The 70,070-nt window shown below is 43.3% G+C and overlaps 5 protein-coding genes and 1 non-coding gene across 8 annotated transcripts; 2 read left to right on the top strand and 4 right to left on the bottom strand.

The window, feature by feature from the left end:
- Positions 1–18,334: 18,334 nt before the first annotated feature.
- On the bottom strand, positions 18,335–30,180 carry brd1a (bromodomain containing 1a). 3 transcript variants are annotated; one of them, XM_026361141.1, is made up of 13 exons: positions 29,696–30,180; positions 27,015–28,434; positions 26,550–26,718; positions 26,196–26,327; positions 25,956–26,084; positions 24,868–25,180; positions 24,326–24,643; positions 23,095–23,676; positions 22,528–22,669; positions 22,305–22,438; positions 21,282–21,391; positions 20,703–20,857; positions 18,335–20,297 (listed from the first exon to the last, which is right to left on the bottom strand). In XM_026361141.1, the coding sequence occupies exons 1-13, from the start codon at positions 29,760–29,762 to the stop codon at positions 20,114–20,116; spliced, it is 3,855 nt and encodes a 1,284-aa protein (XP_026216926.1). In that variant the 5' UTR covers positions 29,763–30,180; the 3' UTR covers positions 18,335–20,113. The 3 variants fall into 3 exon arrangements, with proteins under 3 accessions (XP_026216926.1, XP_026216927.1, XP_026216928.1); XM_026361142.1 differs by having other exon boundaries at positions 26,562–26,718; XM_026361143.1 differs by lacking the exon at positions 29,696–30,180 and adding an exon at positions 29,333–29,657.
- trnak-cuu lies at positions 25,488–25,560 on the bottom strand. Its single transcript has one exon. It is a non-coding gene; the product is annotated as a tRNA-Lys (tRNA).
- Positions 30,181–30,559: 379 nt separating the features above from the next.
- zbed4 (zinc finger, BED-type containing 4) lies at positions 30,560–37,512 on the top strand. The gene is made up of 2 exons (XM_026361144.1): positions 30,560–30,697; positions 32,736–37,512. The coding sequence occupies exon 2, from the start codon at positions 32,933–32,935 to the stop codon at positions 36,710–36,712; it is 3,780 nt and encodes a 1,259-aa protein (XP_026216929.1). The 5' UTR covers positions 30,560–30,697; positions 32,736–32,932; the 3' UTR covers positions 36,713–37,512.
- Positions 37,513–37,632: 120 nt separating this feature from the next.
- alg12 (ALG12 alpha-1,6-mannosyltransferase) lies at positions 37,633–40,282 on the bottom strand. The gene is made up of 9 exons (XM_026361251.1): positions 40,114–40,282; positions 39,683–39,815; positions 39,429–39,602; positions 39,124–39,318; positions 38,937–39,040; positions 38,561–38,784; positions 38,288–38,457; positions 38,100–38,175; positions 37,633–38,012 (listed from the first exon to the last, which is right to left on the bottom strand). The coding sequence occupies exons 1-9, from the start codon at positions 40,270–40,272 to the stop codon at positions 37,790–37,792; spliced, it is 1,458 nt and encodes a 485-aa protein (XP_026217036.1). The 5' UTR covers positions 40,273–40,282; the 3' UTR covers positions 37,633–37,789.
- A 308-nt stretch (positions 40,283–40,590) lies between these two features.
- creld2 (cysteine-rich with EGF-like domains 2) lies at positions 40,591–43,850 on the top strand. The gene is made up of 10 exons (XM_026361307.1): positions 40,591–40,937; positions 41,068–41,150; positions 41,528–41,638; positions 41,867–41,958; positions 42,092–42,268; positions 42,364–42,462; positions 42,621–42,704; positions 42,811–42,906; positions 43,152–43,292; positions 43,481–43,850. The coding sequence occupies exons 1-10, from the start codon at positions 40,776–40,778 to the stop codon at positions 43,531–43,533; spliced, it is 1,098 nt and encodes a 365-aa protein (XP_026217092.1). The 5' UTR covers positions 40,591–40,775; the 3' UTR covers positions 43,534–43,850.
- Positions 43,851–62,839: 18,989 nt separating this feature from the next.
- pim3 (Pim-3 proto-oncogene, serine/threonine kinase) lies at positions 62,840–67,686 on the bottom strand. Its single transcript, XM_026363792.1, has 6 exons — positions 67,181–67,686; positions 66,826–66,935; positions 66,661–66,711; positions 66,149–66,512; positions 65,112–65,288; positions 62,840–64,680 (listed from the first exon to the last, which is right to left on the bottom strand). Exons 1-6 carry the CDS (start codon positions 67,266–67,268, stop codon positions 64,478–64,480), a joined length of 993 nt encoding a protein of 330 aa, XP_026219577.1. The 5' UTR covers positions 67,269–67,686; the 3' UTR covers positions 62,840–64,477.
- Between the last annotated feature and the right edge of the window lie 2,384 nt (positions 67,687–70,070).

The raw sequence follows: 70,070 nt of genomic DNA, 5'->3' as shown, positions 1-70,070 counted from the left end.
TAGAAGCCCGTTTCTTCACTTGTGTTGTCAGACACAGAAGAGGTAGCTGCGAAGTAAACAGACGGCGTCGATAAATAAAACGGACAAACTGACTCTGAGCATTGATTACAAATTACAGGTTAGATTTAAAGGAGCACAAAAAGGCCGAGAGCAGCAGCTGAGAAAAGTTTTAGGCTGACGTAAACGTTAGACAGACGGACAGCGTGATGTGGACGTATCAAAACTGCTTTCACTGTCTTCAAATGCTAGCACACCCTGCCATATGTCCACGACTCGTCAGGCCTTTGCCATAGTCTCCTCCCTGCCTGAAAACTGTCAGCATCATTTCTTTGTGAACGCCAAAAACCATTTGTGCCCGTCTTACTTTCTATGCACATCCCCTCTCCTCAGCACAAGTCTGAGGTCTGAGCCAAAAAGCTGCCTCTTCCAACCACCCACACCTCCCCTCCTCTCTCCGTTCTCACTTGCCCTCCTCTCCTCTCTCCCTCTCCTGCTACAAACTCCAAAGTCTCCTAATTCCTGTCATGCTAATTGGAGCTGACAGACACAGCTAATTATGCGCAGATAATCTGCTGCATCTGACTAATTATAATTCCCATTAGCTGCCGATAATGCTCATTAGATTAACTTTCTCCAGGAGAAATTGGAAATAATAGGCCGGGCTCAACACTGCATCTTTTTGGTAATCACAGATAGGGAGGCGTTTGGCAGAGAGGGTCGGTGTTTGTTTGGTGTTGGGGAGGCAGGCGGGGAGCTCTCGGTGGCTGCGGTGGAAATAGATACACCGTCTGATCCAAATGTTATGTGATACATCTTGACTGCTGCTGCCGAAATTGAGAGAGACAGGGAGCCTGCCTACAGGGGGAATTACAACATGCGGGTCTGTGTCAGGTCCGAAATGAAAACATGAGGAAAAAAGAGAGAAAGAAAGAAAAAGATGCAACTGTTAAAGATGCTTTTAACATTGAACTGAGTAGCTTAGAGTAAAACAATGTACTGTTAGTAACGGTGCTGCTCATGGTAATCATACACATTACAGCACATATCTATAATGTGCTATGAAAGGATCAGGCAGGGAACTCTAGTTGGCTGCAGTCCATTAACCCCCTTTGCTGTGTGTGCGCTACGAACCACCAATCACACACACTTTCCCCTGAACAGAGCAAACTATTTACAGTATTTGTTGCCCACTCAGTCTACTGCTGTGCTATCTGCTCTCGCTTCTGCTGCATGATACGACAATTTTGCTGCAGCTCTGGCTCACCCAGTTACCACCTGCGTAGATGTGCTTTTATGTGCTGCGGAAAGGGATATTATTTACCCTCCGATAGTTGTGCACCGGCGCCTGCAGGGAGAACATAAAAGCAGGCCTAGTCACCGCTGTAAGTTGAAAGTTGACCGCAGTGCAATCTGATTTGGTAATTTCTTTAAGCTGAGAATGTTTGCCTTGTTACCCTGTTGTGCAGATAGCATGTCATTTGTAAAAGGCTTGAAATCCTCTCTTCACGGCTCACGTGGGTGCACTAAGTGAATTGGTGCATTGCTCAATAGATCAAACATAGCTGTCAACTATTAAAACTGATGAAGGAAAGTGGTGTTGGTATTAAATTTTAACAAGTGGAACTAATTGATTAAGCAATGATCCCATTTGAGTACAAATAAATAAATAAAATAGAGAAATCCTCTGTTATGGTTGCCAAAGCTTGGAGAGCGATTGGACACAGTAAGCAAATGTTATTTATTGATGCAGCATGGGGCCAAGCAGCACAAAGTCTGGGGAACACACAGGCCCTAAAACCCACAAATGTGATATTGATCGCTTTGACAGGGGAGAAGAAAATAAAAGTTATATTTAACTACGAAGCGTCTCACTTCCTCTGTGGAGAGGTTAACATTCTCCCCTTTTTCCTCTTGCTCCGTTTCTCCCACAGCCACTTGCACACGCACACCATATTCAACAGAGCTGTGACATTCAAGAGTGTATGTTCCTATGACAACCCATCAAATTGTCCATAGGGAACAGGGCTGACAGCACCTCAGGGTATTTAAATAAAAAGGCTGATCTGAACTATACATTCTATAGCCGATGTTAACTGTACTATAATGCACTGTACCCTGTGATAGCACAGGAAAAAAAAGAGCTCAGTACTTTTCGCTTCAGTTGTGTGTATTCATCTCCCCACTCAGCGCCTGCGGCCAGCAGTAATCCACCATGTGTGTGTGTTGCACAAGTGCCTGCTTGCTTCTGCACGTGTACTACCAGACAGAGAGGAAAAAGAACATCCACTCCATGTGAGATGGATCCTGCTAAAAAACGAGTTTTGCTCGCTAATCGCGGGCAAAAGAGCTTTGCTACAATATCCACTGGCATGGATTTTAAAACACAAGTCAGAGCTGAAACCATAGCAACAATGCTTTAGCAAAGAGGAAAATGAAAGGATAGTTACCGTCTGCATATTCAAGCCCCCCTAAACTCTGCTGTCTCCCTGCATATGTCCAAAATGCCTCTAAGTGGTGGTGTCCACAAAAAGAAAAAAAAGAAAAATCTGAAAACAATAGAAGTATGATTACAGGACTGCTCACTCACTGCTGAGAAATACAAAGGGAGTTTGATTTGATTCTGCATTTTATATTTGGGTGGCTTCAGGCTTTCCAATTTTTCGGTGATACAAAACAAAAACAGATCACGCGTGTCTGCCGTGAATTGGATGAGGTAAAAGTCAGTCCACATACGTTCTACCCAAAGACAAGAAAAAAAATAAAGTCAACTCCAAAAACAATTCTACTTAACTAGTCTGAAAGTTGTGAATTAGACAAAGCCTCATCTAGCTCTGGGTCCATCTGGTAAATAATACATCTAAGAAATAAGCTGTAGAAAGAGATATAGATATTTTTTATATCCAGTTCCATCTTGCTATCTTTCCGTTTTCTAATGTTAAGTAAACTTCAGATCAATCAGGGATGAAATGAGTCTGGGGGCACCATGTTTAACAGAGCAAACAGCTCATTTTCTAGCCACTGAATTAAATGCAGCATCAATATCAAGTGTCTTAATACAAGACCTCCGAAGTTTATACTGTGAATTTTTTATGTGTCCTCCTCTGTATTTTTAGCAGCACTGGCTGAAATTACTGTTTAATAGAAAAGCCTTTATCACATCACAAATAATAGAGCAATTTAAGGTTTGTTGAACAAAAACACGGCCGGTAAGAGTTTAAAATGTGTTTATAAAAAACACATGGGATTTGGACATGTTTTGCTCACTTTCTGCGAGTCCTTCTTGACAAATGAGACGGTTAAATGCCAGCAAATCATTCGAACAGACTTGTGAAAACTCCTAATAGAGTAATCACTAAAGCAACTTCAGTGTACATCAGTGCAACTAAAACATGTCTGAGAAGTGTAGATAGTGTACCACTCCTACAAAAACTATTATGTGGTGCTTTGTTTTCAGTAACTCTCATATCCAGAGTGGTAAGTGCAGGAGGAGGTGAGCTTTCAGTATCTTAGTCAAGGGCAATTTGATGATGCAACACGTCTGGCTGTGGCCTATGAAGCCTCACATCTGTCTGTGTGTGTGTGTGTGTGATAGCGAGTGTGCATGCTACAGAGAAAGGATGAGATTAGGAAGAAATTCCATTATTTTTCGCTTTGTTGATTGCATAAATAAAAATAAACTGAAACACAGCAACATGTTTAAATGGGTGGAAGTCTGGCAACTGAGATAACCACTGTACTGAGTGTGTTTTGTTTTCATCTTCATCAAACTAATGCCCTGTGGATGAGGGGAGTGAAATAGTGCAAAAATGAAATTTAAATACACGTGCTTCCATCTTCAGGTCCTTCCTAGGTTTTCCCACATATTTAGGTACTATGGCTCTGAAATATTTACTGCCTATCAGCTGCCTTTAATGAAGATAACCTAGGAGACTTTCTCCACAGAATAAATGCTTACTACATAAAAGTAAAAGAAAAAAAAAAGTAAAACATCCATCGAAATTTCCTACAGCCCAAAGAGGCATCACTGCAACAATCCAAAACCAAAAGACAGAGTGTTTACTGTCAAATAAAGCTAGATAAAATAGACCATGCTCACAACTGAGCTGGGACTTCCGATACCCTTTTCTTGAAAAATGAATTGAAATTAAAAAGATATTTTTTTAAGCTGGTCTTACATTAACTAAACTAACTAAACACAACAAACCACATTACTAACGTGGTCTTAGAAGACCACATGACGGCTCTCTTGTGCTTAGAAATGGGGGAGAAATCTTTCACATTTTATACAGTGTACATCTACGTTAAAGATGACACAATCATGAGGATTGTTGCAGATGCGTTTTCTCTAAAGGGACTACTGTAATCACTGGAAATTAAACCATAGATTCAGTACAGATTCCGATTTTAGGATGTTTCTGTTCAGGCTGCCAATGGTTTCTGAACGGTATGAAGAGTGGAGCTTGCTTAAATTACTGTATGCCATCAATCAGTAACAGTGAATGCTTCATGTTTGCATTAATTTGGTCATTGCACTGTTGTGTAGGAGCAGCAATTAAGTAAATTACTTTGAGCTTAATTTGGAAAGTCTGCATAGTATTAACTTAATAACGATACTTTGACAAAACCACTACAGGTAGCAACAACACAGGCAGATCTGTCAAAAGATTGATACTGTAGATAAAAAGGCAGTGGTATTTGGTCAGGGGTTCAGCAGGCACATTTGCAGACTGTACTTCTGCAGCAGTTCCCTCCCCATAACAGCCAAATTAGAGGCCTTTAACAACTGTGTATCTCATTGTGTCTGCTGTTACAAGCTACAAAGTAACACTTTAAAGTGCAGCTGTCATTTTTATGTGCCCTTACAGAGGAGGAGGATGAATACAGCTTTTATGTGCAACACCACAAGCCCTCATCGTTGGTCACTGTAGGGGTGGGGTTTGAGTTTGTAGTGGCGGAGGGGTGTTGGCAGGCCCTTTAGCCAGGAGGACGCTCTAAAGATGTCAGTTCACGCTTGATTCACATCTGATGATTATTGCCGTCCCTGCCTGGCTATCGCACTTTCTGTTGCTGCCCAATCTGTACGCTGTGCTGATGAGAGGCACAATAACCACCTTGAGAGGTGCTTAGCGGCTGTAACGATGAGTCTGAGAGTGGCGCAATAAGAGGATGGGGAACCAGCAGTGTCAGTGAAGGGCTCTAGCCATCACAACTAAGTACACCCCTGACCCGTTTGTGTTCTGCAGTTGTAGATTTTCATCCAAACGTGGACATACACGGATGTGCAAACAGAGCACACTTCATCATGGGGTCCATTTTATTATCTGCTGTTCCTCTCCTCTCTTTTAATGCCTCAGGTCCATCTTCTCTCCACATCTCTCTATTTTTGAAATGCATTTTTTGCTTCAGTCCCAATTAAAATGTGACAAGGATTGACCTGCACCGTCCAGTCAATAAGTCTCTTTTCTCCTGTTCCTCCCCTATTTGCCTTTTCTCTTACTCTGGATCACGGCCAAATGCTGCAGGATTTCTATAAGAGGAAACAAGACATGGAAAATTTCAAAAGGCAGCTCAACTGTCTAAAACGAGCTTCCAGCGGGAGAGAAAGGACTACAGTGTCCTATTTGCATGAGTAGACAGAAGGTTAATAACACAAGCCCTGCTGTGACAAAGGAGAAAAAGAACATAGAGTAGGTAGGAGGGATGGAAAGTGCTGATCCTCCACTTCTGGCTCCTGAGAATCCATCTAAGACACAAGGGAGGAGCATGGAAGTAATTAGAGGCCTGGATATGTGATGGGTTTCATGTACACTCCCACCTCCCTTTTTCTCTGCACAGACTAATTTAAACATGTTGAGATGGGAAAGCAGCACTAGCAACGGTAAGTCTGAAAATGTTCATTGGGTAGATGCACCCCAGAGGTTACTTCTATTGTTACAATGAGGTTGATAGATTGTAGAGGAACTCACCTAACTTGAAAAAACAAATTAGAATCAGAATCTGATTTGGTGTTAAGCACAAAGTACGAGGAGTTCAAGCACAACATGATTTTGTTTTAAAAGAAGAGTGGAGAATAAACAAGATAACAAATCGCATGAGAGAGTCATTTCTGTTGGATTTCCAATACCCAGTAAGCTAACAGCTATGATAGGCTGACTGTACAGTACACACCTCCCACAACTTTAGTCAGTTGTGACACTGAGTTATGAGTGCATGAAAATTTGTTAACAAGGTTGAAATCGTATGCTATTGGTCCAGTGCAGGAAGGATTATGGTGAGTGACAAAAAAAATAAGAAAGAAAGAATGAGATCACAAATACAAGTGGCCTAAATCGGTTTTCTCTGTAGGGCAGCTGTGCTCTGCCTTAGAGAGAAGGTACTGAGCCTGGCATCCAGTGGGAGCTCAGAATAGAGCTGCTGCTTCTTCATGTTGAGAAAGAGGTGGTTTGGGCACCTCATCAAGATGCCTCATGAGCACTTCTCATTGGAGGTTTACCGGGCATGTCCAAGTGGTAGGAGGCCCTGGGGTAGACGCAGACCCCACTGGAGAGATTATAACTCATCTGGGCTGGGAACGCCTCGGGATCCCCTGAGGAGGAGCTGGAAAACACTGATGGGGAAAGGGAAGATTGGACTAACTTTGTGAACCTTCTGTCACAATGACCCAACTCCAGACAAGCGGTAGACAATGGATGACTGATTAAAGCTAGCGGAAATATTTTTTGTAAACCTGTACAAATGTCATACAAAATTAAAATCTTACAATAACATACTTAGATAATCAGTGGAGTTAATGAAGGCTACTTCATTTACTACCTCTGACTGCAGGGGTATATCAGACACAAAATGGTCAGGAACCACGGTTTTACAAGATGCAGAGGAAAGTGATGAAAGTCTTTTGTAGTCGCTATAAAAAAGGATGTGTGTGACAGGGAGACAGTTGTGTGTGGGAGGCAGTATCAAATCAAATGTCTTTCCTTCCTCTTTCACCATTTGTTTTAGTGGGGAAAGCAAATTACTTTCTGACAATAAAGCACTTCTGAGTCGAACAAACGAACAGACAGCACAGTACGGTTGAAAGTGAGCAAAACAAACTAAAACGTGCTATCAATTTGACATCTGTTGTCGTGCAAAGCAAACTGTGCAGGCAGCATGCTTGCAGAAGTTTGGAAAGCTCATTTTAGCCACCCTCTTTTTTCCCTGCATCATGGCTGAAGAGTGCAGTTCACAAGTCACCAGAGGGAATTGATTATCTACAGGCGGGGGCTGGATCCTTCTCTGCTCTGGCATAATGAAGCTCTCTATTTCGGGACAATCGGGTGTTTTTTAGGCTTCTTGTCGCTATTCCTAGGCTCTCTTGCTTCATCTCTGTATCCTCGGATCATACCAGCCCAGATATGAGTGCACTGGGAATACCGCATGAATACATTTTTTAAGTCTAATTCAAAGTTACAAAGCTTTTTTTTTTTTTTTGTCGTCATCTGACAACAGTGGATAGCAACAAAATCCGCATTGCGATACTTTGGCTATTATTGATGATATTGATATGATATCGTTTCAACTGCTTGATGGAAATGCATATATGAAAAAAAATAATATATATATATATATATATTCCAACTATTAAACACACACGCAGGTGCATAAGCAAAATGCACACACAGACACACAAACAAACCTATAAATAGCTTCTAGAGATCCATGGCAACCTGAGATTTGTTGTTTGCCGTCACATGCTGCTGAGAGCGAGAGAAGAGCGGGGACTTAAATAAAACTGGGAGATTGGTTTGTGTGAGAGGCAAAGTCAAAACAAATTACGCCTTTTCTATCACTTTGGGCCCGCCGGTAAAGCATCTGAAATAGCTTTGTGCCTGGGGACGTTTTACCGCTGAAAGAATATGGCGGCAATATCCTCTGAGGGCCTTAAAAAACAAAAGGATGAAGGAAGGAGGAGAGGACGGGGAATGAGAGGGTTTAGTTTTTCTGCGGATCACAGGTGGCGCCTTGACCACCCAACTAACTCCTTTCACTTTATTCTCCCCCATCCCTCCTGCTTTTGCCTGTCGCTTTCCATCGCACCACAGTGCACTGTCACACTGTTCACTGCTGAACTGAAAAACCCAAAATACCCTGAATACACCACACCCTCAATAAAAGGCATTGAGGGTGTGGTGGTTCAAAGTGGTCCCAAATTATATCTACGCTGAAATCTCATATTCTTGAGAGGCAATTTTATCCAATTTCCATCAACTCCACCTTGTTGATTTAACTTTTTTTCTCAGATAAACAATTCGGAAAGGAATGTCTGCCTTTCTCCATTTAAACTGACCTTCAGCAGACCTTTCACTTTCCTCCCTTTCTAATGCAAATAACTACTTGAAAACACAGGCTTTGTACTGCAGTTTTCCTATTTTTGTTTTTGCACCATGAGCTTTGGAGCGGCATAAGATATACATCAGGCTTTAATTGATTTTTGTTCTGCAAGATAAAGCAATGTGGTGCAAGTTTGGCAGCGTATTTGTGCTCGTTCCCATATGGAGTTCGTTCATTTGCTACTATTGGGTGATTTATCAACTTATTACACTTGGGCCTGCGCCCTCACCACACATGCAGATACCCGCTTGCAGTTTGTTCCCTCTGGTATCTTGAGGAGACATACATGTGGCACCGCTTTGGTGGCTGGTGCTGTAATGGCTGTGCTAAAGGGCTGGGAGTGAGCCAGGCCCTGTCAGACTGCAGATGGATGGACCCATGGGCTGCACACACTCAGACACACACACACAGGCTGAGCTTGGTCTACACTGGCCTGGCCTGTCCTACTTGGGATTCACTGCGAGGCTAAGCTGGGCAGCAAGGCCAAGTCTAAATCAAAAATCAAGATTACAATAACTTGAAATAATAATTATTGATTCCATAGCACAAAAATGTGCAACACTGTTTGTGATGGGAAACCTCTGTGTTATATTAATTAATAAACCATCAGTGGACATTAATGAATTCATGAATGAAGAATTCGCGATGCAAGCTAGAGAAACAAAATCTCTGGGTTCTTAAGGAATACAAATGACATCAATATGGTACAAAGAGAGAGGAGAAAGTATGAAGGCTCCTAACCCTTCCACAAAATAAATGGATTAATAGGATCAATGTCAAAGCTTTTTTTTCTGCTCTCACTTTTTTAACATATGTCTGAAGCAGAGGGGTGGAAAGATTTTCTGAGCCCAGAGACAACAGAGACATATTTTGTTGAAATTGGATGATGCTGCTCAATAACACGAGTGCAGTCTTGCCATCACGTAGCTTTTGCTAAATATATTTCATCACCGCACACCGACATGTGCGCCGTTATGTTGTGCTAACTACTGTGCTAAATCCCATGCTGTTGTTTGTGAGAAGCACTGATAAGAGAGACAGAAAAAAATACCGTTGTTATGATTGCTTTGGAGAGCCAGCTAAATGGATTGCTTTTTTTTTTTGTGTGGCAGCAAGTGGCAGTTACAAAATTACAAACTGTACTATAAAACTGTCTGTGGCTGTGATGAGTTTCACAGCTTTCTCATGTGTCACAATGTGACATACAGTTACACGGCAGACAGTATTTGTGTTACTAATTGTCGCCTGAACGCCTTGAACTTTGGCCTTTTGCTGCCTAATCTGTCCACAGCTGCTCCGCTCTTTTATCTCTCACAAGTCAGAGCACAAAAGGCCTCAACCATGACGTCTTGAGCCACTTTCTTTTTTCTTCCTTTAACAGCAAAGAAAACGCTCCACAAATTTCAACACTGTGATTATTTACTTGTTTCTCAAGCAAATACACAGTAGTCAGTGCTGTGACCTCTAAGCTAAGCTGTTGGTAGTAATTTGCCACTTTGCAAAGTCTGTCACTGTCTGATTTTAAGAGTTATTATGCCACTTAAGCAAAGGATAGAAAACAACGTACTAAACATACCTACTTTCATTTACATGACACTGTTGTGTCACATCCCTGCATCACAGAATCTTACAACCCCACCTCCTCATGAGCCTCCTTAAAAACCAGGAAATTCAAGTGATATAACCACACAAACCTCTATAAATTCTTAACCAAGGAGACCTCTAAGCCAGCAGTGCTTGTGTAGTGTTCTTGCAGTAGTTAATCAACCATAATTAATTTTATGCAAGTATTTCTACCTAATGAGCTGTAGCATGCAAAACCACTACTTTTTTCCCTCTTAAGGAATCAATAATTCCACTAAAGACTTTTCATTAGCCAACTTTTGCAATGGCCCCACTTTACGTCTTAAAGGATATAATGATGGATATTGTCTGTGAAGCCATTCTTATGCCCAAATACAGATTTCTTGGCTGGATAATACCGTTTCCTGTGGGCTTAAGTGACAAGGGGCTCACTTTCAGTTCCTGATGCATTATACAGAGCAGGGTTAAGCCTCCAGGCAACCCTGCGCACACACGATCCCAATCACAAACACACACACACACAGGTTCAGGAACAGTATGCAGATTAAATCATAGCCGACATTAATAGGTAAGCACACCTAAGTAAATAAACTCTATTAAAAAACTGACACATTTAATTTAGCTTAGCTTTTTTCCTTATAGGCTGGACTGTGTATTTGTTTAACTGAGGGAGGGAGTCAGCAAGGGGTTGGAGGAGAAGAGAGTGAGGAGAGAGCACTGCAGGTAATTATACACTTGTAATCTGACGGTCAGCCTGAGTCCCTCCTCTTTGTTCTACCATCAGTAGCCTCAGAGGAGGCGAGAAAGAGGCATGGAGAGGAAGGGAAGGGGATGAGACGGAGCAAGAAATTAGCTGGGTCCTAATTTTAAACATTATATTCATTTAACAGAGTGAGACTGGGTATGTGAGGAAGCGAAAAACACAGCATAACACCAACATTTAAGTAGTGAGGTGAAACAGGGAAATCCTACAGGAAGTCAGGAACTATACCTGGATTGGTGGGAGGAAGGGGGCACAATAAAATAGCTGAAGAAGGGATCACTTTTAATCCAGAGATATGGGGGAAAGAAACAGCAGTGATTTTATTGTCACCATCTAGCAAGATAACGTTATTTGACAGGCGAACAGTGCCAGATCTAGTAATAAAATAGGAAACAGAGCAGGAAAGAGAGTACATCACTGTTCCTCTTCTCACCCGTTTGACAGGCCTTATTTTTTAACGATTTCAATCCCCTGTATCTACATTCAGAGCAACCACTCAAGGATATTTGTGTTAAAATGGTGGATAGATGGACAAAACTTGCAAGCCGTTTCTTATTGTGACACTGTAGCTTTAAAACATCACCTAAATGTTAACCTTGTGAGCAAAATAATTAACACATTTTAAAATAGTTGATTTAATACTAGATAAATAGATTAATTATTTTAGCTCTAGTTTAGTTATTTGGCTAAGAACATTTAATGTGCCCTTTCCACTGAGGTTATACTGTTCGAAATGTTCAGTAAACTTCCAGCATCTACATATGTCACATTACACATACAACATTACTATAAAACCTATCTTACTTATTAAGATAGGTATTATTATTTTACAATCAAGCATATTTCCAACTAAAAATATTAAAAATAAAAATAATAATAAAAAAAAAACGTACTTACTTACTATAGGTTTAAATTATGTAAGACTGCAGAGGGCTCCAGTAGGGACAGAAATATGGTCAAGCAATGTAAATTATTAATGAAGCACTTGTAATATACAGGCTGATAACAAATAGGCTTCAGGGCACAAAGACAGATTAAAACCAGCATATCACACTGTGTTTGTGTAAACGGAAAAAGAACAAAATTTCTTCAATGCTTCCAAATGGATCCAAGACACAAAGCCATTGTTTGCTTCTCAGCTGAAATAAGAATCTGTCTTGGTCTTTTACTTCCTCAGCCTCGGAAACAGATGGAGATAAGGAGGGTTGCTACTGCGGTAATGTCAGTCTTCAGCCACCAAATGGATAAACCTGGATGGCAGGCTTTTTGCCAGCGATAAGGATGTTACTGTCACAGGTCTGTGGGAGACAAGAGTCAACTATCTAAGCGCCGGGGAGAATGGGTATGCCCCAAAAACCTTCACGACACAGAGCATGCTAAACTGATGCTTCAAATTTCAAACATCTGAACAGTATCACAGTAATGACAAGCTTGAGGTAGCTTTACTCTGACTGTCTTTGGGATTGATGGTAGCTTGGTATAAAAAAAAGCATCTTTATGTAAATGCTGACAGGTTATGTCACTGTTGAGACTATTCAGATGCCTCAGAGTCAAGCCCAGTTTTATTTCAGGCACAATACTGTCTTTTACGGACATGATTACTCCTTGATGTATACAGGGTGGTAAAAGTTTTGCCTGTTATGCAACCAGAAGTTGCCACGCCACCTCATCCCATATGGGGGGGGTGTGTGTGGAGTTTCTGACAAGCCCGCCACAAATCATTGTTTTGTTTTCATCTCATCACTGCTTTGAAGCATGAGGCACTATGGCGGGGGAGTGCGATAATTCAGCTCAATTCTGAAAAGGAAATAACAGCTTGTCTGCAGCAGGTGCATCTACAATCACTCCCCTTCCCATCCTCAGGCATAAACAGGTACACAAACGTGGACACATATACACACACCTGTACGTATGCATCAAAACAAGGGCTCACAGTCATGCCTGCTCTTTTTCTGGCTGTCTTTTACATGCACAAATCCTCTCCTACATCCCTGCTATCCCTAGAAAAACACAAGCAGCACAATCACTCAGCGACACAGATCCGCACATGATCTCACCACAATGCAGCAAGCAGGAGCTGCTCCAGAAGAGGTAATTCTGTTTCTGTTTGTACGACAGAGAAAAGGGAGGGGAGGACAGAAGTGGAGAGGGGGGGAAAGTGTAAAATCTAACATAAGGGCCCTGTGGCAGAGCCCCCAGGATGAAATCCAATTCTGGCAAGATACACATTAAGCCCCGTCAATCACAACAGTGTCCTTGGATGCAGCAGAATGGTGATGAGAATGACGGGAAAGTCTCTTCTCCATAAGCGCCGGGATGAAGCCATTTAGACACACATCTGTGCAAGAACATACAAAAACTCCCATCCCACCCAGAGTGCTCCTTATAGTTAACCCCACTTTAACACACAGATACAGTATAAAACTGCAGAGCATGATCGACATGTCGACATCTAAACTCAATGTAACTGTAATATATAATTATAATTTCTAACTCCAGAATTTTATTCTTGGCAGCGTAGAGAAAGCTTTGAAAATGTGAGAGTGTTACAGAAAAAAAAAAAATCAGAATAAGACTTTTAATTACCTAGGGTACTTCTGAAATCCTAGCTACAGTGACTAGTACAGGATGATCCAAACTCGATTTGAGGTCAATACTGATGAAGATATTTGGAAGTGTAAAAATATGTGTGTCTCTCCAGCAATCAAGAAGCCCTGGACCAGATTTAATACTCTTGTCATGTGTAAATGAGTTCCCTCTGGTTTAAATTTAGTTTGTTTTTGTTTTTTTGTTTCTCAGTACAAATAATCTTCATTCATTCATTCATCTTCATGTCTAATATCTAATGTTCCAATTTCTTGCACGTTTTATAGGTATTTTTGGTTTTTGATGAAGCACATTTCATAAAACCCGCTGCCATGCATTGCACTGCAGTAGGTTTTATGAAATGTGCTACATGAAGTTTTATTCTTAATATTATTAAATAAGTACTCCACCAACTTCACACTGAACTTTCATATTGCTGTCAGATTTATGAACACATTCAGCAGAACCATGTATTCTTCCCTAACAAAACCTGGTCCGTACATTATCCACAATGCATCTCAGCCACTATTCAGCCACAGAGAGTTTATTATGCTAGTGGCTGCTATTTAGGCCTTAAGCAGGGATGAAGTCTGGTAAAGCGGGAATCTTCAAATGCATATATTCATTTCCAAACATGTAGGACCAACAGATTCCAATTCAAGTGACACATCTTGAGGCAGTTTAAGGGAATTCATGTAACTACCTCTGGAGCTACAAAAGATTTTATATTACAACCAGTTTCACATTTGTCGTAGTACTCAGTACTCAGTACTCAGTACTCAGTACTCAGTACTCAACCCATTTCAGTGTGAAAAATTCTCATTTCCCCTTAATAGTAGCTAAGTATAGAAGGGAATATACTGATCTACTGAAAAGAAAAAAAAATAACACATTTAAACAAGAAAGAGAAATAATAAGTCATACTGCCCCCTCCAAAAGTATTAGAATGGCGAGACCAACTCATTTGTGTTCATTAACCGTATCGATGTCATAAAAAAGAAAGAAACCACTGGTGTACTGAGCATGGGAAATAGCAACAACTCAGTATACTGTTGTTCTCAGTCTTTGGAGGAGACTCTATATATAAAACTGTGCTAAATTCACATCATGAATCTAATTTAACTCCCAGAAAAGAGGAACACTGCACACCGTTTGGCTCGCAGCTTGAGTTCACTCCAGCTACAGTGAAAGCGACAGTTAGCCTATTTCTATTAACTTTTATTTTGGACTTTTGCTAATTATCTTAACTACACAAATAATTATCTCTCACATCAAAGGGCCATGCTCTGAGCCTTGCTGATCCCTCACAACCAACAAACGAACCCCCCCACCCACCCCGCATACACACCATCACGTTTATGCAGCCAGTTGAAACATGACATTAACAGATAATTAGACATGCGCTTGGCTGCGTTTGATGAGGATACATGTGACAGGCAGCCGTCTATGAGTTGACTCAGGGAATAAGAATCAAGAGAGGATTTCTTTACATGGATTTAACGTTAACTACTAGAACTTAGGTGCTAAGCTGTAGTTTCATTCAAAGACTATATTTTTGTTGCTGGTTAGTAGCAAATAAATGACATCCAGGGACCAGTGATTATTGTTTTCCTTGGGCCTCGTCCATGCCAAGAAGCTCTTTCATGTCATCCATTAGGGGTGCTCTTTCTAATCACACACCACTCTGATCAATGAATACCGTAGCTGCTCATCTGATTGCTGTCCAAACGTGATGACTTAACGGCTGAAGACTTCATGACTGTGAATATACAACACACAGCTGTGTACACATGCTTTAACTGTCTTCATCGACTTAATTCACCAGCGCCTTTGGGCTGCTCTTTCAGACAATAATCAGGTCATCTGGCATCAGGAGTGAATCCTTCATTAAAAGTCTAATGATAATCTCCACAGGAACATGTGACTGCAGGAGAAAATTTACATGAACTGCATTTAAATTCTTTTGAAGTTGTTTGTTTTGCTCACCTTGGAAACACACTATTTCTACTTCTCCTCTGTGGTAGGAAGCAAACGCACCCCATAAATATTTATCTACCTAGGGCCCGAGCTATTCTGGCCCAGTGTTTTGAACATGGCCACTGGAGATTCGGCCTATCAGGGACCCGCCAAGAGAGAGAAAGAGAGCGAGATAAGTAAAGAGAGGTTGGGAAAAAAGGAAGATAGAGCTGGAAGGGAGAGGTGGAGGATAATATTTGTTTATGCCTGTTCCAAAATGGAAAGTGGACGCTTTGCCCAATGTTTAATGCAGAAGGATTGGGGCAGGGTTCAAAGTGTGTTTCCTCTACAAGTCACCTCACATGGGAACTTTTAGTCGCAAATAAGAGGAGTCTCAGTGGCATTTTACAGTGTTTCTGTGCTTGTACAGAACTGTTTTTTCATTTTAAATTCAAGGTGAAAACATGTTTAACCTCTTCATCCCAAACACCAGCTTTGTTTAAACCATAAAACTGGAAATTCCAAAGTCGGGTTGTATTTAGAGGAAACGTTTATCAAATAATAAGCAACAGAAAAAACATGGACTCCTGGTTTGAATATATATCAGATTTAAAAATGTGATTTTACTAAAAAGCTGTAACAAGCTAATGTTGATGGATTCAAATAACTTTGAAAGCAACATAAGGGGAAACAAAAGCGGAAAATTAAAAACCGAAAAACAAACTATTGATTATTTTTATTATCGGTTAATCTTTTTCTTAACGCTGAGTGAAATGTCAAAAAATTAGGAAATAAATAATGAAAACACGCTTGTCAACACTCTTCAGGGTTCATGGTAGTGTCTAAAAATGTTTAGCTTTGTTGAGCTCAAAGTTCAAATCCCAAAGCTAATCAGTAAAGATGATGAAGTTGAAACCAAAGAATGAATGTTAACATTTTTGCTTGAAATGAACTGACTGAAGTCTTTTAGTCTTTTGTTAGAAAACCAACAACAATGGCTCAGGTGTAACATAAAGGCACCTTTATGGTTCAAGGTCACGCAAAGCTAAATCTATATGTCTATATATCCAAGGTGAGCAAAACAAACTATATACACACACATTAATATATAACTTTTATTTTCTACTTTTTGCCAAAAATCTTAGCTGCAAAGGAAAAGTTATCGGGAATTAGTTGCCAGGTCTGACACCCGTGTGCAACCCAGGCAACTCTTGCTGTCACTTGCTGACGTGGGAGCCAAAAAAACTGCTGGTGGCACAAGTTCATAATAATAAGACGCATGAATATGGAACACGCACGCACACATTTACAGCTCGTGCACTTCCGTGTTCCTGCCTGCCTGCCTGCCTGCCTGCCTGCCTCTGCGTGAATACATGCAGAGGAGCGTATCCATGTGGGGACATGACATTTCCTCCCTTGGCCTGGATTACACCTCCACGGCACTGTCACACACTCACCTGTTAACTCGTGCAGACTCCCATAACTTTGGAGGTCCCCCTCCTCCCTCCTCCCTCCTCATCCGTCCTCCCTCCTGCCTCCACCTGGATGGGATTGCTGCCCGCGTCACCCCCTGCTCCGCCACGCTAACGAGACGCCTCAACTCAGTCAAAGTCATCTGATGACAGCGATGTGGGGAGATTGATATTCACGCTTGGCTCGCCATCCTCTCCACTTGACTGCTGTGTTTACCTCCCCATACAATTAGTATCTGGTGAAGACAGACAGACAAAGAGAGGGGAGAGAGTCTGTTGTGTGTTTGTGTGCAACTACATTAGCTCCAATTGTTTAGAAAGATGGGAGATGTCTTTCAACGTGGCTTGAAGGTGGCTTCCTATATCACGAGGCCATTACTTGCTCATTTAATCCCCATAAAGCTACTTTATCTCTCTGAATGTCAGCAGCTTCAAATAACAGAGGCTGTATTGGCTTAAGCAAAATGCATATTTCAACTGTTTTCTGCTAAATTTGCATTGAAGGCGCGCCTCGCTTTGGCCTTTGCAGCAGCACTTCTGAATGAACCCCCAGTCTCCATGACTGTGATGGTGCAGGTTCAACTCCAGCCCACACAGCTCTTGTTTAGCTACATCTCTGTTGGCTAACTTTCATTTGAGCATTAGCATATAAACAAATACACTTAAGGAGGGAATTGTGTGCTCGGTGTGTGTGTGTGTGTGTGTGTGTGTAGGGGGAGAGAAAAACACAATGGAAAAGGAAGAGTTGAAGTTAGAGTTGGAAGAGAGAGAGAGAGAGAGAGAGAGAGAGAGGCCATGTCTTCAAACTCATTTAGCATTAATTGGCATTTCTCTCTAATCGGTGCATTCAGCATTTGAACACGGTGATGGGAACGGTTTATACGCTGAATGCTGATGCCTACCTGAGCAGAGGAGAGCCGAGAGCAGCAGGTTGACGGACAGGTTTGCTGCTTTTCGTTTTTGTTTTCGTCCCTTTAAACTGAATCTTGGCGTCAGACGGGGTGTCGAGTGGAGCCACAGCGCCGCCGTGTGGGCGGCTTTAAAATGGCTGCCTCTTCCTTGTTCACCTATGTTAGCAGTGTTAGCATGAGCAGCAGGGATTTATTTATTTTTTTTTTTTTACTCTTTTTTTACTCCACTTCTTATTTTACCAGCAGCTTTTATGGTTTTACTTGATTATGTGTGGCTGCTGTCACTTTTAAAATGTCCGCTGTACGATTTGGAAAAATATTTCACAAAAAAACAGATTCAAAATTTTTGGAAATTTTTTTTGAAAAGTTTTGAATTAGTACACAATCTATTTTTACCACAACCAGTAAAAAAAAAAAAAAAAAAAAAGTATTTAACTTAAAATAAATAGTATTTTACTTAAAAGGACATTTGAATTATATTAACAAAGCCCTATAATGTGAGCAAACAGGTGAGTTAATCTACTACAGGAGCTAAAATATAATCATTTTATTAACACATCTCCTGAGTCTGTTTAAACCTTCAAACTCTCTGCTATGTACAATCATTAAATTCAACAGGCGGAATTCAATTAGGAATTTGTTTCCCTGAGAGACATAAAAACGTCAATCAAAAAAAAAAAAAAAAAGAGAGGTTACTGTTCATATTTGTGTGTTTATTTTTTGCTTTACTACAAAAACAGTCCCAGCAATATTTTATGACCTGATTAAAAGAAACTACTACGGTTAAATACAAAATGAAATATACCAAAACTACCCAATGCTACCCAGGGAAAAATAGGCAATTGTATAAAATGAAATATCTGGAATCTATTTCTACAAAACAAACAAAACAAAACAAAACAAAAAGTTAGAAAAGGTTACTTAAAAAGAAGGCAAGTATCCACCACATAATGTGCCACTTTACCACAATCAATTTGAACGTCTTTCCTGGAATATAAAGTAATGAAAATACTTTACAATAAGTTAATGCAGGCACATCTCCCTATGACTACATCAAAAGTAAGTAACAGTCAAATGTAGCACATAAAAAATACACTTTAGTCATTTTCTCTTTTTTTTTTTTTGGCAACAATTACACACTTCACACAGAAAATGAATCGAGAAAAACGTCTGGGTAGCAACATTTTTGGTTTCTTGAGAACTGTATACGTTGTGTCCACGTCATCAGACTGCTTGTATGAGCGTCAGAGGCTTACACACAGTTATTACCGAGAATTTAAATCATATAAATATATATATGTGAACAAAAATATACTAAAACTATTTTAATACAAAAAGGATTAATGCCAAATGGAACTTTACAATTATAAAGTTCAATAACTTAAAAAATGAAAATGGGAATACTTTCATACTTTTCAGAAACATGACATTTTAGCCCTAATCTCATTAATACTAAGGCTTTTGCACTTTTTTTTTTTATTATTCTTGGCCACACAGCACTTGCAAAACAGCACTCACACCCTAGTGCCAAGAATGCATCAAGTATAAATACTAAAAAAAAAAAAAAAAAAAAAAACTGTACAGTGTCCATAAATGTCAAAACTACAAAATAAGTTAGTGTCAAGCAAATGTACATCTTATTTACAGTTAAATACAAAGGAAAGTATTTGTAAATGTAGACGACTTCAGTATGGAAATGTGACTATGACATGTACGTAGGCTTGGCTACAGCAGCTTTAATGCAACTGAAAGCCTTTGTGGATTAAGTAGCTGTTTCACCAGCTACTGCGGCTACTTCTGTAACACAAATGATGATTAGAAATAACAGACCAAGAGTTAACAAAATGTAAGGACTCAATCACAAATGTTGTTGCCTTCAAATTATAAATGATGTCATGATTGGTGGTGGGGAGCAGTCTCTAAGCACAGTTTCAAAAAATGGAGAGGGAGAAGATAGATAGAGACATTCATATGAGCAGCAGCCGTATCCCATCGGCACATGGTAGGAGTGTGTACAAGTAGGAATGGATGAGGAAGAGACACCACCTGTTACAGAAGGTGCCCAGTAAACATTTGAGTCTCCTGTAGAGACAGAAGGAGGGAGACGAGGTGGGTATTTGGTACATGAGAGGTACAAGTTTGTGTGCGTGTATGTGTGTGTGTGTGTGTGTGGGTGCAGGTTCATGTCTTTTTTTTCCTTGTTTCAATACCACCGGAGGACATGTTGGTCTTTTGAGGATATTTAGCCGATCCTCTGGGCTAAGACTAGGGTTAGGATTAGATTTGGGCTAGGGTTGGGATAAAGTTTAGGGTTAGGCATTGACTTGTGATGGTTAGGGTAAGGGGCTAGGAAAACAATTGTCAAGTGTCATGTGTATAAGTGTCCTCAAACGTACAGTGAGACATAAGTGTGTATGTGTCTGTGTGTGTGTGAGAGAGAGAAAGAGAGGGGAGACAGTCAGCCGTTGTCATCAGTCCACATCGCTGAGGTCGCTGACTGGCTCGTCCTGCACAATGCTCAGGTGGTTCATGGCACGGCTGAAGGCGATCTGGACAGCCTTGCGAATGCTGGATGTGCGTCCCTCCATCATTTTGATCTTGTCTATGGTCTTGTCCATTCCCAGAGGAACCATCTTGGATCTAGGAAGCCACTGCCTGAAGGGGAGAAAACAGCACTGATGTTACACCATCAGCAACTAGCTGGGGTTGAATGTGTTTCCGTGCTCCTGATAGTATTACTTCCCAGGCATATATCAATCTTTTCAAAACAGTTACCTATATAAAGCTGAGATTACATTTAGGGAATTTCAGCTTGATGGTCTGACAGTAGGGTTACAGTGCCATTTTCCCTGCTAAAGACTGAGACACAATTTCCTAGTGATACAGAGTCCAGGTGAAACTTTCAAATGCCTTTTGAAACGAGAGCTATTTCTTGCCTCTTGACAATTGATGTCATGCAGCCACAAGAGAATAATGATCAGCTGACAAGACAGACTGACAGGTTTACCCTTGTAGAAACCTGAGTCAGCGTAAATCATTCCTGCAGATAGAGGCCCTCACCAGCTGCGCTTGTTGTCGAAGAAGAGGACGAGGTAGAGCTTCTCTTCGGCTTTGTACTGCATCTGTTCTCCAATGCGGAGCACGTCCATGGGGGGCACAGGGATGGACACCCCGTTGTGCTGGCAGCTCACACGTGGCATGTGGGGGTCGATGATCTGCAGAGGGTGGGGGGAAAAAGGCGAGTTTCTCACACAAGCAGACATCATCATGAATGCAAATACATGGAAAACATGTAGTTATTACACTCATCAAATCACTTAAGCATTTACATGGGATGTTTAAGTTGCATGCACACCATCGGCTTGTGGCTACAAGCTACCTTTTCTCATTTGTCCTTTCATGTTAAGGTCAAATTAAACTGGTTAACAGTAAAATGCTGCCCCCTACAGGGCAAACCAGAGACAACTCTGGAAACCTGGTCACTGAAAGACCAGTTATAGTGAAACTTCCTAATCATCCTGTTAAACAACCATTATCATCATTGGTTTTCAATGTCTCCCAAAGTAAAGCGATGACAACAATAACGTCTGAGTGAAGAAACTTTCAAATATTCATGCTTTCTCTCACACAAACACTCACCAAGGCAGGATAGGAAGGGTATCCGCTACATTTGGCCCAAACTAGCTTTAAAGGTTCCAATGCAACGGTTGCAGCACTAGCGGGCATCCAAATATTGCTGTTTCCAACCTCTATGGAAGTGGGAACAACACCAAACATGTTATGTACGGGTTTAAACACATAAACACATTTCCAAAGCCATGCTTTCAGTGCAGGAGCATACACAGCAAACCAGAGTGGGAAATTACCTTTTCTCTTTAAGAGCCACAGTGAATGACATTTATTAAAATCTACCAGCCACTTGTACCAACTAATCAGCCAAATGTGAATTTTAGATGAGGGACAAGTCCCCAGTTGCTGACTGGTTACATGCCATAGTGGCAGGCACAAGACTCGGCAGTCACTGCCAAGTATCACACTAACTTGGCTGGTAGTTGCTTTTTGTGTTTGTAATAATAACCAGATGTCTGCAGGTTAAACTAAACTGACTAGAACGCAATAAACCAGTCATTTAAGGCCAACTCTGAACACATTTTGTTTTTTGTGAGTTTGAGCTTTGTGAATTATAGGCACTTTAACGGCACCTGCAGACACCTGTGTATCTACACTGGTGCTTCATGTAACATAACACTTACTGGCCACAATCACAATCAATTAGTTTGCTGATTACTGTTTCGATTAGCCAATAAGTTAATCCGTCTATAATTAAGATGATGAAAATGTGCTGGTTTCTAACATTTACAATACTGTTTTCTAGACAAACTAAATAGTTTAAACTCAGTCAGATCTACTTCCTTAGTACGTCTTTGTAATAACTCAATTAGATTTGAGGGCTCGCTGCAAAACATTTCCTTATATTAGGTGATGCAGCAAACATGTTTTTTTCAAAAGTCCAAAGTCACTGAGCTGCTGATTCATTAGTTTCCGTTTTCCACTACCTCCAAATTTATTTGAATAAAATAGGTTTGTATTTACAAAAAAAAAAAAAAAAACACAAATTAAACTTCCTCAGTCCACATGCACGCACATTGTGTTGACACTTACCAGCAGCAATTCGTGCAGCTTTAGCAAAATTCCCGTTTTCGATGCAGGCGATAAGTTCGCTCTTGTCATCCACAGTGTTTCTCCGGACCAAGGCGGGCTTTCCTTTCCCACACTTTGGAAGACTGAGTATGGTGCTGGAAACAAAACAAAAGGCAACAAACATGACAAAGTTATGTAGTAAACGCAATAACTGGGAACAAAAATGCTCATTTCAGTGCATTACCTGGTGCTTCCTGGAAGACTGCTACATGAGGAGATGGAGGACTCCGAGGCACAGCGCCTTCGTGGCTCCACCGGCCTACTGGTTCTACTGGGTTCTTCAAGCCCCTTCTCCTCCCCTGCCTTCAAAAAACCACTTGACAGGCCTGAGAGAGCACAGGGCAGAAAGTTAGCATCGGCTACAGGTTGTTCAGCCAAACTCTAATCTGATTTAAGCAAACAGATGTAAAACAGTAAACAAGTGTTTGTTGTTGCTTACTGCTGTGCTATTTGGAATTTGACTGTGATGACTTGTAAGCAGTGTAACAGCTAATTGCAATGTTTGTGCTGCCACTTACAGCCGTTGGCAGCAGACTAATACTTCTGTACTAATTTTATGAAGTGCTTGAAGGACTGCCATTCAAATTCTCACATACTGGAGCTCAAAAAAAATTTAGCCAGGAAGAAAACTGTGGCGAAGCTCCTGTGAAAAATCGGCAACTTCCTGTGTGATGGTTACAGTATTGGCACTGAGTGTCCAAGCCCAGTAATAAAGAGCCGTTTTTCTGGTGTTTCTCTCTGGCATGCTTACCAGTGTCAGCTCTTTTGACATGAGACTCCCCCTCTTGTTCGTTCTCTCCTTCTCCTCCCTCCTCCTCACTGTCTCTGCTGCCACTGCGCTTCCTCTTCTTGCCGTGAAGCAGCGTCTCCAGTCTGGGTATGACCACTGACAGGAAAGACTTGGACCCCAGCTGTGCGCCATCTTCATCTTCCTCCTCATTCCCCTCTTTGCTGTCTACATTATTGGACCCTTCGTCTGTGTTCCTTGGGGGCTTCTGAGGGCTGGCTGCCTTCGATTTGCGGAAGAGCACAGCAGTCCGACGGTTCACGGTGCCCGTGGGCTCGGCAAGGGTGGATGTGGCGACCACGCTTACGTCTCCATCCAGCAAAGAGTTCTGGAGGCTATTGCGAGAGTGGCCGTTGAGGCGTGGAGTAGGGAAGAGCAGGTCTGGTATTTCCCCATCAAACCTGCCTCGCTTGCTGTGAGGTTTGTCCTCGCCGTCTGGGGCGGCATCAATTGGTTTGAGGGTGGGGGGCTCAGAGTCTGCGTCTGAGTGGATGAGGGGGGGTATGGAGTCTGAAGGCTCCAATTTAGGAGGAAGAGACTTGTCTCCTGTGGAGGAGGAGAAAAGGCACTCGATTGTTATGCACCACAATTAGTATTTTCTTAGATGCAGTGCTACCAAGTTGTATTTTGGCTTTAATTCATGTTAGGGTTTGGCTACGTAAAAGAACATTATGTAATATTTGTCACACTGTTTTAATGAAAAGAACAGATATTAAAAAACATAACTAACTCTGTCGGTGATCCACATTTTCTCCTGGTGTTTGTAGATCTGCACATGCATATTATTGTATGCCTCCCTAAAGCTCATGATAATGCTATTTTCACCAGACTTAATGTGACTTAGCAAGTATGCTGTGAACAACCGCAGTGATACAGTGTGATACGAACGTTACACTGTGTTCTGACCTTGTTTAAAAAAAGGCTCTGTTATGAAGACAATACTAGATTTCTTTTAAATTCAGACTTCCATTCCCTTTCTCTGCTGCTGGAGCACAACCATCGCCTCCACAGAAACTTTGGAACATAAACTTTATATCCACGTCATTCATCTCTGAAGAGTTGTGTGGTTTTTATTTTTTCAAACATCAACTGATTTTTTTAGGCCTGCTGCAAGCTTCTTGAGCAAAGTCTTGACAAGCACAGTGTTAGCAAGGAATTGAATGTCTTAATAAAGCTTTAATAGATTTATACATACCTTCATCATCTGGGAAATGTCCATTGGGCTTTAGCCTCTCCTCTTTAGGTTCACGAAGTTCTGGGCATGTGGGAGCTGATAAAGATGATGCTAATGTGGAAGGTGTTGTAAAGGAACAAGAGTGGTGGGAAGGATGAACTCTCTTTAAACTCATTTCATTGCGAACATCATTGATAGTCTTTTTGAGCAGCTTGAGACGCTTGCTGCGGGAGGGGCTGGATTTCATGGCACAGGTCAGGTCAAACTTCTCCAGTAACTGCTGCAACTGCTTGTCCGGAGACAAATGCTCCCGATTGGCTGGCACTAGCAGGCGGTCCACTGAGGAAATAAAAAGACATCATCACCAAAACTCAATGGATATCAAGAGTTAGAGGTATCTGCAATGAAGGCCTCAAAAGAGCATCAACGTGACACAAAGTGAAGCCCACATTATGATTCATTTGTTTAACTTCTTGTATGACAGTCCAATCACTTTTGAATCCCTACATTTTGGGCACTGTCTATATATTGAACCTGGCCTGTTTCTTTTCTACTGTCTTTACCGTCCTCCCATGAAAAGGATGGTGGTGCTGTGATTTCAGGAGCCTCGGTAAGATGCATGCCGCTTTCCGTGTCAAAGCCGATTTTCTCCACATCACGTCGGGCTTTTCTAAGCAGGACTCCACCCTGGTCTCGGAGGCGAACAGCAGCTCGGTAGAAATAGGTGTCCTTTGAGTTATACTTCATGCAATTGTCAATTATGAGGCTGAAGTCATTCTCAAATTGTTCCAAGTTGTTGTAGCCCTGGGCATCTATGCGCTGCCGCATGGTGGAGAAGTCCATTGGGTGCTTGATGTGGTCAAGGTAGTCGGGAACCTACAAGAAACAGCACATATGTTTTTTTTGTAATGTTGTTTGTTTATCCAACATTCTGGGCCAAGATTTTGACATTTTGGATACGACATTTAATAACATGTTTCATATTACTCTTATAGGGCATGTTATCATTGACATGTAGAATAAAATCAAAAAGAAAATCATAACTTTGACACTATGTTATTCTGACACTATAAAGTCTTAGAACTAAAGAGATGGCCTGCTAACAAAACTCATTATACCATATAAGCACAGCCAAACAATAAAATTAGTAATCTGCCAAAAAAACCTCTATGTTCAAAAGTGACGCCCAACGTGGGGCTCGAACCCACGACCCTGAGATTAAGAGTCTCATGCTCTACCGACTGAGCTAGCCGGGCTTGCAGGGAGAAGCACCCTTTCCATTTTACAGGCGTCACCAAATGCCACTCGACTTTAATCTCAGGTTACAGATTCCACTTACCAGGAAGTCACATTGCTCAACACTTGTCTACACAAGAAGGGGGGTTGATTTATAACCTGAGTCACTGTGATCAGATCCTGTGACATGGAACAAACTGTTGTCTGCAGGCTGTAGCCTTTTGTTGCAGTGTTTGATTACAACTTTTAACAGGTGTGTGGCAATATGAGGAAAAGCAGAGGCTGTGATTAGTGTACCTTTCTAAGAGATTATTTGAAGAGAAGCTTTTTATTATAGATGTAATGGAAAATAAAAAGCTTGTGCCTATGTGAAATAATGCAACTTCAAAGTGCTCAAGCATCCACTGAAGTTCACCTCGTTGACATCAACCGGTTGAGTGAAGATCTTGGCCTGGTCTTTTGCCTGGAGCTGGTCCAAGAGAGCTCTGAGCAAAATACTGAAGGGACTCAACTGCATCTCAAGGAGGGTCTCCTGCAGTTTAATCTAAAACCCAGTGGAAAAGGGAAAACATTAGCAGAACAGATTGTTTCATTTTACAAAGCATCTGACCATGGACTAAGTCAAAAATGTACCCACTAATTCCCCCACTCCTACCTCTTCCCTCTTGAGCTTTTCCCTCTTGCGAATTAGCTCCAGCAGCAGCCGCGCTCTCTCCAGGTCGTGCCGGAGACGATGCCATTCCTTCAGCTGGTCTTTTAATGCCCTGCTTTCCTCTTCGCTCTGCCTCTGGAGAAGTAATTTAATGCATGCATTAAAGAACTGAATAGAATAATAACTTGTGTTTGCTGAGAAAAAAAAAATCAAGGTATTGAGTGGCATACTAGGCAAAATATTAAAATATAATAGGCTTCACCAAACATGAAAATGACTGCATAAATAATTACAACACATATTTCAAGAACTTTGGTAAAAGGCAGAATGACTGAAATGCTTCTCTGGCTGACTGACAGATGAACAAACCGGTTGCGTATTCTTCTGAGACTGCAGTTTTGTCTGAAGGCGTCTGATGAGAGGGAGCCCATTCCTGGATTGCCTCTTTAGAGTCCAGTAATTTAGGACTAGCTCCACAAATGCTTTCTTCTTTTGAACTGACACCTGGTTCAAAATGGTTTGTAACCTAAAGGAGCCAGAAAGACAGGTATTATGAGCATAAAGTCAGTGAGAGATAACAGCACAACAACAGCATCCCAAATGTCTCTAGCTGTTCGTAGTGTTTTACCAGTAACGTATATTTTTAGAACAGACCATGGAAACAATGGGTGGCAAAAGCCACAGGCTGAATTTAACCAGTGAAGAAGTCAAATATGACTGGCTAATTTATTAGCCAGTATCATATGCTGACACTGTACAATCTAAATGCTCTTCACACATCCCCATTAAGCAAATACTATGCATCCCAGCTCATATGTATACCTGTGTGCAGGAAAATGAGGCACAGTAGCAGGTGTTGCAGGTTCACTTTCGACTTCGGGCTCAGGCTTCTTATTCTTCTTCTTCTGCTGCTGCTTTCCTTTTGACTGTCCTTTACCTGTGCCTCTCATCTTTTCCAATTTCTTACAAAGTCCATTTTTGGGTTTGGCGTCATCATAAATTGAAAGAGGCCTCCGAACACATCCGACAGGTGTGTGAGCTCCGCAGTAGGCAGTCTTTTTCACAGAGATGGTTGTCTCTCCTGTTTCAGTTACTTCTGTCATCGGTTCCATCTTCATAAAGAGGCCAGCCTTTTGGGCACAGCTGACATGGAAGGCAGTGTAACAGTTGGCCTTGTGGCACTGGATGCACGCTCCAACACCTTTCTCTTTGCAAAGGTAGCAATTGAGCTTCCAGCGGGCTGGAGGAATGTGGCTGACACCATCAATGGGTTCAATAAAGGTGGTGTTGGAGAAGCCAACCTCAGGGACCCAGAGAGCACACACCACATGCCCCCAGCGGTCATCGTCTGTCTTTTTTACTGCTCCACCTTTGTTAGGACAAAGGATGCAGTCTGCAGGCTGGTTGGGTGACTGGAGGCAGTGTCTGCAAAGCCACTGGCCTTCAGGAATGTAGGGTACACCATAGCATTCCTGATGCACAGCCACGTTGCACAGGTCACAGAATAAAATCGCATTGCTGTTGTGACACTCTCCATCCATACAGATGCAGCAGACAGCATCATCATCAATGGGCGCATGCTTTTCACTGCCTTGATCCAGACTTTCCAGGTACAACTCTTTCTCAAAACGATCGACGAGGAACTCAAAAACATTGTGGGACACCTGACTGACCCCTTCACTCCTTCTTTTTTCATTTACCAAATCCAGCCAGGCATAATCCTCCTCATCCATATCATATTCTGTTTCTTCATCCAACTCTTCCTCGGTCTTCTCCGTGAATTTATAATAGGCAGGTGCACGCTTTGGAACTGCTGGAAGGTTATACTCCACTGTACGAAATTTAGGCTCTGGAAGCTTTGGGCCGACGTTACTGCTGGCATGATTTCCACCTCCCTCTCCATGACCAGTGATGCCCAGTGCAGCATTTCTTTTCTCCTGGTTGTTTTTTAGTCTGACTGACCTCAGAAGGACCTGCTGCTGTGGTTTCACAGCATTCTCCTTATTGCTGGTACACTCCATCATCTCCTGTACCATGGGGTCATCATCCGAAATCACATCCAGCTTGTCGTATATGCTGAGCCGATGGAGACGCCCATCGATCTCAAACTCCACCATGCGCTGCGCCTGGGCATAAGTCAAAATCTGCTTGTTGGGAGATGGCTTGATGGGAGATGGGGGCCTCTGCGGCACCGCAACCCGGTGCTGCCGAGCTTTCTTCTTCATCTTGACACTCCGTGTTGCTGTGGAGACACAGAGTGAGGAGATAAGGGTGAATTTTACTGAGGTTAAGTAAGTTAGACCGATGACAAAGTGAACACATTTTATTCCTGCCTTTAAGGGGTCTTTAAGGATTAACAATTACCATAATAATTCACTGATACAATTATCTGTCGTGTCACACAGTTCGTTTTCCGACTTATGCACAATCGTACATTTCACAATCTAACAGCAACACAACTGACAAAGTTTAAATTGTGTTCAAGATGTTAATTTCCTCACAAGCATGGGATAATAATGTATAATCTGCATGTAATAACATGCACTGCATGACAATGTGCCTATTACACCATGAGAAATAAGCAGTTCTGCTCTAATCAGTGTTCCCCAGACAAAAACACATACAAAGTTTAACGTAGTTGGTTGGGCTGCATTAGATTGAATACACACTACTAATAACGTTGGGGTTAAACAGCTGATTGTGAGGGTAAAGCTTACATTGGCATTACTGCCTCAAGCCACACTGATCATCTAAACATCCTAACTGTGACAGTAGCTAGCTCTACGTTACAATTGTGTCAATGAGACATTTAAAAGCAGTGGGAGGCGGCCACATAGAGCTTATTGAATAGGACTGCGCAGGAGTTGGTACTTGCCAATTTGGTGCAGAGAAGCAACTGCCCTTTCACTAACAAGTCACAGTCAAAGTAGCCAAGTTGCTAACAATAACATTAGCTAGCCAGCTAACTAGCGACAGGAGCTAGCCACCCCCTAAACAGAGCAAATGGCGTCAAACAAAACAAGAGCTCTTCAAAACAACGCCGGCCCATGTGAATCCAGTGTTAACCATTAAACAAACATTTTGCAACGGAGCGCCTTCTCTTCTCAAACGCGTGAAGCTCACGAAACCAAAGCACGTACCTCGGATGCGCGAACAGTTTTGCTAGCTGAAGAAGACGGTAGCTAGCCAGCAGCCTTACAAAGCAATGGCGATACGGCCTGCTAAGTGGCTCTGATTCCGTACACAGTGTTCTCATCCAACGGGCGATACTGGGGGTTTTTGCAGATGCTAATAAGAACAGAGAGAAGCCTGCTTGGTGCCTGTGAAGTTTCGAGGTTCAATTCGGCGGAGAATGCACAAATATTTGCTTGTGGACCATTTAAAGGCTAGATTTACTCGTCAGCCGCAAATAGCAGCAGCAGCAGCAGCAGCAGCAGCACCTCGGACGGCTCATCCCCCAACATAACAATGCGTTTCGCCAGACAACTCCCACCCGTACGCACCACTCTGCGTGTGACGCTGGAGGTCATGTTGGCGGTGGGTCGCAGTAGTTTTCACACAAAAGCCCATCTGTCACACGATCGGTGCATGGCGTTTGTCGGTCCTGACTAGCCGTGCACACGCGAAGCTCGACACAGAGCTCAAATCGCGGCAGTAGCGTTGCATGTGGAGAGCTGGACCTGTCTCTAAGGGGGGTAACTTTAGTCACAGTCAACGGAGTTTCAGACTGGTGTGTGTGTGTGTGTCTGTCAGGCTGGGGGTAATTTGAGTCAGCATTTCAATTCTAGTCACAAGGGACAGTCAGGACAACAATAAACCACGGCTACACCCAACCCTGGTGACCAGTTCGTCCCAGACGCCTCCCTTGAGGTCAACAAACCCGCTCGGCTGAGGTAGAAATAATAACGCACTGTGGCGATGAATGTATTCCCCTATTCACAATATAAGCGGCGTCCCCAGAGTGACCGTGAACGCAACACACAGCAACAGTCATGCATTAACTGGGCAGTAGTAATATCGTAGTAACACGTTACTGCTATTATACTTTTGCTGGTTTAATTGAACAGTCGCTTTTTTTTGTAAATCGTCTAGAAAAAATAAACTGCAAACGAAGGTCACCGGGCCACATGATGACGTGTATTGCTGTTATTAATAATAATGAGAGCACCCCTGTTTTGATTTGGCCTGTTACTACAGCATGCCCTCGCTGTTACATGTGGATCAGTCATTTTAATAACAGTGTCGCTAGTAAGTGAAAAATCAAGGGAAGGTGGTGTTGTGTAACATATTACCCTCTTCGCCATACTGAGGACCCTGAGCCCGGTGACATCATTAAAACATGTTCCTTCCGTCCGACGCTGTGTGGAGCTGCTTCGGCCGAACGTGAACTGCTAGCTAACCAGGAGACAAAAGCAACAAAGTGAGCCCCCCTCCGGATCAATCAAATGTGTCATATTTAACTGTTTAGGAGCCGAAACCGAGTGATCACACCGTCACACTTCACAGTAAGTACGGGGAACTCATATATATATGTCCGATGAGGGTTTAAGGCGGCCGCGACGTCGTGGTGAGTGCTGGTCTGATTCGGATCCCGTGTGGTTCGTGTGTTGCCTCGGCCGGGTTCTGCCTCGCCAGGTTAGCTAGTATGTCCTGTGTGTGGCCTAGCTGGCAGCTAACCAGCTAGCAGTCGTGGTGCGGACCGAAATCCAGTAAACGTCCCTCTTAAGGCATGGTACCAATAATGGGATAGTTGCATTAACAGTGGTGCTATGAATCCATGTGACAGATGCAGTTGTACCTGTGTGTTGTTTTTTTTGTGTGTTTATTAGCTTTGTGGCTAACCCAGTTAGCACCAGGATAGCCACGGTGGTGTTTACTCATCATGAAGCGTGACTGTTTAATTATAACGTGAAATATTTATTTGTATGAGAGTCGCACAAGTTTGAGAATGAGTGTTGTGGGTTGATCAATGAGGGGTAAGCGGAAAGCCGGTATGTAGATACCCATCTACAACTTGGTGGGTTAGGTTAGGTGAAAGCTAGCCAGCGATGGCTATTTTCGACTGTCCTCTCGCATCTTCCTATCACTTAAGCCAAACCCGGAAAACTGTCTGTCACTGTTCACTTAGGAAATGGCTTAACGCTACTTGTTTTATGGAGGCCTACTAAAACGAGATCAAAAATGATTAAGCAAGGACACCGTCGGTTGTGTTCATAACCTTTAGATCATGATGAATGAGCGATTCTTTTTATTTTATTTATTAGCGATTGCTTCAAGTCAGAGTGGTTTGCATTTCAGACTGGTTGTGTGTTTAGGCTAATGCTCTCAGAGCCTATGTGCTTTCTGTGCGCACACACACACACATACTGTTTTTGTGCAATGTACTTTGCACATTGTACTTTTAAGAAATAATTAACAATTCAGTAATTAGGGTGTGATATTTTCTTTTAAATGCTTGATGCCATATGCATAGTATAATTGAAGAGGCTAACGAAATACTGTCCTGTGTATTAAAGAAAATGAAACACAGAGTTAACATGCAGTGCAAAGTGAGGCACTAGTAGTTTTTACGGGTCTTATTTGAACTGATCCATGGTTTACCTGCCAACAGGGGACATACCATTTGTTAACAAAATGTACACCATACTGACCAGTGTATTATGTGTAACTAGCTAAAAATTGCATGAAATAGATCAGTTGTGTTTTGGAGAGGTATTGATTCAGCTGTTATGTGCAGCACTTTTAATTAGTATTGTGTTTTACTTGCATTACCAGTCAAGTTTGCACACATAGAAAGGAATGTGTTTTTGAAAGAAAAGCAGATTTTATAGCATCAAATTGATCAGCTTCAGTATCGTCAATAACTATTGTAGCTGGAAACGGCTGTTTTTTAAAGGAATATTTACATAAACATACAACAGCCTCTCCTCAGTAAACATTAGTACTGTCTTCCTATTGTGTGTTGTGTTGGCTGATATGGTTTGTTTCATGTAAAAGGATAACTGGACATTAGATAACCCTTTTGCAATGATTGTAACACTGTTGAAACAGAACTTTCATTAAAAAAAAAACATGCTTCTAGCAGTAGTTCTGTGTAAGAAGCTCTGAGAGGTGCATATATAAACTGTGACGCAATTCGGGGATTGGATTCCACAAAAGCCATTGTAGGTAGGTCCTGCAGTGGACCTGCAGGGTTTGGGCGGTGCTTGTCAACTTGCAAATTCAAACATTTCCATTTCTTTTTTACTTTTCACATTAAAGTTGATTTCAATAAGTGGTCGATACCAGCAATACATTTCAGTGTCATGACAGTTTCGTGAAACTTTACTTTTAACTTCAAAAACATTAACAAAACATTGCTGCTATCAAACCTTGTAACAGTATTGTTAGAAAAAAAAATACAAGGCCTTTTTAGAAAATAAAAAATGAAAGTACAATGTCATGGACAGGACTTCTTTGTTATTGCACAATACCAGTATTACCTGTTTTTCACAATCGTATTTCTTTGGAATACCTTTGATTTTTGTCTCTACCTCTCTCTAGGTTGTGTGCATAGAGGTGGAAGTACTTGGAGACTACTAAATGGAGACGGACAAGCAGGCACCCTGTGTCCAAGACAGCCAAACACACATCACAACACCTGCTTGAGAGCTGCTGTATCGATGACTACACCTAAAAAAAAGTGATTGCATTTGACAACGTAGACCTGACTATTCTACAGAAACCTTTGGGCTGTTGCCATGGATGGGGAGGAAGATGTATCTCACATGAGTGAGGATATGATTGGTGAACCTAATGGCTCCACGGAAAGTAAAAAAACAGAGGCAAAAGGGACCTGCCTGAAAATTGAGGGTCAGGATAGATATGTTTTCAAATCCTATAGCATACACCCTCATGAGACTGTGGATGCAAAGTCACCTGCTTGCTCCTCAATCACACTGGATAAGGCTTCCCCCGAATCTTTCCACATGTCTTCTCAGGGCGACAAACATTTGGAGTCAGATGAAGCAAATGATATTGACCCAGCTTCTCCTACTCTTTCAAACAAATGCTCAAACATTGATACTGAGGAAAACACTGAAAATGAAATGTATGAAAATGATAAGGCAAATGAGCATATCAAAGAGGACATTGGGGATGCAATTGGCAAGGAGGACGAAACACAAGATGATGAAGGCTTAGCATTTGGTAGCTCTATTGGCCCTTTTGTAACTAGAGATGGTGATGAGTATAGTAATTTACTGAGTGGATACACAAGCACCCTTTATGATGTTGCCATGGATGCTGTCACACAGAGCCTTTTGTCATCCATGAAGAGTCACACCAACCCAAGGAAAAAATCTCCTGCATGGAATCATTTCTGCATATCACCACGAGACAGTACCAAAGCAATCTGTTTATACTGCATGAAAGAATTCAGTCGGGGTAAGAATGAGAAAGACCTCAGTACGAGTTGTTTAATGAGGCATGTACGAAGGGCTCACCCCACTGTGCTTTTACAAGACGGAGCAGACACAACCTCAAATAATCTGACTAGCTCCCTTGTCTCGTCTCTGATACCTCCCTCCCCAAACTCACCAAAAAACGGAGATTTGACAAATAGTGTCATTACTTCTGCCTCAAAGAATACTTCACCGTCCACCTCCTCAGCTGAAAATTCAGACCTTTCATCCAAAGAAGTGTTACCCAAAGTTGAACCAAAACTAGAACCATATGCCAACACTGATACTGTTTGCAACATGCTCCCATCCTCACATTCCATTGAAAACAACCTTGAAGACATGTCAGACGGAGGGCCTGAGCGCCTTTCCGGGACCCCGAAAAGCTCTAGTTCCCGTCGAAGATCAGCTGTGTGGAAACACTTCTATCTGTCACCTGCTGACAATTCCAAAGCAGTATGTATCCATTGTATGAATGAATTTAGCAGAGGCAAAAATGGGAAGGATCTAGGGACAAGCTGTCTTATCCGTCACATGTGGAGGGCTCACAAAGAGGTTGTCATTGAGGAAAACGGGCAGGGCAATCACATTCCCCCACCCTATACAAATCCGCCCTCTCTTTTGTCCCGCACGCAACTTCAGGATCCACTGGAAGTCAAAAAAGAATCTCCTCTTCTTCCATCCTCACCAGAAACCATATCAGATGAATTACCCCAAAGCATGGAGGAAAGCATGGACATTAAGGAGGAAGCTGATGAGATGATGCATGTCTCAGGTCAGGAGTCCTCACTCAATCTCTCGTTCAAAACTCAGGGGGAAGAGACACCCCTGACTTCCTCGCCATGTGACCTCTCTGAAGGCCCCAGCCTCCATCAGGATCATTCAGTTTTTCAGCAAAACAAGAAGATCATGAAACGGGTGAAATCTGAAGTGTGGCACCATTTCATAGTGTCACCAGTTGACCAGTTAAAAGCACTGTGCCGTTATTGTCCATGTGTCATCAGTAGGGGTAAACGGGGCGACTTTGGTACAAGCTGTCTGATGAGGCATCTTATGAGACGTCACCCAGACGTCCTCAAAAACCAAAAAAGCACAGATGAGAAAGAATCCTCCCCTCATCCTTATACCAATCTCACTGCAACAGACGAAGTTTCAACCAAAGAAACTGAGGGCCCTGCCAGTGAGAAAAAGCCACAAACCCTGCCTGTTTTCAGTAAAAAGACGTCAAAACTGTGGAACCATTTCTCTATTTCGCCTGCTGATCCCACAAAGGTGGTTTGTTTGCACTGTAGCCGCACAATTAGCAGAGGCAAAAAGACTACAAACCTTGGCACAAGCTGCCTCTTCAGGCACATGCAAAGGTTTCATGGACATGTTCTTGAAAGTAACAATACTATCTCAGGTGATGTGCCGTCTGCTGATATTCATGTTAAACAAGAGCTCATGGACACTTCTGTTTTTGAAACAGAACAGGATCATGAGAGGTTTGATGAACACCACCCGGTTGCCAAAAAAATCACCAAACTTATCGCAGAAATGCTCGCACTGGATCTTCAGCCATCAGCAATGGTGGAGAATGCTGGACTGAACCGACTGCTAGAGTACCTCCAGCCTCAGTATTCTCTACCACCCTCTTCTTACTTTACCAGCACTGCCATACCAGATATGTACGAAAGGGTGAAGGATGTTGTGCTGACCCATCTGAAAGAGGCTGAAGGTGGCGTTGTCCACTTTACAACTAGTATTTGGGTCAGTAGCCAGACTAGGGAATATCTGACCCTCACTGCCCACTGGGCGACGTACGAGTCAAGTGTCAGACCTCAGGGTCAGGACTTTCACTGCTCTGCTCTCCTAAGTGTCTCACAAATAGACTGTGATCACGATATGCATGACATCCCAAAGCAGCTTGAGTATCTGTGGGATTCTTGGGTCACCTCATCTGGGCTGAAAAAGGGATTCACTGTAACAGATAATAACACCATCAGAAACACCTTGGAGGACCACGGCCATGTCACCATGCAGTGTTTTGGACACACTATAGACCTCATTGTTAGTGAAGCCATAAAGAGCCAGAGAATGGTTCAGAACCTTCTGAGTATTGCACGGAAAATATGTGAACGTGTGCATCGCTCAGCAAAGGCCAAGGAGAAGCTGGCTGAGCTCCAGAGGGTCCACCAGCTGCCAGAGAACCAACTGATTCAGGACATTCCTTCCAAATGGAGGACCTCCTTTTTCATGTTGGAGCGGCTGGTGGAGCAAAAGAAAGCCATTGATGAGATGTCGATTGAGTGCAATTTCAGGGAAATGATCAGCTGTGATCAGTGGGAGGTGATGCTGTCAGTCTGCAATGCGCTGAAGCCTTTTGAAGTAGCCTGTAGGGAGATGAGCAACCGCACTGCCACTCTGGGACAAGTGATACCACTCATTCACATTCTCAACAGAAAAATTGATCTGCTGTTTGACGAGACCGTGGGCATAGACAACATGCTCAAGTCTTTAAAGGAAGCCATGGTGAGCAGAATGTCTGCAACTCTGCATGACCCACGGTACACTTGGGCGACCATGCTGGACCCACGATATAAGACTTCATTGTTCACAGAGGAAGAAGCTGAGGAATGTAAGCAAGCTCTAATCCAGGAGTTGGACATATCCTCTTCTACCTCAGTTGCAGTTCAGTCTCCGCTGCCCAACGGCTGCAACGAGGTCTCCGTTTCATCCGACACCTCCCACTCAAACAAGGACAACCTCTGGTCTCTAATGGCTGACATTAGACAAAAGATAAAACATGAGGAGAAGCCAAAGTCCTCAGAGCTGGCAGTGCTGGAGTACCTTGAGGAAGACATACTTGATCAAAGCTGTGACCCCCTCGACTATTGGAACCTGAAAAAGTTCCTGTGGCCCGAGCTTGCCAAAGTAGCCGCCCGTTATGTGGGCTGCCCTCCCAGCATCGTCCCAGCAGAGACACTGTTCAGCACAGCTAGCGTCAACTGTGCCCTAAATCAGTCCAGGCCTTTACTGGAAAACATGGAGGGCCTGCTTTTCCTCAAGGTCAACCTCCCTTTGATTTATTTTCAGTACTGATAAATATTGAGCATTAACTTTAACACCCTTTATTAAGGACCAAGTTAAATGGCTGTGAATTTTCTTTTCTGTTGGACAAAATGTAAAATATCAATTTATACACTGATTGATTTTCAATGCAAATGCCAGATTGAGGTTTTATTGAATTCTTTGTACTACTGTCGAACACTTTGGAGCTGTTGTGATGAAAAGTCTCAGTCATAAGTGTATCAGGGAGGGAGGGTTTTTCTAGCTGTAGGGGTTGGTGATAATGTGTTTGCTTGTAAATCAACTTTTTCTTGTTTTCGGTGTCTACTCTTGTCTTCTTGTGCCTTATACAAAACTACTTCAGGTCAAAAATGCTGTAAATATTTTGTTAAATTGTGCGGATCACGTCAGGATGCTTTTTGATTATTATGGATTAATGATAGATGCAGAGTTGTTTTCTGAATGAAAACATGGCCCAAAAATAAATGCTGTGACTGAAATGTTTTAAGTTAACGTTATTTAATTTTCATTGTGAATTTGTGGTGTATGGTACTGTCATTTAGAAATAGACCTTTTTTTACTTGCTGAAATGTTTTTAATAAGATGGTGTATTATATTGCTGTATTTTCAGAATAAGGAGTTTGTTTGGAATATAAAACTTGTTTCGAGCACAATTTAAGTTTATGTCCAGGGGATTAAATTATGGGTTTATTATTGAGTAAAACAACGTACTGTACATTTTTATATGAAATGACTTCTGAACCTAATTTGATAAATGTTAGCATTGAAACTGGAACCATGCAAATTTTGTGGTCATTTGTAAATAAAGGTTTTTCCTTATGCAATTTTGCTGTTTCTTTCTTTCTTCTTTTTTTTTTGTGGTGTTGTTTTGGGGGGGAGGGGTCATATCAATTATATGCAGGATTTAAGTCCAACAAACTGGTTAGTCTGTATTTAGAGAAAACTTTATTTCTTTATTTATTTAAAGCCAAATTCGTATACAAAATATAAAATTGTGTTTTACAGATGATTATCACGATTGTCACGTTACCAAGAAAACTCTAATCCAGGACCTAATTCCTTTAGAGTCCCTCTTTATATTGCAAGGCTTCAGTCTTTCCTTTCCATTAGCACAGTTTTTCTCTCGAGTTGCACGCTGACAGGAGGGAAGTGAAACATGTTGAAGGCAATATTTCTGTAACTTTCTATGAAGACTAGAGGCTGGTGAGTGTCCTGGAGTAACCTTATCTTTGTGACATTAGCCGCCATCAGCAGGTGCGAGTACATTCTGATCCCAGGGTTCGTTGGGATCAAGTCTTCCCGTTTGTCATATCTGTTTAGAAAAGCCAGTCAAAGCATTAAAAAAAAAAAAACACATGCACACTAACTTTGATCAATTTAGTAAAAAAAATACACTAACCTCCAGTTTCTGTTGTGCTCTAAGAAGCGTGATACTCCAGTTTCTGCAGCATGGGTGTCAATATGAACAAATACATCTGAAGGAATAAAAACAAAGCCTAACAATGTAGTACACTTGAGGTAAAGTCTGAACAAACTGTTTTCTATGCATGTTCATCTTATACACAATTAACTGAGTGTGGTTCCAACCTGTGGTGGCTGGCAACAACCTGTGGAGTTCTTGCATTCCACGGGCCCCTGGGTAGTTATGGTAGGAAACGTACAGGCAGATGCTAGAGTATGCTGTGTTGGCAAACAGCTGGCCAACCACAACCACAGAGCCCAGTTTATATATCCAGGATTTCTGGTACTTGCTCAAACTAAAGCACAGAAAAAAATTAAATATGGACAATTAAAATAGCCCATCTGTATTATAAAAGTCATGCTGTCTCATGAAATCATCAATAAAATATTTAGACTTACATGAAGGAACAGCCTCGTGCAGCCACTAAAGTGAGCACAGGGAAAGTGTATATGATGAAACGCAGCTCCTTGTGAGGTAACAGCGAGTAGAGGAGGATAAAGCCTACTGTGGGTAGTAGCAGCACCCTCATCCGCCTGTCGAGGAGACCAAGGGGAACAAAGAGCAGTGTGCAGCCCAGGGCACGGGGCAGCACAGAGTAAAAGTACCAGAGAAATGGAGAGGTTTACTAGGGAGGAGAGTCAAGGAGAACAGGGGAGTGCCAGGGAAGATCATTCTTGGCAATTTGGTGATAGCAAATGAAAAAAATATGTGTACATGATAGCTCGATGTCAGATAGCTGAACATGGAAATGCAGGCGACCAAATGAAAGGATATTCCCCAGTTAGAGCTTTTGTTTAGAATTGTGTTGTACCACAAAACTTGACCTTCAGGCCACAGTACCTTCCTCCAAAAGATGGTATCGACAGCCACTGTCAGAGCTGCAGCAGACAAAGGATATCAAAGCAAGCTTGATGCACGCACTAAATCTATTATTTATTTACTGCACATTCACCACACTCACCTAGTGACAAGATCCCAGCAGGAACAGCATAGCAAAGCAGTTGTAGAAGTCCTAGTCTCCTGCTCAGTAGTGATATCAGCAACATGAGACCCAAGAAGATGCAGAGCTCTGACCGGAACACAATGATGACAAAAGCTGAGAGGCTGATGAAGCTGCCATATTTCTGAGCCATCCAAGATGTGAATGCTGCAAGAACTAGGAACAGAAAGTTGCTGTCATTAAGTCACTAATTTAAGCAAACAGAAAAAAAAAACTTAATGCAGAGTTACTGGAAATTTTAATGAATTATTACCAGTGCATCTTACCTATGGGCATTGCAAATACATTAGGGAGCGTCCTGGTGCTGTAGAACATTAGATGAAACTGTGAAGCACACATGAGGCAGAAGAGCCCTGCAACTGTGGAGCCAAACTGCCTCCTCACCTCTCTCTGCATGTGCCACAGTGCACCGATAACACACATTCCCAAGGAAGCTCGGACTGCACGGAACACATCAACAGAACACTCAGAGGAGGTACTGATTTCAACGTATCAAACGACAGACATGCCAGTGACTTACCTATCAGCTGTGTGTAGAACTTTGGTGCATCCAGCAAAGAGGACAGAAACACAACAGGGGAGGAGAGCACTGAGAGAAACAGGGGGCCGAGGAAAGTCCGCGGCACCACCCCGGGGAACTCATGATGGTCATACTGAAAGACAAGACAGGCCCTTTTAGATTAGATCTCAACAACACTAACACAGTCAGAATAATATACTGCAAAATAAAGATTTACTAATATTACATTATAAATAACCATTTCTGGGGATGTTTAACCTTTAATGCTTATAATTCACGTTGTGTTCATGTACATTTTGTCTATGCAGTTTGTGAAACATATGCATAAAAGTGAAATTAAAAAATAAGAATGGTTTCATTCACTGGTTTGGTGCATTGTTAGCTTCTTAGCACATACAACGCTAGTGCCTGAATTTATGACACCTGCTTACCTTGTCAAGGTCAGATCTGTGGTACAAAAGATCGTGCGTTGCTTGTAAGTTAAAGCTCTCCTCGACTTTAGTGAAGGGACAGATGATTAAATGTAAGAGAGACACTGCTGTTAACAAAGGGAGCAGTGGCAGACCTAAAACATTCCTCTTTTCAGCCATGACAGTGACATTGTTGTCACTTCCGGTCTTGACAGGACGTGAACCACACGTTTGTTTATTTTATTTTTTTTACACGGATAAAATTTATAACTGTATTTTTCTAGTAAAGGTAAGTAAATAAATAATATGTGTTTCATCCAAATGAAAAAAAAAAACAAAATGATTTACAATTCTACGTTAGCCTTCCTGAATCTTCCACGTGGGGACGGATCCTTTTGTCCCGCGCGTGGCGGACTGTGATTGCTCACACCTTTGATTGACGGGTCCTTAGAACCAATCAGCGCAAGCCACAATTCGAACAGAGGGGCTGACGCGGAAAAGCAGAGCCGCGTCGTATTTTTCCCCGCAGCCGGCATGTAAATACAACTTTGTTGAGCTTTGCATAGATAACGGTAACTTCGATTTGATGTTAAGACCAGCTCATTTAGATGTGTCCGAACCGTGCAGCGCTTTATTGCTAGGGAAAAAGCTTGCTCTGGAGTGGCTGAAGCGTGTGTCCTGATATGAAACTAGATGAGATGCTGTCCACCGCTGGTCCACAGCTGCGGCTATTGTGGCTGCTGTCTTGTGTCATTGTTGTTTTACTTTTGCAAGTGACCGACGGCAAGAAGGATTTAACGAGCGCATGTACCACCTGCAAGCAAATAACTGATAACTTTAACAAGGTCAGAAACCTCTGTTTTTTATTCTACTGACGCTTTACCCCAATGTAGTAACTGTACCCTGCTAGCTTAAATAGTAAAAATGCTATTGTTTCTGTGGACTAGCCAAAATAACTCTGGTTTTGTATTTTAGGGCTTTGACAGAACAGCAAAGCAGAACTTTGGCGGTGGCAACACAGCCTGGGAGGAGAGGAAACTGTCTAAATATGAGACAAGGTGAGTCAGTGCATCCTGTCCAAACTGCAGGTGACCCTGACAGTGATCCAGGATCAGAGCTGTGTTGGCTTTGCCCTGCAGCTGGCGGCTGGTCTACGTGGAACAAGAACCATATCAGTGTGTTAGATAAGCAACACACATTTGAATCTATAATGGTCTGTTGATAGCATAGGCAAACTTTTAAACTGTAGCAAGGCAGTGTTTAATAAATGATGGTTGTCACTCATGTGCAATTTTAAATCATCTTCAATCCTTCTTTATTATTGCACAGATAGTACTGAATGTATTGAAAGTAGTTTGGTCCCCCTTCCCTTACAGCTTCCTGTTACCACCGCCCTACTTGTTGCTCCTGCTCAGTCTCATCCTTCTTTTCACAGTGAGATTCGTCTGATGGAGATCGTGGAGGGGCTGTGCGACAGCAGCAGCTTTGAGTGCAACCGCATGTTAGAGGAGCATGAAGAGCATTTTGAAACTTGGTGGTTCAAGAGGTGGGTGTTGGTCAGTGCAAATATCATCACAGCATTAACATCAGTGGGATCTTGGTTGGATTTAAACTATTCCTAACTATCCCTGGCACTAGGATGACACGTAAAAAAGAATTGGGCGCACACAGACACAGAGACACCTGCTGAATTGCAGGCGTGTAAAAAAAAATTGCACTTACTAAAATGTGGTAAACCGCATTTCTTCCTGTTTTGTTTCCTGTTTTAATGCAGGAAAACAAAACATCCTGATCTGCATAAGTGGTTCTGCATTGAGACCATCAAAGTGTGCTGTCCAAAAGGAACATTTGGACCAGATTGTAATGGTGAGGAAGCGATTTGCATGTACAATTCTGTTTGTGGCACACAATGACAAACTCCACAATCTGGTACCGTTTCTTAAAAACAGCTATAATGTTTTTTGTGTTTGTTCTGTCTTTGTGGTGGTGGGGGGTTCAGCCTGTGTTGGAGGCTCTGAGAGACCCTGTCATGGAAATGGAATGTGTGATGGCGAAGGGACACGCGGTGGGAACGGGAAGTGCAGCTGTGTCCACGGTTACAAGGGGGAGTTCTGCTTAGACTGCATCGATGGCTACTTCAATGAAGAGAGGAACGACACTTTCTCCCTGTGCACAGGTACAAACGGCTGCTGGTTCACCAGCTGCATTTATAGAAAAACAAGAAGGGGAATTATCTGCTCAGTCATTTTCCGAATTCACTTCTTCCTACAGAATGCCACTCTTCGTGCAAGACCTGCACTGGAGCGACCAATCAGGACTGTGACGAGTGCAAGGAAGGCTGGGAAGAGGATGACCAGGAAGCCTGTGTCGGTAAGAGGAGCAGTAATAACGCAAGATGTAGTGATTTATGAGTGTCAGGGAAAAAGAAACATCACTTATATTAAGTGAGTAACACTGGTTATTGGAAAAAGTACTTTTATTACTCTGTAGACCCCAGTCGGTCTTACTGGAGTCTATCTGTGTTACAGATGTAAACGAGTGCTCTAAAGATCCTGCTCCATGTGGCGAAGAACAGTACTGCCTTAACACAGAAGGCTCCTACTTGTGCAAGGGTAAGAAGACTTGAATGGTTTGCACAAAACATTACATTTCAAAAATCAGGACAGACCGTCTTCCACTGAAGTTTTTTTCTAATTGATCGTGTGTTTTCCCTCACAGCTTGTGACAAAGTGTGCTCTGGATGCACTGGCGCCGGTCCTGATAAGTGCCAGGCTTGTGCCAGTGGGTACCAAGACACAGAGGGCACCTGCACAGGTATGATACAAATCCTGGATCCTTTGATCAGTAGGACAGTACAAACAGCAACTACAGTTTTAGAGATTAAAGCACAAGGCTGGCATTGTTCTATTTTTAAAAAATATATTTTTAGTGTTAACAGATCAAATGTTAATCAGTTTACAATTCAGTTCTATTAAAACTCACTTTTCATACACGCTAATGAGCATCTACGGCACCAGCATACAGTATGTGATCGCCACTGCACATGTTGTGTTTTCCAGACATTGATGAGTGTTCCCAGTCAGAGTCAGTTTGCACGAAGGCGAACCAGGACTGTGCCAATACCAACGGCAGCTACGTGTGCATCTGCTCGAGTGGCTACGAGGAGCAGGATGGCGAGTGTGTCCACACACCACAGCCAGGTGAGGCTGGACAGTTTATGTCTGCTCATTCTTCAAAGCATATTGAAGATTTTATTACTAGAAGCTATTAACTTGTTTTACTAGGTCTGCTACAGGTTTTTGATAATCGTTTTTCCAATACTGTTGTGAACTAATATGTTTACTTAATATTTAATCGTATTATGTATTCATTCTCCTGTTGTCATTAGAAGAAGCAGAGGAGCCAGAAGTATCCGAAACAGGACTACACAAGGAGCTGTGATGTCATAACCTGGACCAATAGCAGTGAAGCAGGAAGAACTGTTGATGTTCTGCACACCTGAAGTCTGTAGGTTTAAAAAAAAAAAACAGTCGACTGCACGCACTTATGTACCAGCTGCACTTAGAACCACACCTGTGAAAACCGTGTTGGACAGCAATGGATCATGGATTAAAAGGACAAAAAGAAAAGAGACATTTTATGCTCTGAGTGGTCGTTGTTGCTTTTCTGTGGTGCTTTGTGCTGTGTTTGTTCTATGGTTTTAAAAAATCAAAGGTGTTTCAATAAAGATGAATTATGTTAAATTTAATATAAACCTACATCTGCAAATTTAGGTTTTTTTTACGCAATGTTTTTCTTATTTTATATTCTTGAGCAACAAATGTGCTGTGGAATAAGTTTGAAGAGAAACCACAGGGTGTGTTGTGTTGCAGTGATATTAGATGGCCACAAGGTGTCGCTGTAACCCTATCAAAAATAAGCACTCAATCCACAACATGTACATAACTGGTCTCACAGAGTGTCTCACTGTTTCTACCTTCATCTGTGATAGCCTCTTTCATGCATCACCATATTTGAGTGTCTTTCAGCATGGGGAGTTATACGGTGTCCTATATCATCTTCATACCCACACTACATATATAAAACCCACGTCCCTGAAAGAAACTCCCTCCACTTGGCTCCATTTGAGATCAAAAAAACAGTTTCCTAATCCAAGTCCCATCTTTCATTTAGTCTTCTCAGCTTCCTTTGGGATGATGTCAGCGTTTGGACTCGACAGGCCTCGCTGAGGTGAAAGGGAGAGCCAGTCGAGACGTGTCTGAGCTGGTGGCTCGTCAGCAGAGATGCAATCACACAACAGATTCACACGGTGTCTCTTCGCCACTTTTCACCCCTGGATGTTAATTCCACTACATGGACGTCTTTTTTTTTTTAGAGAGGATGGGGAAAGGTTATTCAAATGAAAAGCATTTGAAATGCTACATTTATAAACAAAGGGTTTTATTCTCAGAATATTCTTATATATATATGTTAAAGATCTTTAACATGCCAGAATGCCACAGTTAAAGTGTAGATCTTCTTGACCAGGAGCTTTGAACTTGTGACCTTTGCTAACGCAGCTCCTCCACTCCAACCACAGGGCTTGCCTGCCGGTGACATTAGAGCCTTGTTTATTCCACATGCTGGCCTCACCTTTCGTGTGGTGTAGTGAATCCCGAGTCAGATTCCACACACACACACAAAAAAAAAAAACACAGAGCTTGTGTGTCTGCACGTGCACGGCACTGCTTATGTTTATACTCTACTGGAGCAGCTTGTGTACGTGCACGGGTACTCTGCGGTCGGAGGGGCACCCTGCTCTTTTCTCCTGACTTTGTGGTGGTTTTCTTCTGCCAGTAAACCTCAGCTGTGCAGCACATGGCCCAGCTGTCGCGGGGTGACGGCAGGGACACTGACAGGGGTCACCGAGGAGAAACACAGGCGCAAGCAGAGCAAGAAAATGCCCTGAAACAGAGCTGATAGCACTGTAATCTCTTCCACTGGGCAATGCTTTCTTTAAATTTAGTTGTGCAGGCCAGGTCACCCTGCCCTCTTTCCCTTGGCATCAAATTGTGGACGCCACTCTTCTCCCCATCCTTATTCATCAGCGGTTAAATCTGAGGGTTGCTGTTTCCCAAAGCTATCCTTAGACAACAATCGTCTTTGTTCCACTGTAAGGCAGTGGGACAGAGATAATCACAGACCTGAGGTACGCTGAGGGAAACTGCATGCTAAACTAGAAGCCAGATGTGGCACCATGGGCTTTTGTTCATCTGTCAGTGGCCCCCGTCCCGCCTCTGATGTCAGGCTCTTCTTAAACTTGCTGCCCTCTCTGATGCGGTCGGGTCTGCCTTCTTTTCACCCACTCGGCCGCTCAACCGCAAGTGATTAGGCCGGACAAATTGGAAAAGTGCGGGCCTGAGCCAGCTGGAACTCAAAAATCGAACTTCTCAAGGTGTGAGCATGTTGTGCGACACTATGGGGGGGGGGCAAAGAGCCTCAGTGATCAAACTGACTCTGACGCTCCTCATAATGCTTTACTGTGGCTGGAAGTAAAAAGCAGTGGGTGAAAAACTGCTGGATTTGACTTGGTTGTTTCTGTATTACTGTTATTATTGTGTAAGATGGTGGTTTTCTGGGTGGGTGGAGGCGGTGTGATGAGATTAGGTGTGTGTGTGTGTGTGTGTGTGTGTGTGCAGCTATACAGTGTGACTGCATCTTTTGGCCTCTGATCTCTCGCAGCCATCGGGAATGAGAGGAGACAGCGAGGACGACTTTGATCTCCCAGAGATTCTTTTCAAGAGGTGCAGCACTGCTCCCTCCTGAAATCTTCTTTCTTTTTTCTTTTTTAGATGCTTCAAGTTCTTGAATAACTTAAATTTAGTAAGTTCAATGAGAAAGGTGCTCTTTGTAATCGGACTAGTCTGTCTGCCCAGTCTACATTGGGAGTTTCCGCCTAATAAAGGTTAGATCAGTGTCTGTGTAGTGTGGTAGTATGACCTACATCATTTTTGTGCCATGAATAGGCTGCATCTTGTATTGTTAATGGATTTTAACACCTGCAGTAACATAAAACGCCGGCTCACTCCCCACTTCAAAGGCATATTTCTCTCTCTCGCTGTCAGGCACAACTTCAAAGTATCTTCCTTGTCTAAAACCAGTTGTAAAACCCAGCTGAAAGTGGAGGCTGGCGTTCGCCGCCTCTCCTCGTATCCGCGTGTGTTGCCATGGCGCCCAGGCAGGTGTTGACACTGGCGGGTGTAAACAGACTGTGGAGGTTGAAGGAACAAGGTGTCAGGGTAGCGCATGGGGATTTGAAGAGGTCACACGCAGGCCCAGACAGACAACACGGGCTGGGCGGCGGGGCGGATTAGTGCTCGGAGGAGCACACGCACCTGAACTCCATAAGCCATGAAGTGAAATCAGCAAAATACACACCCAAAGACTGCGAAGGCAAATTTGTCTGATGCATTTTTTTCCAATCTGACTCACAAATGGACAAATCCTGACAACCTGAACACCACTACATCAGTCATCAGACACGTTTAGCATTAGTGGAGCTGGAGACAGTTCAAACTCAGGTTTGGTCTCCACCGACTCCAAAAAGTTGTGACCACATTTTTAAAAACATCAAAAATGTTAGAATGTGAACAATAGAAAATACTCTCCAGGCTTCTGTAATGTGATAAAAATGCCTACTACACTACTACATAATAAAATGGATCTAGACTAAATATGCTGGTCATAGAGAATAAGAGATGTAGTACATTCAAAGATTAAATGAGGTCAGACGTATGTGAGACTGGAAGCCTCAGACTCGTGCTATTCTGGGGGCAGAAGGCGAAGACTTGGCTCTCGGCTGATGAGTGGGTTGAAAATAACTCCATCTGCATATATAACTTACTAACTCGCAGTCTTATGTCTGGTATTTTGTTTTTGTTGTTTGAATTTTGCTCAATTTACTACACGGTCTAGTCTGAAACGGAAGTCGTGGTAGTTTTTCAATCTCAATTTTGTCAGTTGCACAGTCAAAGTACAGCCTACTACGGCTGGGTCACTCTCACATCTTCATCCAGCGCCCTGAAAGGGACTAGTCCACGTTTTACTGGGTAGTTTAGTGGACGTGTTTCATTGCAACATAATAAGAGAGGACATGAGTCTCTCGTGAACCTTCAAAGCCACATGACAACATGAAAGCAGAGAGCGGCCCATCGCAACAACAGGCATCAATTCTATTTGCGCCTTATTATAACCAACTGGATATGAAACAGGCCCGGGCTTCTGTGTCATTCTCTGTGGATCTCATTTCCTGCCTGTTATCAGTTCATATGGCTTTGTTTTTGCTGGACGGGAACCCTAGAAAAGAGAGAGCCGCAATCACAGGAGGGCTCAGCAGCTTAGCCACGCTGACCACCCCACTGATGGCAGTTATGCAACCCGACAAGGCTACTGTCGGTCAGCGCAAGGGGTGATTCACGTTCATTTCTACAAAGTCAGGGCAAAAACACTTCCTTTTCGTGATGCCAGCACTCGTGAGGGCAGAGTATGAACTGGCACGTGCTTGAGTTTGAAGCTTCGAGTGGAAATTAACGCCACTTTTGCCACTTTTTCTTTTTTTTTTTTTTAAATTGCAAAGTTGAAAGCGGACAGTCGGGTTTCCAGGAAAGAGAGTGCATTTTGTATTGAAGGCTGTGCTGATGAGTCTGCAGTCAGACAGAGTGAGGGGGAGAGAGCAGCACTGCTGGGTCAGCTAAGCCTTGCCTGTCACCTCTCTGTCCGCTCAGCACTTTCGGACATATATCTGCCATGTGGCGCTGTGGGGTTGTGACTCACTCCCAACTGAAGCCCTGTCTGTTGAGCCTCCTCGTTTCTTACATCCCCAACTAAAGACAGACACAAGCTTTAAGATCTACGTCCAGCAGTGGGGCGTCACATGGTGCCCTGCTTTCTGGATGAAAGGCAGTCATGACTCAGTTTTATCATGGGGTTGCTTTGCTGCATTTGGTGCCTTCAGTGTGTGCAGAGCAAAATGAAACAAAAGGATTGTCTGGAGAAGTACAGCCAAAGTCAAAGGTCATGGCTCCATCAGCTGAATAATGACCCAAAACATACATCTAAAAGCATCTTCTGCTAAAAATGTTCCAAGAACCACGATGAAAGTATTCAAGGTGACCCTGACGGCATCATCACGGGCGATTTTCCCTCCATCCATACAGGCTGAGTAGTACTCTTACTGACAAGTAAACTTGACTTCATGTGTACAATTGGTGTAGTGTCCCTTTAATAGCTGCTAATTCATATTCACTCATCTGTGTGTGCATAAAGCATCACAAGTTTATTATATTACGATATTATTATCATTACGACTGATCTTTGCTTCTCTTAGATGACTTCATTTCGATTTTCCACCACTGGATCATATGTCACAGTCGACTGTGTGTATCATGGACAGGTGTCTTTTCCAGCACTGAGCACTAGGTGGCGACCTGAGCGTGAGAGGTGATCTGTAGGTTGTTCCAACTGTTACCAGCCAGAAACATCTGGACACACAGGCACTTCAAAGGCTCGACACAGCTGTAGTCAGGAATCATCCAGCAGAGTGTTTTCCTCCAGGCCGCCTGTCTTTGTTTTACTGTTCTTAGCTGAGGCCTGAATGAGCTTCTTCGCCTCAGGACTTGAATCTTTAAGTTTACGACCGGCCTGTAAAAACATTGATCCTCACTGCAGTTACCATGACGTCCCATTATGTAGTCTGCTGGTAGAATAAGTGTGTTTGTCTTGTTTGTGTTGGCACAAATAAGGAGACCGATCCAGAACCAAGTGTTTTTAAGCAGGCCTCACCATGAATGTATAGTTGCACGCACATGGTGCATGAAAGTAGATTGTTCTGTCGTCTGCAGCCTTTTTCAGGTATTTCCCCCTTTTTTTCCAGTCTGAGAAGAGAAGAGAAGAGAAGAGAAGAGAAGAGAAGAGAAGAGAAGAGAAGAGAAGAGAAGAGAAGAGAAGAGAAGAGAAGAGAAGAGAAGAGAAGGACTTCCGCTGTTTCATTCCATTGCTGAAAATGTAAATTAAGCATGTGACTAAATGACTACACAGCTTGATCTGGCAGGTTTACATAATGCTGGAACCAAGTTGGTTTCCCGTGGCCAAGCAATAGCAGCTCCGGCTTGGCCTACATCCTGTCTCTGGGACTCTTTAGCGATGCCTGTGAATGGCTTTGGTAGCGAACGGCGTGGAAGTGTCTCTGATTTGCGGAGAGAATGGGAAAAGTAGTGAGCGGGGGCCCACTCACCAGCCTGCTGCTGCCCCCGCACACACACACACACACACACACACACACAGACACACGTGCGATCCAATCCACTCGCATACACAGCACTGCTTGAACACTTGTAACGAGGTTGGCTCGGATGCGCTGCCACTCTATTCAAATCATCAGGTGGGAAAAAATAGGACTTACAAAATTGAATTGTGAAATGAGATTGATCTATTTAACTGCATTAAAAGATGATAAGCCTCTCACACACACACACACACACACACACACACACACACAGATTTGACTCTCTCTATCTTGCTCTCGCCCACACACTGACACACTCTCACACATGATTGTACATGCCAGTAGAGTACTCCCAGATGGACCACTACCAGAGCATGAATTACATAACAAAAGCCTGTTTCAAACTACAAACTTTAAAGTTCATCTGAGAAGGTGCAGTGAGACGATTTTCGCTCCACTTGAACGTCTGCCACGTTTTGTTTCATAGCACTCACAGCGGCACGGACATCATACACGTTGGTTATTTGGTTCATTAGCACTCGAGTGGACATCCACACTATGCAGATATGCAAATTAGGATTTGGCTGTAAGCCACTTTTAATACCTGCCTTATACTTCTGCAAATGCTAGAAGTCTTGCTGCTCTCCACTTGGAGTGAAATGCACAGGATGTTTTTTTTTTTTTAAACATTCCCCCTGTCAAAGCGGTGGTTACACAACCAGAGGTCGCGGGAGAACAAGATGCGACTGTTACTCAAGGGCATCTCGCCTCATCTCCCGCCAAGCGGTGATACCCCTGCCCCTGTCATGTTAGCAATCTGCCAGCCATGTGGGGCGGAGAGAATGCCACCATTTACAAGCTGGGGAAGGAAAAGGGGAGTTGGAGGTGAAGGAGTAACTGGGAACAGCTGTAACTTCTGCCACGTACACACACACACACATGCGCTCAGTTGCCTTAATCCTGCTCCCCTCAGAGCTTGTTTCAATAACTCCCTCCCTCCTTTTCCTTTGTTTTTTTTTATTCCCCAGCTCCCTTACATTTCTCCCTGAACACCACCATGTCTTAGCCCCAACTCCTCGCCTTACCGCTCACCCCCACTCTTCATGTGCAGGTTCTAACAACAGGCTCAGTGTGGCCCACTGGCGTCACCTTGCTCCTCCACTGGACACAGGCCACCTTGTCTGGTTGCAGGAGGGCCAAAGCTGGGGGCGGGCGGTGGGACTCTCCGCTCGCCCAGCACCACCATGACCTGGGAAACACAGCAGAGAGACCAATTATGTGGGTCCTGAATGCTATTTGAATCTTTTCTCAGTTGACATTTTGCTCACTGTGTGTGTGCTCTCACGACCTCCCCTAAACAGCCAAACAGCAAGTCCAGTTATCTCTCACTCACTGAATGCTGGTAAATGTTACCTTGACATAAGTAAGCTGTATTGACCTGGAAAGGAGTGTGTCAGTTCATTCTTATTTAAATCAAGTTGTGTTGAAGGGGTTGAATCACGCTAAATAGTGCAGTTCAGGAGCACTTTGATATTGTAAGAAATTTCAAGATTAAGCTCTGAAAGTTATTTTAAAATAAAACCACTCTATTCAAGTAAAAGACCAGAAATATTTAAGTGTGTCACATTTTTCTGAGTTGGCATTTGTTCACCACCCACCACCACTTCGACTGGGACTGTTCTTAACTTGAAACTGTGTCTGTATTTTTCTTTTTCTTTTGCTCTTGTGTGATACCCATCGTCTTTTCTAAACTCTACAGAGAATCTGTGACAGATGAGGGCCTTTGACTCTGTCTCCTCTCTGCCCTCTCTGGTATTATATGAGATCACAATGCTGCCATGTGACAGGAATGCATCCTGTGTGCCCTGCTGAAAGGAGCAGGATGTTGCTGATGCTCATAGGTTCTTTTTGCCAGCAGGCCTATGCCCTGCCCCCGAGACCAATAACAAAAGGCCCCGCGCTGCCTGCTCCGACTGATTTAACCAAACAAATGCCACTGGTGGCACAAAACATGCCTGTAAATGCATGTGGGCATTCCCAACATGCCTGCGTGTTTATATGGCAGAGGGTTCAAGGGGGACACTGCCAACAAATGGCCTGAGTGAACTCTGTGACCGAAGTCAGCTTCAGCACGCTGCAGTACCTAATGTATGCTGTAGCTGCAGAGTGTGATGTGTTTGTGCCGTTTCTCCACAGCCAATATTTGGACGAACGCAGTTGGATGCTGAAGGAAGCATCCTCCACTGTTCACTAATAACTGACGTACTATAGCCAGCACAAAGTGTCTCTGTAAGCTGCCGTGTTCTCAAGGGATGAGCTGGAAAGTGAATGCCATCATGAAACCGTACTAACAAATATTACATGTGTTTACACGTCACATTTCTTCCAGTTCATAAAATGCTGTAGAACACTGTGGAAACAATTCGAAAGCCCTCAGGCCTGCCGCGTTTACGTCACCACCAGTCTTTACATTCTTGAGCTGTCAGGGCTGTATGTGCCCTATGGCGGCTTTTATTCTTTAAGACACACTGTGGAATTAAGGTGTAGTCCTGATCAAACCCTAGTAACGTCAACTTACAGGTGTTGTCAAATCGAGAAGCAAAAAGGTTTACAGTAGCTGCATATCAATCAATCATAGTCAAATTAAAGCTAGATAAAGGATACGAGTTGTTGGTTTTACTCCTGGGAGCTTGCTATCATGATTTTAATATTGTACATCAAGGGTAATTTTAGGCATTGGGGAGGAAAACTGTGTGTGTGTGTTTGATTGTGTTCCTGTGAGTGACCACGTGACTGTACACCTCCTACTCCTGACGTTTGGCTGTTACTCATGAGCAGCGTGAACGCGGATGCGCACACAGAGCGCGACAAGGGGGAAAAGCCTAGAAGATATTATTGTCATTCAGCGGCGAGCGAATGACACAGTGGCACGCACTGAGCGGTGACGCAGGGGCTTTCATCCCGGCTCCTTCCACTTCATGTCCTGGCAACAAAACACAGCAAGCACGAAAAAATAAGAGGGATGGAGGGCGGGAGGGGGAAGGGAGAAAATGGCAGTCCTCAGCCTTTTCCAGGTCTTGAATAATTAAACAACGCTGAGCAGCTCACTGAGCAGATAACTAAGGCTCTATTTTTAGTCAGCATGAGCAACGCCTGCTGGTCATGACTCATTAAAAGGTAAGAAGTGGAGCAGAACAACATGCACACGTATGGATGCTCGCATTCAGTCACATACGTACACACAGTTTGGTGCAAGTGTGTGTGCATGTTCATGAGTGGGAGCGGCGCATGTAGGAAAGTGCGATAGGGATTGTTGACTCTATCCAGCGTGTTGGAAACACACACACACACACACACACAGACATAAAAGTTACCTCTCCATTACGTCATCAGTTCATTCTGTGACTCCCAGTCTGACAGCGGGCTGTTTGCACACCAAACTAACCAACAGCTGACCAAGAACCGCAAAGAAAATAAAAAGGACTGAAGGCTGATTTGAGGTAGTGACCTGCAAATCACCCCCTGGCTCCTGCTCTATAGGAGGGCATTGATTAAATGCTCGTTCTTCTTCATATCAGTTTCACCCATTTCGCACACAGTCGACACAGATTTCAGTCAATCTGCTTCAACTACAACATGCGGCACAACAGCTGAAAAACAGATGGGATACATGATACTCATAACCTTTAATATTGACACAGTCTGAGCTGCGTTGGTGACATCACTGTGACCTCCATATAATAACCAGGAGCAAATAGAGACAATGCAAACATGTGCGTGACTGGAGAGGCGTAGAAACATTGTGCACAGTTGACATTTATCTCCACTACACACTTAGAATAGCTTTTTAAATGAGCACGTTTGCAGCGAGGGCAACTGGAAAAATGAAGGAAATCTGAAATCTAGCCTCTCTCTTCCTCTTCTTCTCCATTCAAAAATGTTTGTTTTTTTTTTTTTAACCCTGCAAGTGTCCACAGTGTGTGTCCACAGCCCTGGCAGCATCATCACTTATTGAGTAACAAACTCTGCTGGGACCTCTGCCATCCACCTGAAACACAGAAACACCCACATTAGCAGCTCTCTCTGGTTGATTTCCAGAGTTTTCCTGTGCTACTCTGGCTCTTTCTGCTCCTCTCCGTGTGTGTGTGTGTGTGTGTGTGCGTTTTTTATTTTCTCTCATGCTTGGCAGAGAACAGCAAGGTGAGCAAGGTGCTTTACTAAAAGTTATTTTGAGTTTATGTGCACTCACTCAACCCCCAAACTGAACACAAGGATCAGGCCTTATTGATTCACAGGCCCTCTCTGTTTTACATGGCGTACTTAAAATCTGCAGGATTTAACAGGCGAATCCTTTCTAAAGAACAATTTTATCAAAGACAAACTAGTTTGATACTTGTATTATATTCAATTCAATTTACTACACAGCACCAGAATGAGCAGAATCATCTCACGGCACCTTACTGAGTTACATATAACACTTGAAAATGGATTTTACAAAATATAATCAAGCTACATTTAGTTTTTTTTGTGTCTCAAACAACTTTAGAAAACAGCAGGGTTGCAGAAAAGGCTGGAAAGTAGGCCACAATCAGTGGCCTCGCTGCTCAGCCATATTTCCACTTTGCTGCTGTGTGTTATGACGCTGGATGTGACCTAGTTCTGTTCGGGCAGAGCATCTGAGCTCCCTGCTGCAGGTTATGCTGTGTTGCACTCACTCACTCCCCATAAAACTAAAGCGTGATACTTGTGGCAAAGAGCTTGTGGGAATTCATGCTCGGCTGCAGCAGAGCTGGAAGAACAGCGGCGGCTTCTAATGCAGCAGTGACCTGAGCTTTGTCTGTTTTGTTTTGTTTTCTTTTGCTTTATATCACACATTAGTCCACATTCGTCATGGGCAGTGATAGCCTGCAATCTGGCCACATAAAGAAATGATCACTGTGTCCACACAGGAGGGGAAGCGTGAGCAGCTGCTCCATACTGTATGTACACAGAGAGTAGAGAGAGTAGGTCACCTGCTTTCTGTGAGTCCAATACGCAGACAATGTGGTTACGTGATCGAAAACCAGAAAACCAGGTCGTGTTTGTGGCCCATCCTCCATCACGCCGTGGCCAAGTGGCCAAGATGACCAACCTGTGTGAACATTAACAGTAATCTGACCAATCAGCGGAGAGGACGTCGCGTAGTTGGAAGTGACGTGTTCAGGTTCGTTTGGATTTTTCTGTGTGTGAAACGAAACCGAACCGAAGGTTTACAAACTCATCCACTGATTCGGACCAAAGCAAACGAATTAAGGTGTAAAAAGCAACAATAGATTTGATTTTATGCTGCTGTGACGGCCATGTACTGAATAAAATTTGACATGAGAACAACAAGAAACACAAAAAGTTCATTTCACGCGTGCTCTCTTTTCAGACCAAGCTCTTTTGGACTATGGAAGGATCAACCTTGCGTCCAGATGCTGAATCAGGTCCCTGCTGGACGTCTTCCAGTCTCTCAAAGAACAAACGTCCGAGATTTGTCTGTTGCAGATCTAGTGGAGTTTACTTGCCTATTTCTGTCCTTGACCTCTACATATTACTCTACAGTGGTCCCATATTTCTCAGTTTTTAATAAATTTCTATATTATGTAGAAATAAATATGTTTATGATCATAACAGCATTGGTCTTGGTCTTCAACTTGCAATGTTTATATTCGTGTGCCTTCACATGCAACTGTGTTGTATCTTGTGTGTCTCTTTTCCTGGTGTATCTGTATATTCCTGTGTGTGTGTGTGTGTGTGTCAGTGTTATGGGAGTTGGATGGTACTGAGAAAGACACAGCCTTTTGGGAACAATAGTGGCTTATTATTGTGAATCCCTTGTTTCCCCTTTCTCAGAACTGGCTGGCCTAGGTGTATAACAACAGTAACATGATCACTGTGGCAACCGTGCCCATCGCTGTGGCTACAGAGCCTCAGGTAAACAAGGAGGAGGGGGAGGTGGGGGGGAAGTGACGAGGAGACGAGGAAAAGTAGAGGCGAGGAAGAGGATGGAAAAGGAAGAATAGGAGACAGGAAGATGCTACAAGTTAACACGAGACACCAAGGGAAGGGAACATAAAGCGAGGGGAGGTGGGAACAGTATGGAGAGAAAAGGAGAGAGCAGTGAACACCACGGGCTGAGAGGTTGACAGGAAGAAGGTAAAGGTTAAACCAGTGCCCTTTGTCAGTGTTTTCATGTTCCAAAGCGATCAACCCCCAGAAACCAATGTTCCAAAAAAAAAAAGAAGAACAACATCACCGTTTCTGACCGACTTCTCCCTAAACCTGTTTGCTCACTCCCGTCACCCGCGTGCACGTTACGCCTCAAAGTATCATTTAAAACCATGAGAAGCATCTGAGGTGAAACCAACACAACTGCCCACACCGATGAAGTAACCCGAGGGCGAGAACGCGCTCGGGTTCCTGTGAATGAAAAGAAGAAAGGAGAAAGAGGGAAGCAAAAAGAGATGTGGCCACACTGACGACAGTCAGTTTTATTTTATTTTTTTATGTCTTATACCTTGAAGTGAACTTGTTGTGATGTTAGAATAACTGTGTGAGCAACATAAAAAAAAGAAGCAAGTGAATGAATGGATTGTGGCTCCTTGGGATTTTTATCCGCCACATGCTGTCACTGAATCGGGGTCACTCTGTTCCAGAGCTGTTCCATGACGGACTGGTTTTTTTGTTTTTTGTTTTGTTTTGTTTTTTTCTTTGTAAGAAGAACCGAGGCTGCATGATGTTGACATCCAGTAATGCTGACTCACACCTTGAGCTCTGATGCTCAGGCGAACACAGTCACGTTGAACGGAGCAGCATGACTGTGGCAATGTGCTGACAGCAAGAGAAGCTGAGGGTACGGTTTCTGACAGGGATAAGGCTGCTTTATTAATGCTCCAACCAGGACAGACGGGCTCAGGGAAGATGACGAACTGACAGGGGAGCAGAGCTGTGGAGTGGCTTATATAGCGGTGGGGGTGGAGACAATGACACAGGTGAACCAGATGAAGGTTAACAAGGTGCATGGAGGTTGAGGAGCTTTTTCCTTTTTCATACATTTGCAAACAATTTAAAAATTCTCGAAAACCCGAAATAAATCCGCCCCCAATAAATGTCGTGACCAGCTGAGAGAAAACAAATGTTGTCCTCCCAAAAGTGTAAATTGACTTCAAAACCCACGTCTTCCCACAAGTGGCTGTGTGCAGTCGATCCCCTCCAAAATCAGAATGAAGACTTCACCCGTGGCTTAAACTTAACCACGTTGTTTTTGTGCCTCAATATAACCAAGCCCATCATGGTTTCATAATCATAACCGGATGTTTATATTGTTTGCACGGCAATTATGGTGCTATTTGAAGAGACGCCGGCAATTTTTGCAACTTTCTGAAACTGACAAACTGACAAACATGCCGCCTTCATGTCGGCTGATGGACTGCTCTGGTGTGTGGAGGTCAGAAAGCATCGTTCTTCGTGCACGCCTGTGTGTTAAAACAGTTGTGCACATAGCACGTAAAGACACACTGACCATCATTATCAACATCATTTACTTTTTCCGCAGCACGGCGTAACCTTCGGGGCGAGTTTGCCTTGGAATAGTAATACAAGGTGGAGTGGGAAAAATACTGCAACAATAATCTATGTGATTCTTTGTGCAGCTGTGGAGAATCAGTCGCACTAAAAGAGCGGTTAATGTTTCAAAGTCATCAAAACAGTCTGTACTTCGTTATTGGCGGGGTCATCAAATGCTCCCAGTTTGATTTCTCAGCACATTTAAGTTCTTAGAAAGCAAAACAACGCCCATAATTCTCTCTTCTCTGTTCCCACTGATTCCCAGGGTCTTCCCAAGGCCGTATATTCTCAGGCTGAGCAAGTGGTTAAAGCGCGGCCCTATGGTGTACCTACTGTGTGTGGCTGAGCACGAAGCGTGGAGGACTGAGCAGCAATGAAGGAGTAGTTTCCCCACACAGTGGTAGTTTTCTCCCCTTTCCGAGCGGCTCCCATACATTCCTGGTTGCACGAGGGGAGCCAGGGTTAGCCTGAAGTGGTTGCTGCATACCTGTGGTGAACGTGCGCCCTTTGAATCAGCGTCATCTAGGAGACGTGCCAGCTTTCGTGACAGTCCTGAATAGGAGGCTGTGTGCCCCGCCATTCTCACAGCTTGTAATCAGAGCCCTGCTTGTGTAAACTGTGCCCGGCTATCACATTGGGATATTTACTCAGTTGAAATAAAGGGGAAGTCGATTTGTTTTCACTGCTGTGATATAACCCTGTGACTGCGCCGCTCGTCTTGTTTTTCTCTATAGAGACAGTCTGGGCCCAGACGACTAAGTCTTGAAATGAGTCTGAAGCAACTGGGAATCTGAAATGACCATTGTGCCCTGCCAAAGCTTCATAATTCAGTGTTGAGGTGCAGCAAAAACATCAGCTTGACGGTTAGAGAGCATGCATCATTTTGAATTTAGCTTGATTGATATATACAAGAGTTGTGAGTCATAACAAAAATAATACTTAAAATGTTGGTTTTCACAAGTCCACGCTCTTGGAAGTCTTCTCTTCCTGTAACCCTAAAAATGGAGTGATGCTTGTTTTCAGCCTTTCTGCTAATTATGACCTTTTAGACTCCTCACCAAGTCTATTTTCATCCAAAACACTTTTGTTTGCTGCCACTCATTTTCTATTAAAGCTGCACTAATCAATATTTTTGTATTAGCAATGCATCTAATGTGTATGATGCATTCAGTAATTCTACAATGTCTTTCAGCTTATTGTTTTGGTTTTATGGTCCACGTCTTTTACTGTCAGTTCACACAGACAAGCCCTGCTGCCAGAGCTCTGAGGCTGAACATTTAACATTCAGATGGCCAGAAATGCAGGTTTCAGTGAGCCTTTGAACTCAGCACCTCGGGCTACGGGAGCATACCAAGAGAAAGAGAGTGTAGCTGACACCAGAGAGCCACAAAAGGGCAAAACCACATCTCACTGCAGAACAACACACATCAGTGAAAGACTGAAGGCGCTTATCCATTTTCACTCTTCTACACACACTGTATACAAGATCCGTGCTCTCTCTCTACCAATTAATTTTTGATATCCGCAGGGACTGAGTGACAGGGAGTCCTGCAGCGCTCAACTATGACGATATTCAGTCACTCGCCGTCTTCACCTGTTCGCTACAAGGTCACAGAGGGTTGGAGACAATCCCACCATGCATTGTGCCAAAAAGGAAACACTCTGGTTCAGTCTTCAGTCTGCTCTACCTGACCTTGGATTGTTGGATAGAAACCTGAGGACCAAGTGAGACACTGAAAACTTTTCGTAGAACAGACTCAAGGAACTGGAAACTTGCTGTGTGTCTGCAGTGTTAACCACAGGGGCACTGTGCCTCCTTACTAGGACAACATGTCTGTGCAGCAGTGTGAAAACGGAGTATTTTCCATTAGTTAATCAAGCTTGCCCATCCTTGACCTTGTAAAACCCTGCAAGTCTTCTCCGGCTTAGTGACACATCAACTCCATTTGCAAAAGACAAGTGACTGAATGAAACCCGATCAAGTTGGTAAACTGATAAACACCAGATGCAATGAGAAAGAGTAAAAGATTTTATATTTAGCAGAACGTATGCTACTATTTCAACAGAAGTGTTTTATCTGTATCTTAGACCAGTGCATGATCAGTTTTGAGGATAGAGAATGGCCAATAACTGCGGCACGTGGTGCACAAAAGTCCCCATAAAGAGGATTTATTACCAGATTTTGAGGCCCTGCCTTAAAGAAACCTGTGTAAAAAATCTACAAGCTCTGTGCAACATGTTTCAAAGTCTTTAATACTCAGCAAATGAGGACATATAGTAAACTGTAAACGTTGCTCAAAGAGAGGAAGGAAGAGGGGGTCAGCAGGAGGTCAACAGTTAAATTTGGCCCCTAGGACCCCTGGGCAGGTTGGTCCGGCCGTGCTTGGATATTAGTTGGTTCAATTTGCCTGTGTACTGATGTACACAAACATATGTTGAGTTTAGTGTCGTGTTCCATCAGCAAAAAAACAACAAAACAGTGGCACAGGGCAAAATGAGCATCAGGTCTCCAGTTGCTTTGATCGCATTACAAGCTTGTACAAAGACTGTAACGATTAAGATCTCTATCTCTCTCTCTCTCTCTTCCCCTTTCTGTTTACTATCTCTCTCTCTCCCCTCCTTTTCCTCTCACTTTTTTTGCTCTCCCCGTCTCCACCTGTCTTTCACACGCGCTCACATTTCGACATAATGGGCAGATTGTTCCGACTTCGGAATTTTAAGCGGTCGCAGTCACCTCGGTTCACCTGCTGCACTTGTTGATGTAATTGTTTGGGAGCTTGGCAACAGCAGCGCAGAGCAGAGGACTGATTGAGGCTTTGTAGCCGTGTTTCTATTTAATCTCAGAGGGATCTGCTCGTGTGCTTGTGTGTGTGTATGTATATGTGTGTGTGTGTGTGTGCTCGCTCTTCATGTACAGTGTGTTTGCCCGTCAGTGCATATCTGTGTTGTCTCTACGCTCCTCCTCGTTTCTTTCCGCATGTCCAAAACGCACGCTCTGCCCTTATGTTTACAGTGTGTCTCGTCGACCCAGAACAATGAGTTCCTTCAAGGTGCGTGATGACGGCAGCATGTTCCCACCAGCTGTACAGCCAGGTACTCCTCTCTGGCAGCGGCGCAGCTTTTAATGAACACCGAAGCAGACCTGTGGCAAGTCCCAGAGGAGGCTCAGCTCTAGGTAACAGAGAGCAGGAGGCCTCAAGAGTAGGCAGTAAAGGAACCTGGAACCATTAAGACTAACAACAAAGACTTCTACACAATACAAGCACTGGTTCTAGGAAAAGGACAAGTGACCTTAAGGTGTATTAAGGACATGAAGATTTATTTCCTTTTTGTTAAAGCTGCATTTTTCCTGCACATTTGTTTCACCACACACAAAAACCCTGACCTCATTGAATGAACGCCTTCTCTTTTAGTCCACTAGTAGACTGACCAGGTTTAAAGCTGTTATCCTGCACCGATTTCACAGGTTTTGGTCTGCCTTTTTTTTTTTTTTTTTTTCAAGAGAGATGTAAACTGGTGTAGAAGTGCAGACAACGTGAAAAGATATTTCAGTTTCAGTTTAACACAAAGCGATGAGTCACGGGTTATATTTGTTATCTTCAGTGTGGGAGAGGAGTGTGAGCGCATGCACAGATTCCAGCGCGGAGACATCCAGAACTGTAGCATGCACACATACTGATGCATGTGCGTGCACACGTTCAGCAACATGCACTCGTAGAAATGGCAGCATGCCCTTTTCAATCCACACACACAGGAGTAGTGTGCACTGCCACTACACTTATTGTAGTGGAAGTGTAGTATCGCTGGTGATGCTGGTAACGGTGTGATCTCTGTCTTCTTTTCCTTGTCTTGGTGCTGGCACGGCCGCATGTTCTGCCTGTGTGGGTGCCACCCACCCACCCATCTGTGCCCATCGGGGCCCGAGGACCCAGAGTCCATCTGGCATCTTCCTCTGTGTCTGTCGAGTTGTCACCTACGACGGCCACGACCAAGAGCTTCAACGTGCCGTCTTTTCTGTTCAGAAAATACACAGTAGAACGAAACAAAGCAAAAGGCCTCTCGTTGACTGTCTAGCACCACTTATAATACAGCGTAGCTTCACAGATGGAAGAGTTTGCATAGTTATACAATAAGTGAATGTCAACTTAACTTTAGTAAAATACTTCTACCATTGAAATGATTCAATGCACTACTTTTTACAACAATAACACGCTGCATCTTCTATTTTGAATGCTGTTTTAAATGCTATACCGTCTGATCCTTATTAAGACACTTGGAAAACAGTGGAATCTTTATAGAGGTGAACTAATAAGTGGTGATAGATGATATTAACCAGCCTGTGGGATCAAACCCCAACTGAAAGAGACAGCGGAGTGGCATATGTCCTGCTACATTTAATGAGGATTTCACGGTGAGAGTGGATGAGCCCTCACTATTCACTCATTCTGAGCAGAAGGGACTCTGACGAAGACATGCCAGTCATTTGCATGTCAAAAAAACCCGGAGTCACAAAGACAATAGAGGATTACCAAGGATGCATTTAGAAAAACAGATGTCAGCGTACTGAGTCTGACACTGGTGATCATTTATAGCTCTCTTTTATTACAGGGTGGTGCAGACATGCTGCTAAGGAATAAAGTTAAAGAGTCTCTCTGAGAGTTGTAGTTTTATATACCAGTTTGTTACATTAAAGGAATATATTTCAACATTGCTGGAATTTCACTTATTTGCTTTTGTTGCCAAGAGTCAGATAAGAAATGTGATAGGGCTCTCATATCTGTACAGTAAATATAGGAACAACAATAACCCTGTGGTCTTTATGCTGAGCTAAGCTAATCCAACCATAACGAAACTATACAGACATGTGAATGGTTTCAGTCTCCCTGTCTAACCTTCTACAAAAAAGTATTATAAGTGTTTCATAAGCTTTAAAAACCGGTGCATTCTGTGAAAATAGTCAGGATATTACCCGATTGCTGCTTTAAATGTCTTAACTCGCCTTCTCCATACAGAGAAGACTCTACTCCTATTTCCCAAGCACATTAATATGTAAATCAGTTCGGTCTTTGTGAGTAAGATCCTCGAGAAGACTACGGGACCAGCTGTCTTATGAAATCTTCAGATATTGCCAAATTTTTCCACCCGAGTCAAACTGACAGCAGCCAGTAAGTGTAACTGGATATGAGTAGTAGTATGTATATATATATATATATGAGGTACATATGTGTACCTCATACATATAAAACATGACTTACATTTACATTACAGGCTACACATTGTCCTGATAAAACCTTGGCAGATGGCGTCTTTAGCAGTTCTCCTTCCTCTGTTGGTGGAAGGTGTCACAGGTGAGAGCTAATGGCAGTGACTCACCAGAGGGGGCAGCAACTCCACAGAAAAAAAACAAAATCCACACTCCTGCTTCCTGGAAACCCCTTAAACACAGGCATAAACACTGTAATCCATATCCTTCCTGCACCTAATAATGGAGTCACTTATGCGATTGTACGGTAGGTAAGCAAGAAGGAGGCATAAAATAGAAAAAGCAATTCATTATGTTTTAAAGGCTCCACGTGTTATAAGTGTGTGATCATGCATCAGGTCCCCCGCTCTCTTTTCCTCTGTCGTGCCAGCATCACTCTCTCCAGACACATCTGTCTCTTATTAGCCGCAGCGGTTGCTGGAGGTTGTCATCCAGCTAATGGCTCCTATGATGTTTCTCCTCAGCCATGCCGACACTTGCATCACGTGTAAATGTTATCACTACAGGCAGTGGAGACCAACCACCAGTCATGTCATGTAGGAGAATATTATTTGGAATTCATGTCCAGACAACCACGTATCCACTTTAATTAAATGTGTTCAATGAAATGATCAGGACACCAGACTTATTTCTGTACATAAAAATGGGAGTTTAATTGAAACTTTTGTATCAAAAAATAGCAATATCCATTCTTCACAGCCATAAGTCACACAGCGAAACTGAAAGGTCTCCACTATGAGGCTATGTGACAACTATTAAAGCCGTTGCACCCGTTGTTTAGCTTTCCACAGAAATCAAATTAATCTTGACAGTACAGAAACCAGATGGATTTCTCTGATACTTAGCCATTCAACATTACTAAAAGACTTAGAAAAAAAAAGTAGTTAAATAACATTCAAATGCTCTTCTCAATTTTAAGTAAACTTGTTTTATTCTGCTTTACATTGACAACTGCTTCAGTGCATCCTCCACATCTTTAAAAAAAAAAAAAAAAATGTTGAAATGTAAAAATAACTTATAGGAATGCAAACCAAAGGCCAAGTAGGATATGCAACTTTTCTTTTTAGGGGGAGGGGGTGAATTTTAAGCACTTACAATAAATAAATAAATAGCCACAGAGTGTGGAATGTCTACATGTTTACAAATAAATTAATGCAAATGGGGAGAAAAATGTACAAACACAAAAAAAAAAAAAAAAAACACATGCTGTACAATATTTGTGGAAAAAAAATATATATATATATATAATTGAGTCCATGAATATTGCATTGATTGTGCATTTCACACCCCAAACCCTGAGGGAGGCCAGGGGCAGGGGCCATGTAGTGTCAAGCAGTGAGATGGTGGGAGGCAAAACGAAAGAGTAAGAAAGGGCCACACACCCCACAACAGGCACGGAGGGGTGGGGTGGGGAGGTGTGTGTGTGTGTGAGTTGACATTTTGTAGACATTCAGAAAAAACAGGATCCAGTTTCCAAACACCTGTTCAGGCTATAGAATGAGTGAGCAGCGTTAAAGAGAGCGACACAGAGTTGAGTCAAGTGTGTTTCAAGTATTCCACTGTCAGGAAGAGCCCCCACCTCCTCTCCTATCTAATGCTATCGCAGCCTCTTGGCTGGGGGCTGGTTGACTTACAGTGATAAGAGAAGGTGGGAAAAACAACAACAACAACGACAACAACAACAACAACAACCTAAACCTCTCCTTCCATCACAGCACAGGCAACTGAGCCACCAGGCCATGGGCAAATCCAAAAACAGAGTTGTTGATGAAAGCCACCAGAAAAGCAGCTTTGGAAAAAAAAGGCACTCCAAAATCAAAATTAAAACATTTAAATAAAAAGATTTTTCTCCAAGCTCTATGAGAGCAGCCATGTCTGAATAGGAAGGCCTTGCCTGCATATACCAGCCTAGTAACAAATCAGGTAAAATAAACTTAAAAAGGGGTGGAAATAAATAATGCTGGTAAGACCGCCCAAACAGCAAAAATGTTCCCCATTAGGAAACAAGTATAATCAACTGAAAGAAAAGAAAAAAAAAAAAAGAGGGGATGGGGTCAAATAAGATGAGGAAGAGCAAATAGTAATAAATTAGAAATTCCCTACAAAAGAGGAAAATTAAAGTACATTTTTCTTGCCAACAAGCTGAGTCAAGCGCCCAGCCACCAATGGGCCAGCTGGGCTACGAGCTGCTGGCCTTGAGTCCATATCACTTGCTCCATCCCCATCCCTTCTTTCCCTAGAAAGTCTTTTTCAGTCCATCACAGCCATCCTCAGAGGCTCTCCTTGCTTGAGCTTGTGCTTGAGGAAGAGTCTGTGTCGATGGTCCTGAGCCGTATGTCACCGGCGACCGGCTCCTCCGCTGATTTGGGTGACTCAGTTGTTGCTCTCATCCAAGGGTGGTCGCAAATCTGCTCCAGGGTGGGCCGGTCTGAAGGCCGCAGGGCCAGGCACCATTTGATCAGTTGCTGGCACTCTGAAGTACCAAACAGAACAACATTCGTTAAATAGGACTCTGAACTCAAACTGAGAAATTAGCTTTAGTGAGTTCTGCCTGTATGCTGTGCTGCACTGTATAAGACTCAGTTTGTATGGATCCACAATATGTGTAGGTGGCACAGTCAGCCAATAAAAAGAGGCCACATGATTTAGTTACTAGAGTAGTAGCCAGGGCTGTTACACAAAGTGAACCAAGGGAACAAAATCTGATTTTATTCATGCTTGATAAATCTGTCAACTACCTATTTCAGCAGCTAATCCACAGTGATTGGGAGGTAACAGTCCAATAACAATAGATTTATGATCTAGTCAAAATGGGAGTTGGGTTTTGGGCTGTACCGGTTGCTGTGGCTAGTGGGCAACAGAGGAAGCTTGTGAGTTATGCGTGTTTTGCTGTAGTTAACGTACCAGCTGAAACCCTCCTCCTGAAGTAGAGTCTTCCTCTGAGGATCTCCTCATCCTGCTCAAAGGGGATGTCTCCACACACCATGTCATACAGCAGCACACCTAGCGACCACACCGTCGCAGACCGGCCGTGGTATCTATGGAAGCGGATCCACTCTGGTGGGCTGTACACTCTTGTACCTGTAAAGAAAATGGGGGACAGAGAGGAAAAGGAGGGGGGGTGGGCAGATGATGAGTCTGTGTTTTGTGGGTTTAGTCAAAATCATGAGAATACAAAAGGAATCAGTCATAGAAACGAAGGGAGCAGCAAAGAAGCGACATAAACAAATGAAAATGATGAATGTGTCTGAGTCTAAAATGGCTGAGTCACAGTAGAAAAGCTTTCCATCTTCCTTTAGCTACTAAACACAAACTGGGAGACATGCGTGTGCCTCCTCCCCCCTCTCTCTGTTCCCTTCCCCCCTCCCTTCTGGAAGGAGGAACTTGGATACCAAACAAAACAAAAAAAAAAGGCAACGTGAGCCCATCACGTGAACCATGGACTCGGGTTTCACAACAAACAGATGTTACGTGGCACTGACCTAATACCCACAGAGTGCGAGTGAGTAAAGCTTTACTAACAAAATAAGAACCGGAAAAATAAACAAGGCTCCATCTCGCAGGACGTGGGCGCATCAGACACACGAACGGCCACCGACAGTATAAATAAAGTGTGTGAGTCATGTCTGTGGATCCGTGACGCGCGCGTCATGCGCGTAATAAAACGCGCGGAGATTTTCACTTGGCAGCTTTCATTTACAGTCCCTAATAATCAGAAACCGCGAGACCCTTGGCGAGGAAAACCCAGCACCAAAAACAGAGCACTGCGTCACAGCCCGGTGAACGCCTCCATGTCTGAATATAGCACAGCGGAGCATCAAGGGCAAACACAGCCCAGCCCACACGGATGTCTATTCACAGAAAACAAATTGCAGCTCCAGCACTGGGCGATCTTATAACAGCGATTAATGGGGCAGAGGGGGACGGGGGCGACTGCTTACCGTCGAAATCGGTGTAGACGGTGTCCTTGAGAATCGCCCCTGAGCCAAAGTCAATAAGCTTGAGCTCCCCGCTGCGTAGATCCACAAGCAGGTTTTCATCTTTGATGTCCCTGTGCACCACACCGCAGCTGTAGCAGTGTCTGACCGCCTCCAAAACCTGGCGGAAAAACCCCCGAGCCGTGTCCTCGTCCAGGGCGCCCTTCTCGGTGATGAAGTCGAAAAGGTCCTTGACGAGCTCCGGCCTCTCCATGACGATCAGCCAGCCGTCCGCCCGCTCGTAATAGTCCAGCAATTTGATAACTCCGCGAAACGACGAGCTGACCTTCTTCAGCAGCAGAATCTCCAAAGGCACCATAGCTCCGTTCTGTAACAAAACATGATCCATTTAATAAGCTATAAAAGCAATCTCCATTTAATAACACGTAACCCCCACCCAGCAGCAGGGAGGAGGAGGAGGAGGAGGGGGGGGGGACCAAAACAAAACCACACACAGATCGGGGATGACTACTTACAATTGTGCCCCATTCGGTCACCCTCTCCTTTGCGACATGTTTCACAGCAACCTGAAAGTAAAACACACACAGTACATAAGAAAACAGCAGGCAGATGGTTCGTATATGGCAAGAAAATCAAGTTATTATCCCGGCGCCACATGGAAACTCAAAACACAGCCTCACCGGTGCGCCATCAGAGAGCCGGCTGCCGGCGTACACTGTGCCAAATCCACCGCTACCCAGCACGGATCCCACTTGGTAAACCTTTTCAAATGGCTCCTTCTCCACTTTGACTGAAACAAGAGCAACATATGGAGAAAAATAAAACGTATGTTAGTGCAACGTTTCCACAACAAACCAGCGCTCAGTGCGCGCTCAGGCTGCTACGCTAGCCGTCGCCGACGAGCCGGTGAGCTCCAGAGACGGTGGCTCACTCTAAATGAGGACAAACCACGTTTCCCCGATGCACGGATCGGTGGATAAATCCTAAATCTAACGTGAAGGCAGTGAGGGGGAGGCTGCAGGATGGGTAACCTACCCGGCTGGAGCTGTATTTTCACTGGCAGATGGTCCATGCTCGAAGGATTGCAAATGTGCGAAAATGAACCGAACTTTGACAGCAACATATTCGAGCTGAAAAGCCGGCGTAGACGATCCCTATCCACCCGCTGAGAGTCCGAAAAAAAAAACCAAAAGTAGCGAGAGGAGAGGTGGATTCAGGCGCAGAAGGAACCGTGGCAGTCTCGACAGCTAGCGAACAAGGTACCCCGTCCAGCAGTGCGCCAACTCCGCCGCACCGCGCCCGTCACAGCCGCGTCACGACTGTGAAGTCGAGCACCGGGTCCCGAAAAACCACATAAAAACGGGCTTCTCTCAAGCAGCCGCGCCGACAAAACAGTCCTCTTGGGTAATAACAATCAAAATAAAAACACTCCGGCGTGTGCGTTTGTGTGTGAGGGAGACAGCAGAGTGCGTTTAAAGGTCCTCCGCAGTACGTCGCTGTCCTGACGAGTGGCCGCCGTCTGAGCCGTGGCGCGGTCTAAACCAAGCCAATATTTTGACGCGCAGTGGGATGGCGGTATCCCTCCGCCACCAACACAAGTCGACCCTCGCCTCTAGCTGCAGCGTTACATCGCCCCTGTTTACCAGAAGCGCGTTTAAAATAAACGCAACAGCCACGCAGTGTCGACTCCACCGCACGTTTGTGCGAACATATCATCGGAATAACGTTTTTTTAAGCGCGCACTACTTTCTCATAGTATGAGACGCCCAAGAATCCCTTGTCTGGATGCGTAGTAATGCGTTCACTAACGACCAGCAGACTCTGACCAATTAGATGTCGTCTATAAATACCGTGTTTCGACTCTGCACCAATCACGAAGAGGTTTTCATAACACGGCAGGCGTTTGAGGGCACGTGGCGGCAATTCGGAGCCGTCGCCCCCCCCCCCCCCCCTCCTCCTCTGCAGCTCTGCAGTGACACACACACACACACACACACACAGTGTAAGGATGGAGTGCACGCTTAATGTTAATAGTGCAATTTTGATGACCTTTATTTTGCCAGAAAAATATTTTTTTTTAAATAAGATCAATCCAGAGCAATCAGTTGTTTCTGCTTACACATCTAGATTCTAAAGTACCCCCCTCCGTAAACATCAGATTTGCATAATATTACCAAAATGTGTCCCACAGTGTGTCACACAGTATTTGGAGGATGATGCATAGTAATGATACATGACAACAAACCAGCCTAGTATCATGATAACAATACAGGAAAACACCATCAGATGGCCAAGGTTTGCAGAGCCAGCTGTCCCATTTCTGATGGTAAACTTTCCAGTGTTGCTCTTACGCATTGGACGTGACCTTGGCTCTTGGTGAACTTTCCACTTTTTATCTTCTGCTGCCTCCGATACCCTGTGTGTGTATCTATGTGTGTGTGTGTGTGTATCTGTGTGTGTGTGTGTGTGTGAGACCATTAACCAAACAGAAGCTTCAGAGAGTTCCAGGGAACCTTATCTTGCCATAGGCCTGCCGACTGCAAAGTTATGTAAATGTGAACGCACACACACACACACACACACATAGACACACAGGTTGCATACGACAGTATAGGCGCCTGTGGGCTAACCTGCGGTAATGCTCTGAACTCTATCTATGGTAATGCACACTGCTCATTTTACATTGCCACTCATATACGATGGGAGTATGCATGCTATCAACACGTTCTTGCATTTATTTATGTGATGTTTCATAACGGCACCACATTGACACATATAGGACACAAACAGGCACACTGTATTTGCGTTTTAAGGGATTTACTATCATGTGCATGCAGATTGTGTGGGGGCGTATGGAAGAACCTCAAGCGTTAATCATCTATTATCTTATAAAAAATTTGCGTAAATGATAAAGGCTTCAAGGAAATGTGTTCATCTCTGCAGCCGCCTATCCCCTGCAGAAACACCTTCCACCTCTGCTACATGATCATATTATGGTCATTGCTTTATTTATAGAGTTACAGTGGCGCCGACCCATACAGTCGTCAGTAATTGCTTATAATACTGTAGAAAAGCTGTCATTTCGCTGTCTGAAAGGCCAAAGCCTTGTAAATTTCCATGTGAAATTATCCGTTTCTTCCCACACTTCAAACAGATAAGCTCAGGTGATTTGGAAATACTAAAACTGCCTGCAGTTATAGGCTTGAATGAGTTTTAAAACCTAAAACCGGTCCCCCCCCCCCCCCATCTCATTTGCATGTATGAGTTGAGTGTCACTCCACTTGAAGTCACACACAGCATGTGCAACACAAAGTCGTGTGCGCGGATGCAACAGGTGGACTAAAAATAATACGCAGGACAGCCTTCAGTATGTCAAGTCCGTCCATAGAAATGTGTAAAGAGAGCTGGAGTTGAGTGGGTGAAAGTGTAGCAGCTGGAACCATACTGAGTGTCAGCCCCGTGATAGATCAATGTCCCGTCCAGGGTGTTTACTGCCTTTCGCCTAGTGCACACTGGGATGGGTTCCAGCAATCACTTGATGCTGGATATAAAAAAAGACACTATGCACAGATAAAAGTAATCGACCTCATTACACCCCCCCTCTACTTAGTCCAAACGGGCTGCAGCTACACACTGTTTAGCTGGAGCTTAATAATACAGCTTATGAGGTGAAACTGCTAAGACAAAGAAGTGTGAAGCTGTTGGATTTAAAGTATTCCCTTCTTCACCTTACAAGCCCCCCTACATGGTGCCTTAGGTGATCTCTCTGTAAGCACGCCACACCTGTACCTATGCACACTAAATACTGCATTTAAGACAGCATGGATCTTTCAGTCCCAGCTAATTCACTGTAGTCTTGTATGGATGAGTCAAGGGTTTACAAGACAAGTTATGAACTATACATGACTGGGATTGTTTTTTTTTT

The sequence above is a fragment of the Anabas testudineus genome, chromosome 23 (genome assembly GCF_900324465.2).
Source record: "Anabas testudineus chromosome 23, fAnaTes1.2, whole genome shotgun sequence".
Taxonomy (NCBI): domain Eukaryota; kingdom Metazoa; phylum Chordata; class Actinopteri; order Anabantiformes; family Anabantidae; genus Anabas; species Anabas testudineus.
This window is presented reverse-complemented; position numbering and strand designations above follow the sequence as displayed.

What these genes read in the sequence shown, in the direction of transcription:
- brd1a (XM_026361141.1), bottom strand. Translation starts at nt 29,762, where the DNA reads ATGGGCTTTTGTGTGAAAACTACTGCGACCCACCGCCAACATGACCTC. An exon ending in CGCAACCGGTTTGTTCATCT is followed by an intron (nt 26,328 to 26,549) that starts GTCAGTCAGCCA and finishes TTACTTCTCCAG; the next exon opens with AGGCAGAGCGAAGAGGAAAG. An exon ending in AACCGGTTGATGTCAACGAG is followed by an intron (nt 25,181 to 25,955) that starts GTGAACTTCAGT and finishes TGTTTCTTGTAG; the next exon opens with GTTCCCGACTACCTTGACCA.
- zbed4 (XM_026361144.1), top strand. Translation starts at nt 32,933, where the DNA reads ATGGATGGGGAGGAAGATGTATCTCACATGAGTGAGGATATGATTGGT.
- alg12 (XM_026361251.1), bottom strand. Translation starts at nt 40,272, where the DNA reads ATGGCTGAAAAGAGGAATGTTTTAGGTCTGCCACTGCTCCCTTTGTTA. An exon ending in TGTATTTGCAATGCCCATAG is followed by an intron (nt 39,319 to 39,428) that starts GTAAGATGCACT and finishes TTCTGTTCCTAG; the next exon opens with TTCTTGCAGCATTCACATCT. An exon ending in GAGCACAACAGAAACTGGAG is followed by an intron (nt 38,013 to 38,099) that starts GTTAGTGTATTT and finishes TTTTCTAAACAG; the next exon opens with ATATGACAAACGGGAAGACT.
- creld2 (XM_026361307.1), top strand. Translation starts at nt 40,776, where the DNA reads ATGAAACTAGATGAGATGCTGTCCACCGCTGGTCCACAGCTGCGGCTA. An exon ending in GAAACTTGGTGGTTCAAGAG is followed by an intron (nt 41,639 to 41,866) that starts GTGGGTGTTGGT and finishes GTTTTAATGCAG; the next exon opens with GAAAACAAAACATCCTGATC. An exon ending in CACTTTCTCCCTGTGCACAG is followed by an intron (nt 42,269 to 42,363) that starts GTACAAACGGCT and finishes TTCTTCCTACAG; the next exon opens with AATGCCACTCTTCGTGCAAG.
- pim3 (XM_026363792.1), bottom strand. Translation starts at nt 67,268, where the DNA reads ATGTTGCTGTCAAAGTTCGGTTCATTTTCGCACATTTGCAATCCTTCG. An exon ending in GGCTCTCTGATGGCGCACCG is followed by an intron (nt 66,712 to 66,825) that starts GTGAGGCTGTGT and finishes TTTTACTTTCAG; the next exon opens with GTTGCTGTGAAACATGTCGC. An exon ending in TGACCGAATGGGGCACAATT is followed by an intron (nt 66,513 to 66,660) that starts GTAAGTAGTCAT and finishes GTTTTGTTACAG; the next exon opens with AACGGAGCTATGGTGCCTTT.